The following is a 71,729-nucleotide window of genomic DNA, read 5'->3' on the forward strand; positions in this document are numbered from 1 at the left end:
TGATCCTTGGATTTTTCTTCACCTCTCTCACTATTCTCCTGGCCAGCACAGGTGTCACTTTTGGCTTCCGACCACATCTTCTGAGATTTTCCACAGTGCGGAACTTCTTGTATTTTTTAATAATACTTTGCACTGTAGCCACTGGAACTTGAAAACATTTTGATATGGCTTTATAGCCCTTTCCTGACTTGTGAGCGGCCACAATGCACAGCCGCAGGTCCTTAGTGAGCTCCTTTGTCTTAGCCATGACTGTCCACAAACCAACTGCAGAGAGCTGCTGTTTTTCTCCTGTTGAGTTGATTAAAACAGCTGTTCCCAATGAATCAGGGTAATTAGGATGCTTTAAAACAGCTTGGACTATTTGGAATGGTATAGAACTTTGGATTTTCCCATATACTGTGACAGTTTTCAAAGGGTATGAATAATTTTGGACATGCCACTTTTTGTTCAAATGTGTATAAAAGCTGAGAAATACTTTTTCCCACAATGATGCCTCTTGTACATCATTGTGTTATCTCCTGGGAGATGCCTGTGTCGTTTCAAGGCAAAAATATAACTTCTGGTTAAATAAAAGTAAATTTAAGTCAAACTTTGCCAGGGGTATGAATACTTTCGGGCATGACTGTATATATATATATATATATATATATATATATATATATACTGCATAAAGACAACCCTGAATCTGTACTGCATAAAAGACAGGAATGAAACAGTCAACCATTCAATTGATATAAAATAAATATAATTAGACACTAATCTAAAATATTAATCATCATATTTATAAGAATGTGGGCCAAACAGGAGTGCAATTACAGTAAATATACTTTGTAGTAATAATTCCTAGCAGGAGGTCATTAACCTCACATGCTGTACTTTATGTTCTCCAGCAGGGTTTCCTGAAATGCCGTGTTAGTGTTATAATAACATAATGTTCACAAGCAGGCCAGAAATGTTAAATCAAAACACAACACGTTCATTAATGGACTGTGCGTAAATGTACACCAGACTAGTCCCAGGAAAAGAAAATGTTCATAGCAGAGGATGGTTTCGATCCATCGACCTCTGGGTTATGGGCCCAGCACGCTTCCGCTGCGCCACTCTGCTGTGCTTGCACCGCGGCCGTATTGTGAATTTCAGTAGTGTAAGATCACTAAATGGACCACAGACTTGATTATTTTTCTATTGCGCTTGATTTTCGTATCCGGCCGTGATGTTTATTGCTAACGTAGTCAGTTTACGTCAACTTATTTTAGACCAGGGTTGTATTTTACTTTTAACGGACTGCATGTCTGCATGTGTTCAGTCTAACGAAACAGGAGCATTAATGATCAGCTGTTTGAACTGCATTCATTTATTAAACGAGGGAAAACATAAGTGTTCCCTTTCGTTTGGAATAAAATCTGAATCCACACCGGTTCTTTCAGCTGGACTCTTTCATGACAGCGCAGGAAAAGATCGACCACGAAGGGACTCGAACCCTCAATCTTCTGATCCGAAGTCAGACGCCTTATCCATTAGGCCACGCGGTCAACATAACAACTGTGGCGATACTTGAGGTATTGAACTACAACTCCTGTCTGTTGCCATACTATTTATTTCCGATTTCCAATAAACTATAGTGTTTACGGTGTTACTAAACAAAAGTCACTTGTCGGAGAAGAAAAGAAGGGGTAATATATTCATTTAATTCAATATTATAAAATTACCTTTTCGCAAGTCCATCTTAACTTTTAAAAGAGTAATCGGACCGACATAAATCTGGACAAAACAGTGTTATTCTACAATATAAGTACATCTCCAGTGTTGTGAACACGATTTATTAATAGTTAGATGCTGAAATATCAAAATGAGCAGTACAGAAGTAAAGGTTATTCAGCTAGCTAGTGCTTATCAGCAAGTCTCTGGAGCAGGGCAATGATGGTGTCTTGTTTGGAGGAGATTAACTCAAGGGCTGTTGCCATTCGTCCCAGTGCTTCAGACATACTGTTCAGTGTCCTTTCCTGGCGTCTCTCCCGTGCATCTTTCTTACGCATGCGCTGATCCTCAAGCCGAGCTCTCTCTTCCTGGCCGGTCAGGAAACCACGGAGCAGAGCTGTGCGCTCCCCGGCTTGGCCCTGCTGCTGCTGGGCCATGCGAGAGGCCACCGAGCTGAGCTGAAGATGTCGTAATCTCCGTTTCAGGGGCTGCCGCACAACCCTGGAGGCAGGCTTGGGGGAAACGGAGGGCATGGGGCTGTCAGAGCTGCGGGCAGGACTTGGGCTTGGATTTAAGCTTGGGTTTAAGCTTGGGTTTGGGTTTGGTTTTGGGTTAGGAGGAATGTTACACAGCAGTGGGGAGGTCACCAGTGTGGGAATCTGAGGTGGCGTGGTGAAGAGGCCATTGGGAAGCAGACATGGGGTGGCCACAGCAGCCACTGGTACACTGTGGGACTGGCGCTCCTCTGACCTCACTGCTGCTTTGGCTGTGGTGGCGAAGCCAACAAGAGTAGCTGAAGCAGGACCTCTCTGGTCTATCTTTGCTTTTCCTAGTACTTTGTCCATCATCTATGAAGTGTAGAGGGAGACAGAAAAAAGGAGAGGATGAAAAAGATGACCTATGACCAAAATTTATAATCAGTCCATCTGCATCAGCTTAACAGTTAGCTTTGCGTAATAAAGGCCTGTAACAGTTAATCAACAACACCAAGAACCGGCTGAAAATCTTCTTATTAATCAACTTCATAACACAGCAACTGGAAACAGCACACACGCAACTTATATTGCTCGTCTCTTAAGGACATCCATTTTGGAAGAAATAGCAGGATTCTCTTGGTGAAAGATCTTGTAATTCGTGACCCCATGTTGCTGAACAGTCATGTAGTGTGCAAACCACAACCACTAGAAGATTTCCGATTACAAGCGAGACGTTGTGTAGTGTGAAGAGTACAAGGATCTGGCGACTCTGAAAGTCGTGTAGTGTGAACCTGGCTACCGAGTGCAAATGCATGTGGCGTTGTAAAATCTTATCAGGATACAATCCAGATTTTAGTCACATGAAGTGACCAGGTGTAAACGGGGTCACTGTGGCCAGAACATCCACTGTTTACTGAAGTGCTGGTAGATATTTGAATCAAATACTGTAAGAGACTATTTAGCGGTTTATAAATTTGCAGTACTTTCAACACTCTGAGATTTCAACAGCTCTATTACAGATTATCTGTATTATTCTGTATGGCTAACAATTTGAAACTTGTTAGACCCGACCCCATATCTGAGCTGAGTCTCTCCATGTCTTCCGACGTATTTGCTTAAATGCACAAAGGTAGAAATTCTAAGCTTTCAATCTCCTTCCAAGCCAGGTCGAATGAAACAATGCATCTGTTTCCCATGCATCTCAACTTCAGTAATATGGGACATTCAGAACAACGACTACTACACAGGATTAAACACAAGACAGGACCACATTACTTACATACTACAGATGGCACACAGAATCCATAGTGATAAACATGGCCAACAATTCTAGTCATCATATGCAACTTATAATTAAGCAACTTTTAATTGAACAGTAGCACAGTAAAGCAGGGCAATGATAACAGAAAGTGCACATTGCTACCTGGTTAAAAATGACATCATTGTTGTCTCATAAAATTCTTGTATCTCCTTTTTGCTGTTTTGCACCTTTTAATATCATTTGAAACAGTGACTCAAAATTACATGATGACAGAATTACAGAAATGACTGTCTGCACAGACTTCCATTGAAGATTTGTTTCCCTCCATTTTGGAGATACAAGTTTTTTTTGCATGACAGGGAAAATATGCAAGTTAAAGTGCATGAATGTTCAGACAATATAACAATACATTTATATTATAAGCTTTAGTGCTATTTGAGTCATCAAATAATGCTTAAAAAGGGTTGAAGAAGACATCCTTCAGCTGCCCCCTGGATGGTCTTCCTGAGGAGAGCTGTGTGCAGGTGCTTCTCTGGTCAATGTTCACCACCCTTTGCAACACTTTGTGGTCTTGTGCTGAGGAGCTGCTGTACAAGAATACAGGGGATAGACTTCTCTCAGGCACCTGTAAGCGTTGATGAGCCCTATTTGTGATATCCCCTTCATATCTTCTTCAGCCTCCTGTGGGGACAAAAACTGGACAACTGAGGAGCAGAACAGTTCAGGCCTTTTGCCTTATGCTGATGGAGGAATCAGAATTTAGCATAAGTAACATAAGTGCATGGAGCCGTCCTGTTTGATGTCAACAGTTCAGACAGGTAGTAGCAGTGTGACGGTGTGGTTAATGTCCTCCTGGCTTCTACTGAAGAATGTCGCTGGTGACCACGTTCATCCACATTGAAATGGAGTGTGGATAAAATGAGCTCATCCAACTCAGTGTGAGCAACAAGCCATATCTCAGGGCACATATCATCACCAAATTGTTCCAGAACCATCACAGCAAGTTTGGACTTCAGTGAACTGGACAGTATCCAGATAGCACCCCTGTCAAGAATCTTTGGGATGAGTTGGAAAGGTCTTTGCACAGTAGGCTGTGCAGTCGTCTGCATGAATGCAATCATTTCCACATGACAGAAAATGGGCACAGTGCATCCAAAATCTTCAAATCCCCACATGGTGAATTCAGCTGTCCTGAAGACCAAATTACCTACACAGGTTTACATATTAAAGGAAATGTTTGGTGACAAATCAATTTGACTCAATTTACTACTTACCCCAGATGCTGTTGATTGCAAGAGGCACGTTTGGTATCTGAAGTGTACTTTTTTTATTTAGAACTGGAAATGCCAGGCTAACATTGCTAACAAACACCAGGCTTAGACAGTCACCAATCTCTCTTTCCTATAAATACACTCTTATAAATAGAGGTGTCAAGAAGGGATCTCTGCCTACAGTGCCTAATTCCAGGTGTGGTCTAGAGAGATATAAAGCCCCCCAGCATTGAGCTGTGGAGCAGTGGAACCGTGTTCTTTGGAATGATGGATGGTGCTCCTTCCAATACTTTCAGAATGACTATGCTCAGGATCTTCTATGAGTCTGTGGTGGCAAGTTCTATCCTCTACGCTGTTGCATGCTAGGGCAAAAAGCTGAGGGTGGCTAATGCCAACAGACTCAACAAGCTGATCCGCAAGGCCAGTGATGTTGTGGCTGTGGAGTTGGACTTGCTGATGGCAGTGTCGGAGAGAAGGATGCTGTCTAAGCTGCATGTCATTATGGATAATGGCTCCCACCCTCTCTACAACATGGTGATAAGACACAGGAGCACATTCAGTGCCAGACTCATTCAACCAAAATGCATCACAGAGCGCCACAGGAGGTCATTCCTACCTGTGGCCATTAAACTCTATAACTCCTCCCTCAGTGTGACACTACGGGTTATCTGTACAATACTTAAATTATACTGTTCATATGTGCAATAATAATAGTACTGTAATTCAATTTAACAAGTTCAATAATTTTCCATTTTTATTATTACAGTTTTTACCAATATGCCACTTTACTATATTCATATAATTTAGAATATAATATATATTATGTACATTTTTGAAGTTTTTTTTTATTTTCTCTCTTTGTTCTAAGTGTATTTTATTTTATAGAGTGTTTATTTATAGATTGTCTATGTATAGAGTGTTAATTCTTGCACAAACATTTGCAATTGTAACAACTGCAATTTCCCTTCTGGGATCAATAAAGTATTTCTGATTCTGATGAATTGGATGAGGTGGGCTGGTGATTATCCAACATTCTGACTTCACTAACACTTTTGTTGCTGAATGCAATTAAATTCTCACAGCAATGCTCCATAATGTAGCAGAAAGCCTTCCTTCAGAACTTCAGATAATCTGACATACTTTGTAGCTTTGTTCTATGAAAAATAACAACAACCAGCAACACTTGAAACAACACTTGAAAGCATTCATGATTACAGAGTGTTCTGCACAAATATTGATCTCTGCCGCCAAAAAAGCTAAATGTGTCCATCTGCATGTAGCACAATGAACAGCTAATTCCTTCATACCTCAAAGTACTCCCATGAGGTCTTGGCTCTGCCTCCTCCTAGCCTGCTGCGCTCTTTCACTCTCTTGTACGTGACAATGAGGTTGTTCCACTTTCGCCGGATTTTCTCCACAGGCAACGAGTGGCCAAGGTTCTCTAGCTCGCTCTGGACACTCTGGAAGAGACGGGAACGTTCCCGGGAGCCATACACATCCCAGCAACGGTGCATGGCTTCAATGAGGTGCACAATAGCGCGGTGGGTAAACTCAGACGAGGTGGAGACGGCTTCAGTGTAGCCCCGAGGCCCACCAGCCTTCCTTGCTTCTTCCCTGCCACCAACTGTGATAAACACACATTAGGGAATGCTGTATTAGAGATCATACAGCCAGAGAACAGGGGAGACACTAACATACTCTGCTATGATTGCTTACAAAAGCAATCATTCATGCACTCATTGTATGCAACAGTGAGCTGAGCAACATCAATGGTGTCTGTGGATTTACAATGATTACACTTACCATGGGAGCTCTTGTTGTCTCTAAATACAGGTGACAGAGACACAGCACTGTTTATGCTGATGGGGTCTGTAATGCATTACACAGGCAGTTAAAGGAGAATTTCACCAAAACGTCGTTCAGAGTGATATGCTGCTGTACAATGTGCCCATAATTTTCCTACCTCTCTTTATCCCATATGTATACATGCCCTTAAGACTGCTATGTAAATGACCTATGCTTGCATTGGCTGGTCTACATTTTCCTGAACTACACAGCATTCTGAATTTAAATTCTGTTTATATAAAAGGATCATTTAGCCCAATCAAGTCTGGGAAATTGATCCATAAAAAAACACCTGATTAACCGTCATCCATAATTTTGTGAAAAATGTAAATAAGAGCATCTTTTCACACAGGGGCAGAGTTTGTGATTTTAGGAGCCCAGGCAAATAACAGTAATAGGCCTTGGTTTAGTCTCCCTTATACCTTGTGCTATCAACCTGAACCCATATGCTTTATTACATTTGTGTTACACAGCATCTATTACTGTCTATTTGTCACTACTATCAAGAATGTCAGAGGTGGTGCAATAATAAGAATAGAAGAAATACCATAATAATAATAATAATAATAATAATAGGCGTAAAACTTTTAGACATTTCTATACATTAGTTCATATTGGCAGAAGACACTGTAGTTTATTGCTTAAAGTATGTAAAAATACAGTCAGTCCAGAATAGTTCATTACAGCCATGGCTGGGGGTGGATACATACTGACATCTCTAACAAATAATCATGGATAGGTTAGGTTAGGATAGGTTATCTGACATTAGCACATACAGCACATCTAATCTGAATTTTCATAGGTCCTCCAGCTCATGGAGGGCCCTGGGTGGCTGCCTATTTTTGACTAGGCTAAAACCGCCAGTTTACAGGCCAATTTAAGACAGGCCAGGACGACCCAGCTGGTGCTCAATAGGACAAATTTGTCGCCTGACCCCTGAGACATTGCATTATGTCTGGGTTGCGCTTTTCTGAGATACATGTGGGCAGAGAGGTACGTGCCAGACAAAATAGTCCTTCATCCAAACTTTTTTTTTTTTTGTTTGACCACTATTTCACATGATCAACAATACATATAAAAACTCAGAACACACAGGCGGGCTCCCTGGTGGTCTGCACTGAGCCATTTTACATCATATCACTCTGAAGGACTCTCAAAGAAGTTACTTCTCAAAGAATTCATTATACAGACGTTATTTTACTAACAAATGTCTTGGCAGCAGAGAGCAATTTTTATTATTCTGAATACTTTATAATAAAAACTACTTGCATCTGTTCGATGTTGACCAAAACTGAACAGCAAGTCTGTTTTCATGACTGATGGAGTCATATCAGGAAAGCACGTCCTGAAGTGACACCAGTGACACTCACAGAGTAAAACAGGAGTGGACTCCTTTGCTTGCTCGACCTGATGAGCTGCTGTGAGGACTGAAGACGTGCTTGCAGTCGAGTCGTTTGCAGCTGGAGGGGCATCACAGGACGGCACAGCACCTCCAGACGGCTCGTCTTTCAGCGAGGCGTCCATCATCACACACTGACTCAAACGACGCGATTAAAATAACAGAGCACACAGGAGGCAGTTAGTGCGGGGTGAGAACTGCGCTCGAGCAGGCAGCCTCTCACTCCCCTACACTCTCCTAAAGAGTGACTCGCACACCCCAGCAGTGAGGCCGAGCACTGCGTTACAAAAGAAGACTTGTTAGGAGATTTATGGGATGGTTCTCTGCTCTGTCCAGCGCGGCTTGACAACATTGAGGGCTGTAAAAATCATGGCTGCGCTCCGCTCGCTGTAACTGCGCAACTTTACTGCGCGGATCGACCACCTGATTGGTCGCCGCCTGGTTGCGTCACACGCAGCCCCTGCGCCTCCGCAGACGCAGTGCGCAGACGCAACTGAGCACCCATGAGGGTGAGCGAACATCGGTGGTTGTTCAGAGGCCTGTCGCAAGGTGTTTTCACCAACTTCTTATTACTGTTGATCGCACTCACTTGTATTTTAAGCTGTTTCTCATGTATTAATAGTAAATATGTGTCTAATTTGGATGAGGTTAAAAACTCTCAGAAGTCTTTTAATAAGTCTGTTTACTATTTATTTAGAAAACGTGATGATTTCTGCTATTTTTTGCATAGTTCACAGATTATAGCATTTTAACACTGTAATAAAAACACTGTAATTATTCCTGGGTCTTTTCTATTAGACAGCTAGATCAGATTTAACTTTATCATCATTGCTCAGAACAAGTACAGCAATTTTAGCTTAAAATGACAGCTTCAAAACCACTAGGGAGAATAACATTAGTGTCTCTGGCATTTCCACAATGAGCTCAGCATGCTGCTAGCTACACTATGTAACTGCCGAAGCAGGCAGGACAACGCTCATGAGACCTGCGTAACACTGCATAAACCGAGTCATATTCATGTAAAATCCAGTAATATCAATCTACCATAATAAACGACATGTTTCGTTCACTTTCAATGACGGTTCTGTATCTCTCAGCTTGTTCAGAATTGCATGTGAAAAAGTGTCCTAATGTTAGCTTGTAGCCTTGCACAGATCCCCGTTTGCTCCCCCGACTTTCACTTTGAGTTGGAACTCCCCTACTGTGGACACTGGCACAGGTTTGCGTAGCAACCCTTATTCCCAAGGAGGCGATGTTCTGCTGTTCAATGTCAACAAAACCAAACTGTCCTGTCACCATCGTGTTTTATCGATTAGTCAGCTTTGACTAGGGATTTCACTAGTGGGCTGGGTGTATGCAAATTTTGGGGGTGTAACTACAACGAGTTGTAAAAGTTTTAAAATGTTAGGCAAAGCAGATGTTAATGATTGGCAAAAAGGGGGATTTGCATTTGGACATGCCGAAGGCCACAGTGTAAAGGAAGTAGCTGAATTTGCAGGTAAGGCTTATGGTCATACGTGTCTATGTCTAAGCTTGGAGGTATCCTTTGTATTAGTCTATTCTAACTAGCTGAGGTTTTCTTGAGTAAATAGCAAAGCACTTTGTAAGTCGCTCTGGATAAGAGCGTCTGCTAAATGCCGTAAATGTAATGTAAATGTAAATGTAAATGTAAATGTAAATGTCTACCAGCAGTGGCAAAAATCCCAGTCTACAGGAAATTCTCTTTAGAAATGTGGCCGAAAAAGGAAGCTAACAGACAGGGACAGCAGGCATGTCTTAAGGCTTGTAAATGAAAATTACAAGAATTTCCTGTAGATTTTTTTCCCCTGAAGGAAGTTTCACTCCATGGTAGTCTAAGCTGGTTGACCAGCATCCCAGTGTTCAACAAGACAACATAAATACTGGTTTATGCTTATACTGGTTGATCGGCATATCAAATGCTGATTTTTCATAGTGATCAATATTGCCAATTCTAATCCAATTCTGGTGACCAGCAGACCCCCTTTCAAAACACAATATATGCTTATATTATATAACACTTTATTATCTGCACACCTGCTAATATGCAGTCATGTTATCAGTCAGTCAAGTGACATCATGCGGTGCAATACATAAAATCATTATCTGAAGCAGGTCCGTAGCTTCAGATAATGTTCACATGAATATGACAAATTGAGATTTTAAAGATTTTGACTGTTGGTGCCAGACAGATTGGTTCGAGTATTTCTATAAACTGCAGATCTCCTGGGATTTTCAGCACAACAGTCTCTACAGGTCTCTAGAGGTCAACCGAGAATGGCTAGACTGGTTCGAGCTGACAGAACAACCTTAGATAACCATGTGGTGAGTGGAAGAGCATCTCAGGATGCACATGTCAAACCTTGAGGCTGGTGATAGCAAATGAGGGTCCCGCCCAGTTTTAGAGTTCCTAATAAAGTGGTCGGTAACTGTATGCTGGTATGCTGATCAACCAGCCCAAGACCAGCATAAATCAGCATATGTTATCTTTTCAACACTGGTATGTTGGTCAACCAGCTTAGTCTTTCCATGTTGTTTTTCAGCAGGATTCAAGCTTCATTTAAATGATACTACATGATCATTTAAATGGTGTTATACTTTAGCAATTAAGTAGAAATTAATTACTGGAAAATCAGTAAAATGTGCAGCTTGAGTGCCCAAACCTTTGCACAGGGCTGTATATAGGGTTAGTAGGCGTGGATGAGCAGGGTAACTGCCAAGCTGTGTGACTGGTGTTAGGTTAGATAATCTAATCTAATCTAGTCCAGTCTAATCTAATCTACAGATTCACACTTCAGCACAAAACACAGATTTCTGATGGCTGTAGTTTAATGTCCTATAACTTCCTCTCTCACTCAGTCAGTCTGACAAAGAGGCCAGAAACGAAAGCAGTCACGTCAGAGGAAAACGAAAGTTAAGGCTCGGTTATAGAGGACGATGAACTGCGTGTTCATCATTAATGTTCCGTGTCTGAAGGACGACGGATTCTTCTCTCTCTCTCTCTTTCTCTCTCTCTCTCTGATATTTTAGTTTAGGCTTAACTTTGCTGGGCTGAAAAGCGAGGATCGACAAAGAGTATATTCCTAATAATCGCGCAAAAATGCCATTCTGTTAAAACCATAACCGAGATCAGAGAACTGCTGCTGTTTTCTAGCCTTCGAGATGAAATGCCTCCAGTGTGGGTACGATGTGGACGAGTCGTTCAAATTCTGCCCTGAGTGTGGGCTCAAGCTGACTGCACAGTCTGGTAAGTGATCTGTTAAGTGCATAGAGTGGTTTAGTCATGATAGGGTGTTTCCTCCATAGACTCGGGCATGTTGTCGTTCAGCAGACATTGTGCACGTTCTATCTATCTATCTATCTGTCTATCTGTCTGTCTGTCTGTCTGTCTATCTATCTATCTATCTATCTATCTATCTATCTATCTATCCATCTATCTATCTATCTATCTATCTATCCATCTATCTGTTAATCTGTTTATCTATCTATCTATCTATCTATCTATCTATCTATCTATCTATCTATCTATCCATCTATCTGTTAATCTGTTTATCTATCTATCTATCTATCCATCTATCTGTTAATCTGTTTATCTATCTATCTATCTATCCATCTATCTGTTAATCTGTTTATCTATCTATCTATCTATCTATCTTTCTATCTATCTATCTATCTATCTATCTATCTATCTATCTATCTATCTATCTATCTATCTATCCATCTATCTGTTAATCTGTTTATCTATCTATCTATCTATCTATCTATCTATCTATCTCATATATACAGACAATTGTTCCAGACAATAGCAGATTTCTGGATGTTACTTGTGATTTTGTAATCGTGTCGATGTCAGTAGTGGTGTTTTCTGGTTTGGGTTAATATCACAATCAATGTAAAGTATCCAAGTGATGTAACTCATGGGATTTAGAGACGTTTACAGCTGTCCTATGAGTAATTGTGTAATATATAAATGCATTTTTTTATTTGGTTGATGCTAACATAGTTGGACGCGAATAAACATCATGTTGATGAGGGAATGTTTTCTTAGGAGATGGAAAGTCCCCAAGGAAACCAGGCTTTCAAGAGAAAGAAGGCGAACATCAGTCACAACATCCGCCCACCACTAGAGGCTCGTCTTCAGATCAGTCCACAGAGCTGCCAGAAGACAATGTTAAGAAAAAGGTACAAGACTTTGAATAGTATTTAAGCTCTAAATAGTTCTAAAGACCTGTTTATTAATTTCTTCATTTCTCACTGAACAAACATGATACGCTGTCCACTGTCGAATGTTTGTTTTGTTTTTGGCAAATTTTCATGAATGGATCAGCTATGTTGCCTTGACAGCTGTAAAAAGTGCAAAATACTGAATAAAATGATTATTCAGTGTTATTCAGGGTTGCACATTTGATGGTAAATATCATGTGAGTCTCTTTTACTTTATACTGTATAATGTAAAAACACATCATAGACATGCATGTTATGTCAATATTGGGCTTTCAATAATTTATTTGAATGTATACTTTTCTGGGGAATAATGAGTGTCCTGCATATATCTCTAATGAAATGATGCATGTTTGTCTTTTGGGAGGAGGCTTCTGTGATCTACGCAGGGTCAGAAATATACTTACACCCATTTAGATTATTATTGCAATGGTGTTGAAAGCCCTAAAATGTATTTTATCTTGCCAAGACCAAGGCCACTTAACTTCCTGTTAGTGATCATGATTGGCTACAGCCAATAGCTTCTCTATGCCCACACTAACACCTTAATAGTGTATGGCCTGCCGGCAGGCCAAAATTATTATTACAAACTAGTCTATTCTATTACCAAAGAACAGCCCCACTAGTTTGTACAGAAGTCCCTGTAGTTTCTGAATAATATGCTTAGTGTGTAATAAGCTTTTCTGTGTTAAGGGGTTAAAAGGGTTCTTTTAAAGGCTTATTTCTTTCTTTTCATAATGTATGTTTTACACTAATTCTGCTCCTGAACAAAACAATGAAAGCCTGATACTGCAAATAATACAAGTCAGTGATAATATATGTAATGACCTATGATAATATATGTATGTCCGACCACCAATGCATATATTTGAAGATGTTTTAATACGCTTGAATATGCAACATAAAGTTGTTAAGAATATCTGCCATCTTCTTAGAGTTGGCCAACTGTCTTGGCACTGCTAGAGAGATAGGATCAACTTTTTTGTCATTGCTTGATACAAATTTCTTCCCAATTTTAGATGGCCAATTACCCACCCCCCCTTTGTTAGTACTGTCACTTGTAGTGCTGACACATGCCTCCTCCAACTCATACACATCCAGCCACAGCCTCTTTTCAATATGCTGCTGATGGAACCAGCACACTCTGAGAAAAGCACAGGCTTTAATCAGCTCGGAGGCATCAGCAAGCGCTGAAGTGATGTGGGAAGAGAGAGCAAGCCATCTACCAACCCGGAGAGAGCAAAGACAATTGTGCTCTCTCAAGCTCCAGTTGCTAATGGCAGGCAGCATGCTACACTGTGACTTGAGACCAGATCTGTGTTATAAAAGATGAATGTTCTATATAGTTTTGAAAAAAAAAAGAAGAAACCTGCTACACAAGTGTTTGAATATATGAAGCCATTTAACCAGGCAAAGAACCATTTAAGCATTCAGATGGTTTTATACAGACCTACTATCTTTACTAAAACATTCATGAAGAGTGTAGAGCATTATTATGGCCTACTGTTTAACGAATCTGGATGAGACATTAGATATCCCTGATTTATCCTCCTTTATCTCTATCCTTTCTATAGTTGATCAGCTCATTTTTGAATTGTTGAGTTATGAGCTGTATAAAAGTTGAGTTTGTTGAGTTCCGAACTAATTAAGCCACAATTGTGTCTGTATGATTTAATTATAAATCAAAATGATATCAAAGTTAATTCAATTAAACTGTATAAATGAATGTAGATTATGATTTTGATTTTTTCTGTGTTACTTTTCTCTCCCCAGGTAGTTCCAGACTCAGGTGAACAAAAAAATCTAAAGGAAGGCAATGGTGGGACAACAGACAATAAAAGCTCTGCTGTGGGAGTGGATTTACCACTAGATGGCACCAGTTTGTCTTCTACAGCTGCAAATGAAGAAACTACTCGTGAGCTCCTTCATGCAGCTTCTCAAAGCACACAGTCTTCACGTCCTAAGCATGAGCCTAGTGAAGACACATCTTCATTCCAGTCTCAACAGTCTAGTGTCTCAACAGAGCTACCAGGTAGCCACATCATTCCAGGGAATGAGTCTGAGAATGTGTTAGACAGAGATTTGGAGAATGAGTGCTCTGGCCAGGCATCTGAAAAGACACCAGACGTGAAGTCCTCTTCATCTGAAACAGTCAGCCAGACCCCTGCAGGCTCTGTCAAATGCCCCCCATGTGAAGAACATGTGGAGACCAACATGAATAGTTGCCCTCAAGAACCAGAATCTACACACAGTTGCAACACAGAGTCTGTTACTGCCAATTCAACATCTGCTATACCAAACAATGATTTGCAGTCTACGCAAAGTGCTCTGCCAGTCTCTCCAACTGCCATGCCACCTCCTGGTGCAAATGAGACCTTGGATAAGACTAGTCAGACACAGCCTTCCACATCTGCCACTATGCCTGAACTAGGTAGAAACTCTCAAGAAGTATCTGGCAATAAAGACCGTTCTCGTGAAGACCTTTCAAAAGCAGAGACTAAAAGGCTGAACCAGGAATCTTCAGTCCAACCACATTCTGCCAGTAGTCAGACCACTGAAACCCATACAGAACAAACTAAAACACTGCAGGGTACCACTGGTCAGAGTGAGAAACAAAACAGTTCCAAAAACAAGAAAATGTTTGGACCATTCTCTACTAAGGTAAGGTCACTTCAAATATGAATTATATTTCCCATTCTCTGGTTACTTGATGTGGCCCAGTTGTTTATTATCTAAACTGTTCTCCAACCCTAGGAAGGATCCGTGAATCCCAAAGCAGATCATATTGAGAACAAACAGCAGATCAAACATAACAAGGTGGAAAGCAAAGAAGGAACTGACCAAAAGAACTCTAGAAACACAGAGACCCATAAACAAGCCTCAAGCACAGAGAAGCCTGAGAAAAGTGCCTCTTCAGACCCAAAGGCGAAAAAGGACAGAGAGAACCAGTGTGTTTTTGTTTAATCTCCTGCTAACCTTGGAATAGTTTTTCTTAATCCTTTGCCTCAGGACCCTTTGCCCCTTCCATGAGTTCAACTGCCCACTGCCTGTGGTGAGGAAGGCAGTAGTTGAATCTGTGCAGGGCAGGTGATCCCTGGAAGCAGGATTAAGGAACACTGGTTCAAAACTATTAAAATAGTTTGCTTTGAAATAGTGGATTAATTAATAAAAATCTGTTGTTACATTTCTTTGTTTATTAAATTTTAGGACATCAAACCCTCAACAGGAACCCAAATGCATCACTGTGTTCTTCCATGCCATTTTATCCAAAGACTTTAATTTGGACCCATCAAAAGACTTTGTGACCATAAGATCTGGAAGATTCGGGAACTGGAATAACGATATTGTGACAATGGAAATCACAGGGTGAGACATTTAAAACGGGAGTCTACATATCTATTTTGTAGAGTCTTTTATGTGGGGAAAATCTTGCATTCTTACATTTTGCTGGAAAGTGATTGACAATAATGCACATTTTCAGTGTTATCACATTACTCCAACAATCCACGCTCACTTGACTGTTCATTTGTTTATATTTACTAGCATAAAAAAGCATTAGAAAACTCACAATTTGTCTTTTCATTTGCAGAGAGTTAGAACATCATGGATTCATTGTCCATGGGAAACTCCAGACCACCAAACAATGTCTGGGAAAGCCGATTCCTTATAAATATGTTGTTCATAAGGTAGACAAAAACTTTCGCCATTATGAACATGAACACATCTACAAAGACAATGCAAGAGGCTTTGTTAATCATTGCCTTTTCATTCAAGAGGATCTTTTGACGCAACAAGGTAATGAACAGTTTTTATTTTAAAAGTATTCTTAATCTAATTGAATTTACTGTGGATTTACAAATTATATTTTGAGTGGTCACAATCTGTCACTGAAATTAGCATGAGTGGGATAAACCTAAGTGGATATGTTCACTTAAAAAATTTTTTATGTTCTAATCCAGGGGAATGGCACCAGTATGATGACATCATTTGCGCAAGGCCTTCAGAGGGTTTTAAAGAAACAGTTAAAGGCTGGTTTATGAACACGAAGCCTGATTTAGTGAGAGGAAGAAACATAGCAGGAAACGTGATGCTAGAAACGATCTTTGATATCCTCCGTGAGTGGAGTAAAGTAAATGTGAGAAACTTCTTTGTTCAGCTCAAACAGTTCTTCACAACTTACTCAAATCCCCGTGTACATGAAGGGACAGCGATACAATGGAGCTCATTGCAGTATGGAGAAATTGAGGTAATCTAAACCGTTAAATGTATTCTACATTTACCATAATGTATTCTACATTTAACGGTTTTATGTAGATTTCCTTTTTTTTAGTTGAGTTCCTTATTTTGTTTTGTCTGATAAATGCCACTGGTTGTCTCTATTTTAGGTGAAAGAACTTATCAAAGTTTTCCTACAAGAGAAGATTTCTCAAATAGACAGAAATGTCTTTAAGTTGGATCGACTGAAAGCAGGGATCATTTTCCTGTCGGTTTGGAGGAGTTGTGAATTAAGGATGGATGCAGAGTTCACAAATAAAGTTGGCTGGCTGCTTTGTCTTCCCAATTTGTCAAAGGACGAATTTTGTCTACATTGGACTGAGTTTATACAGCCTTTACAGGAGGAAAGGTATGAATTTGACTTCAGAGTTGATATTTTATATGCTGTTGTATTTACATTAGTTTTGAATACAATATTTATAATGTCTGGAGTTTATGGAATGTCTTTTTATTATTTTACAGTGTTGCACCTGCAGTCAGACATTTTTGCAAGTTAGCAGTTGACAGAAGATTTGTCAACTGGATCCTTATTATTCCCCTGCTACATTTCCTGGAGAATGACAGCAAACCATTTGAGCTTAATAGCATCTCCCTTGAGCAAGAGTTTGATGTTTGGACAGGGCTTAAAGGACTCAAGATGCATGAGGAACATCTTGCAAACTCCCAACACACAAGGTCATTTTGCTTCATATGTCAAAACATAAACCCATCATGGATGTTTTGTCATCATCTTCATTTTTTCAGTTGGTGTAATTGTATTCATATTTCTGAGTAACATTGTTAAAGCTGTTCCCAATTTGATTGTTTCTGTAACTTTCTGTTGCAGGGCACTCATGAAATGCATGGAGGCCCACAAATACTTGCTTGACATAGATCAACTGCTTGCTCGCTCATGGATGTGTGCGTTGGGTTTGAATGATGTAATTGAATATACAGACATGATCCCTGTGGACTTTGTAGATGTCCTCATCATGTTTAATTTCAGACTTGACTTCAGAGTACCACATATGATGCAAGAAGTGAGTAGCTTAGCTCATTTTACAGTACTTTTAAATACATAAAAATGATTATATTTGTGGTATGGAGGGAAAAAAACTGGATTGGAAAGAACACTGAAAGGAGACATGACAAACTTGGGTGAGGGAACCACAGGGCTGATCTACACTGAACGAGGCCTGAACAATATCTGTTATTAACTACATTTCGAGAGCATAGAGGTATTGACAGATCAGGCAAAGATCAGGCCATTATCTATGGATCAGACAAAATTTACACACTAGACTAACAGACTGTACAATAGACTAATATCTTCCTATATTTTCCAGCATTGCATTGCAAGACCTGCAACTCAAACACAAAAAGGCATCAATATGTTTTACACAGCTGCCTCAGTTCTTATGGGACAACTAGAAAAACATTTTCTGTTATAATATATAATGCATATAATATATGCATTTTTTTTTCACAGACATTGAAGGGGGTGTTATCACATCTTCTGTTGAAGATAAAAGACAAGCATGCCAGGTAAATGAAGATGATTCAAAACAGTTACTTGGTTGCCTGCTGCAGACTAAGTAGTCTTGATAAATCCAGTGTTTATCTTTCTATAGGTTGTGGGTTTTATCTGTACAATTACTATGTTATTTGCAATGCCATTGGAGTTTTAGGAAGCTAATTTCTGTGTTTTTAGGTTTACAGATACAGAATATGCTGATCTCTGCCTGAAAAAAGCTATCAGTCTTTTGGCTAAAATCTGCAGAACTTACAGAGAGCCATGTCGCTATGAAATTCCTCTGGAGTGCTTGAAACTTCTCTGTCAAATCACACAGTTAATGGTAGGTAGTGAATGTAGTGAAGTTGTTTAAAAGGTTACGCATAAACTCATTTATTTAAGTAGCAAAGTTATACTTGAAAATTACCCATGTAGCCTAGTCAGAGTCCTAAATTTAAACTTTGAAAAGATATGCTGTGAAAGGGCCTTAAAAAAATGCATAAAAAATCTAATAATAAATGTGAATTAAAGCAGATTTGAAAAAAATGGGTCCACCACAATGTGAAATGCTCTTATGAAATTATAAGAACCATATTTTTTAACTATAATTTTTTTTAGCAACAACAATTTATAATTATTGCTGTTAAAAGTCAAAATCAAAAGTAATTTTAAGGGTGAAATTACTATTCCACATGGGTGATTTGTATTTTGGATAAATTTGCTTTAAATAAATGAAATAATAAAGAATTGGGTTTGTGTTTGAAATGCTGTTGTATTTAGTTTTAAGATCAAGAAGCATTTATTTTGACAAACTTGATTGAATCCATCTTGCGCTCTACACGCTGCAAGATTCCAGTGCCAGAAGAAGCAAAACAGCCCCAGTATCACAGAAAGATCAGGCAGAAAGTTCTTTTCAGTGAAAAGTTCCAGTTTTCTTTCATTGCTTCACAGAACAGAATCTCAAAACGTCTGTGGAGCAATAAGACAAAACTGGATTTTTTTCAGGCCTATGGATCAGTGGTATGTCTGGAGGAGGAAGAATAAAACATATGTTGAAATGAACACATTGCCTACAGTAAATGAAATGAACTAATTATACTTAAAAGAAAATGTTTCATTGTGTATGTGGTCTTTCCAGTTTGGTCCTAAATTCGCCATGACTTTTATATATTAAAGGTTATATTTAATGTAATGTAATGCTCTATATTTAAAAATAGGCACTAATTATGCCCATAACTCTAATCTTTTTGCTTTACAAATTGTTTTTTCAAAGGAATCAACTGAGGCCCAAAGGAACAAGAGCACAGATATGCTATCTGAGATTGAAAGAATTGTAAGAGAATGGCTTCTGCATACCTTCCCCAATCACTTATTGAGCAGCACACACAGCTTCACCAAATTCACAAGTCTTTATGAGCTGGAGGTATATAATAATATAATTTTTTTATTCATTCAACTTTATTCATAGTCTTCAAGTAGTCACAAATACAAAGTGTACAAAAAAGTGTAATGTAATTTGCATCGAAATTAGGTATGGAGCAAGCTGCTAGCACTGCCTTTTGCTAACAAGGAGTTCAGTGCAAAATGGAAAAAAACATTCCTAAGCCAGTTTGAGGGAAAACTGAAACAGGTAATAAATATGAATAGAATATATGAAGAGAATATATCTTGTGTTGTTTACATAAACCTACAACTTTGAATAATTGTGGCCTAGAATGAAGCTCTTGTTCATTTTGTCATTAGGAAAAACCAATACAGCAGATTGAAATTTACTGCAACAGCATACAGAACGTGACTGAAAAATATCCAGCATTATCCTCCTGTCTCGAGAACTGTGCTTTGGCAGCTGTCAACCCTGTCTGTCAGGTATTTCACATTATTGGAGGTTATATAAATTTTATAAAAGCAGTTTTCTGTTACATTCGTTTTTATTGCTTTCAATTTTCTTTCATAAAACAGGGGGACTCTGAGAGTATCTTATTTGAAAAGCTCAAGGAGCTTGACTTGAGCAAATTCAGAACTCTGATATCTACGATCGTGCTCAAAGCGTGGCCAAAAACGGCAGATGGAGAGTATCAAGATGGAGGGGAACTAGTCATGAAACATCTTCTGACATGGAGTAGTGCAAAAAAAATCTTCCAGCTTCAAGGTGAGAATGGATATAATGGTACATAGTGGTACTGGTTCTGTTGGGACTACAATTATACATTTAAGTATTTTACATTTTGTTTTTAATACAGGTCCAAATGGAAAACTGATCGACCAACTTTCGGATAAAGCCAGGGAGCTGCTGGGTGTGGCCAGTTCTGCATTCAGCTTTGTTGCAGAACAGTTCATCCAAGGAAACATTACAATAAAGATTCTGAACCAGATCCTTGAGAGAGAGGACACATTTGCTGAGCTTCTGAAGATTGGTAATCACTAAAAGCTGCCTGAGATTGACTGTGCAAACTTATTTGAATATATATATTATATATATTTGAATAATATATTTGAACCTGGCGACACAATACTTACCATGAGACAGTGGTTACTCTTCAGTAAATTGCTATTTATTGGGATACTGTAACCAAGGCAACATAGCACATTTTTTGTATAAAACTGTGGAAAACTGTCCTAGTATGAACACACACCATCTTATTTTTATCCAGTCAGAACAGTGGGATCTGAAGATAGAGAAAAACACTGCAATCTAGTGGTTGGGGTTAAAATACAACACAAAATGAACCACTGTCTGCCATCAATCTTTATATGTATTCATTATACATATGATTTATATCTACTAATTATAAATCAGTACTGTAAGAGCCAGCACAGGGTTGGAAAACATAATAACCTGATATTTCGATATACCAATGTTTCTCACACCCTAATGTTAAGCTGTAAACGTCATAAATACATCCCTGCAGATGGTTTGTGTGATGATGGTCGTTGCAAAGATCAAAGAGCTGTGAGGACTCTACTTAGAAGAAGGAAGGAGGAAATTGACAAGATCTACCATGAAAAAGAAATGGTGGAATGCCTTCTCCATGTATGCCAAACACTCCAGAAGCACATTAAAGGTATGTTCACTTTGATTATGGGTTACTCATTTCTGTTAAAAGTAACCATTTAGAACAGAAGAGTTTTAACAAATCATCCAAAAATCTGCAGTTGATGTTGCGGACCTTGAGAAGAAACACCAAGTTATTGTGGAGCAGATGCTTCTGGAAGATTTCATGGAGGTTCATCAGCTAGATGAAAGCTCCTCAGAAGTGACAGGAGTGGTCACATATTTCAACCTCTGCGATAACACAAGAAAGATGGCAAGGAATCTACATGCCTTAAAGGACAGCTACATTTTTACTATGTGTTGGAAGAGCCAAACGGAGAAACTCTCACGTGTCGAACAGGAGGAAGATGAAACTGAGCCACAGTTAAGAACAGATGCAGAGTCTTTCTCACTGGAGCTCATTTACACTGAAATATTTGAGCCTTGCTATCATCAATATAAAAGCCTCTACACAAGCTTGGAAAATGGAACGATCACGTTTCAGGTAGTGGACAGTGTCTTTGAAGTCTACAAGGGTAGATATGAGGAATTAAGGAAAGATCTGGAGACCATGTGTAAAATAAATCCCAAGGATAATAAGCGCTGGATTAAGGGACGTATCCGGCAAATTCAGCAGTACCACGACCTGCACTTGGCACTAGAATCAGCGAAAGTGATCAGCGATGTCAAGGAGTATCTGTGCCCTGAGGGAAATTTCAAAACCCTGGACACACTGCTTGAATTTGTGAGTGATCAAACTGAATCTATTGTTTGGCCAAATGTAAAATATGTCTTTAACAAAATGTTGTTAATTCTGAACCTTTCATATTGTCTGAACATTCTATAAGTGTCAACTGCATTTCAGAGCACGGCTGATTTTAAGGAGAAGAGCTTAGATCGTATTGATGAAAACTTGATAAGTGCCAAAGAAGTCCTTGCAGACGTAACAGAGGCTCGCCGACTGTGTCTTAGGGAGCTTAGCCTACGAAGAAACTTTGTTACCTGGGTGAAACAGGCACTGAGAGGTGAGCTTTTGACCTGCTGTTGAACCTGTGAAGTCTAGCTAGTCTAATTTGAGTAGGTCTTCTGATGTTTAATGTGCAATGACCATAAAAATACTTATTGTAGAAATTTAAGCTGTAGTGTCTGGTCTGCTTTCTGTATCTGAGGCTGATATCATTATTACTTTTCACACCTAGAAAAACCTGTCTACTGTAGTTTGCCAATATATATAGCTCCGGAAAACATTAAGAGACCACCCTACATTATAATTTTCTCTGGTTTTACTATTTATAGGCAATGTGTTTAGAGAAATTAACATTTGTGTTGTATTTCATAAACCATGGACAACATTTCCCTTAAATTCCTAATAAAAACATTGCTATTTATAGCATTTATTTGCAGAAATGACAATTGCTCAAAACAAACTGCTCAAATAATGCAAAGAAATTATTAGAATAATTATAATGCAAAGAAGTTATTATTCAAATTTAACCAACACTGTACTAATATTTAAGCATTCAAAAATCACTATGGTAAAATAACCTTGGCTGCCAGCTTTCATGTCAGGCTCTTGACTAGTTTTTCACATTGCTGTTGTGTGACTTTATGCCATTCATACATTGCAAATTCAGGTAACTCTGAATACACATAGTGTACTCATAAACGTATAGATACAAATTTAACAAAAAACATTAAGTAGTCTCTTAATATTTTCCAGAGCTGTGTGTTTGATACAGTTTGACAAGTGAACATGACTGTTTTTTTAACATTGTGTTTTAATAGAGATCAGTCAGCTTAAGGTGTTTGTTGACCTTGCTACGATCTCTGCTGGGGAGAATGCCATGGATGTCGATCGTGTGGCCTGTTTTCATGATGCTGTACTGGGCTACTCCTCCATGCTCTATGGACTAAGCGTTGATTCTGACTTTGATGCATTTAGGAAAGCCCTGCAAAAACTGTGGCAGGCCCTGGAAAATGACAAAGACATCCCAAAAAAACTGGTATGATACAATATACTGCAGAGGTTTTATGTAAAAACCTGAAAATCTTACTAATAGAATTAATACAATACTTTTAATACTTTTCTAAAAAATAACCCCAGGGTTTAAAAAATTCACCCCAAGGGGTCTTTAATGTATAACAAGGTGGTATGATTAAAGACAAAGGTAATGTAGTTTTGAGAGAATGTAAACTTCAATATTAGGCATTTGGCTAAAAGTGGTTGGAAGTGTGTAACCTAACTGCTGAATGTTTGTACCCAATACAAATTGCATAATTTCTGCATTTTTATGTGCTGGATTTCTCTATTTTTATATCAGAGAGATTCTGCCAGACACCTGGATTGGTTAAGAACAGTGAAAGAGAGTCATGGCTCAGTGGAACTCTCATCCCTGTCCCTTGCCACAGCCATAAATGCAAGAGGAGTATACACCATCAGTGCCCCAAATCATAAAAAGGTTTATTTGATAAATAAATATATATTTTAATTATTGTTATTACTTTGAAACTAGGCCCAGGGTGCTTGTTATAGGAGGTAAAGAGTAATAAAAGATATTTCCAAACAGATCTGTATGCAAACAGCCCTCAAACTGGATGTTCCTGAGGAACATGAGGAAGGGCAGGAGATTCGCTGTTATTCTTTGGAAGATGTGAGAGATCTGCAAAACAAACTTATGCTTATGTCTGGGAAGGCTGAGCAAAACAATGAGGTCGAACATTTTACTGAGGTAAAAATATGATGTATCTAAAAATGCTTGTGTGTGTCAATTAGTTTGTATATCACTGCTGCCACACAATACCTTGTATCTCCAAAAAAACAGCATCACAGTAAAGAATTACCACATTTACATTGTATCAAACAGTGAAAACTAAAAAAAATAAAAATACAAAGTTTTTGCATAAGAGCAACAACACTATTGAATTATACTGAAATCATGAAATTTGTTCTTTTGTTTTTTAAGGTCTTCGACCATGTTCAAAGACTAGCAGGGATCTTCCTTGATCTTCTTTCTGCTGGAAACCCTTTGTTCCGGCGGTGGGAAGTAAAAATCACCTGCTCTGATACAATGTTAAAGTCTGATAATCTTATCAGCCCTGCAATCAGTATGGACTTCAATTTAAGCAGCATTCAGGATACCATAACAGTTGAGGGTAATGCAGTGGAACAACTCCCAGAGCTCTGCAAGAACATGGAAAGGTACCTGAGTGACTGGAAGAAGTTCATGGACAAACAGAGATCTGAGAACTATTTCCTCAACTACTACACTGCTGAGCAAATCGTCTATCTTTGTGAACAACTGTCTTCGAAAAACTGTAACAAAGGCTTAGATAATTGTGCATTAATAATGCTCTCCTTCACCAACTCCAAATCTACAACATCTAGTGTGTGGAAAACATGGAACCTAATTCACACAGACCCCGAGAATGTGGGTACTGTGAATTCACCTATGTCTGAGGGCTGTGCCTCAGATGAGGAAGCTGGTTTAAGGATGCTAGATGTAATTTGGGAGAAATACTTCACAGACATGAAAGCTTTTCTCCCTGATTCATTGGATATCCCAAGTTTGGGAAGATTTCTCGATAGACTGGGCAGTTTTGTGAATGAGGATCATGAGGATGAGGACCAAGACGAATTCATGCCGTTAGGCCCCAATGAAAGACCTATTACACGAGAGCTGCCAAAGGGGCTGGTGCAGGGCCAACCCAACCTCATTGTCTGTCCCAATGAAGAAGTCCTAGCCTCCTGCATTAGTATCTACTCTCACAGTGAATATGAGCCACTTCCAACTTATGACGAAGTCCTGTTGTGCAGTGCGGACACTCCCTATGAGCATGTGGAACTTTTTCTCAGACGTTGCCTCTCCAGTGGATATGTGGGAAAGAAAATCTACTCCCTGTTGTATGCAGACCTCTTGAGGTATGAGGTCAGTTATGCTGTGGAGCAGTTGTTTAACAAACTCCACTCTGTGTCCAACAAGGATTATAAACTTGTGATAATCTGCAGTTTAGATCAGGAGCATGCATACATGCCTTCAGCATTTAGCCAGTTCAAACTGCACATGGTTCCACGCGAATCCTTAGAGAGAATTCAAGCTTATCTCTCCAGACACTATACAGTGTCATCAGAACAGGACAGCGCTGCTACTGTATTTAAAGACAAGCAGTCTGTTGGAATTGTGTCATCAAAACGAGCAGGAGTGGGTAAGTAAAGTACAAATAATATTGGAGTTTTTACTATTGTTATTTGTTTATTAAAGTCACCATTCATCTGAAATACACATGCTTATTATTCCAGGTAAATCTCTGTATATTCAGAGGCTTTATGAAAAGCTGGAAGCATCTGAAAGACCTGGGTTCTCATATCTCAGATGCATTCGTTTACTAGAACCCACTGTCAAGGAAAATGTTATCCTACAGTCATTGCTTGACACACCAAACCAGAGCGGACTTGTGATCTTTCATTTTGATGTTACAACATTGGTAAGAATTGCATTATGTAAGACTCACAAAAATGTTTCAATCTATTTAGATATTTTGTTTTATTAACTGATGTGTTATTGTTTTAGGTCCAAAAGGGATTGCATGAATTCTTATTCAAGCTGTTAGTTCTCGGTTATCTAATGGATGCTGAAGGACGCATGTGGAAACGTAGCAGCCAGCACTTGTATGTTATTGAGATGCTTCAGAACTCCTCTGAACTGCCAAGATTGGGTCCAAAATTGGTAATTTCTTTCTCATTGTTTCTTTATAGTTTTAGGAGTTTTAGGTACTTTGTTCTATGTTCAAAAGAGAGATTGAAGGTAATGAGAACCATTTTCATTTGCAGAATTCAAAGGTCCCTTTTACCTTCACTGAGGTCTTTCCCAAAGTGCAGTGCAGGCCTCCAAAAGACGTTTTGGAACTGGAAATAAAAGTAGAAGATGAACCTATGTTTGAGATTGAGGACCCACTTATGGATGATGAGTATTTCAGAAGTGAAGCGTATCAGAGGCCTTATCAGTATTTGAAGCGTTTCCATGAGAACACTGACCTTGACAATTTTACATTCTGTGAAGTTGAAGGTTCCCATAAAGAATGCCTTCAGATGTTGTTTTTCTACTGTGGCATTGTGGATCCATCATGGGCAGAGTTAAGGAATTTTGCGTGGTTCCTTAATCTTCAGTTGCAAGATTGTGAGACGTCCATTTTTTGCAACATGGCCATTGTTGGAGACACTTTGAGAGGATTCAAAAGATTTGTGGTTGACTTCATGGTTTTAATGGCCAGAGACTTTGCCACACCATCTCTGAACATATCAGATCAAAGTCCTGGAAGACAAATGGTGGATCTAATGGGTGCTAATGAAGAAGATTTAGCCCCATTCCGCATTCGAAAGAGTTGGGAATCAGAACCTCATCCATATATATTTTTCAATGAGGATCATGAATCAATGACGTTCATTGGTTTTCACCTTAGACCAAATGCTCAGAAAGGAGTTGATGCAATTGATCCTTCAACAAACAAAGTAATAAGGAATAACATCATGACAAAGCAACTCTATGACGGTCTCCGGATCAACCGAGTCCCTTTCAACATTAATTTTGATGACCTGTCTAGAGGGGAGAAGATTGAGCTTCTGTGCAGTGTGCTTGGCGTTAAGTGGCCATCAGATCCTGATGAAACTTACCAGCTTACTATGGACAACATACTGAAGATGATGGCAATTCACATGAGGTTCAGGTGTGGCATCCCTGTCATTATTATGGGAGAAACTGGCTGTGGAAAAACAAGGCTTATCAAATTTCTTTGTGAGCTGCAAAGAACTGGGACCCCAACAGAGAATATGAAATTGGTAAAAGTCCATGGTGGTACAACCCCAGACAACATCTATACCATTGTACAAGAAGCTGAGTCCATTGCAACCTCGAATAAGGAGAAGCATGATCTGGATTCTGTCATTTTCTTTGATGAGGCAAATACTACTGAGGCAGTCAGTTGTATCAAGGAAGTGCTGTGTGACAACACAGTGCAGGGGCATAAACTTAAACCCAACACTGGACTAAAAATTGTTGCTGCTTGCAATCCATACAGAAAGCACTCGGAGGCAATGATTGAACGACTGGAGGGTGCAGGTTTGGGATACGTTGTGAAAGCTGATCAAACACAGGATAAACTAGGATCCATTCCTCTTCGTCAGCTGGTTTACAGAGTTCATGCATTGCCCCCAAGCATGATTCCGTTGGTGTGGGACTTTGGGCAGCTCAATGACAACACAGAAAAAATGTACATTCAGCAAATTGTTCAGAGTGTAGTGGAGAACTGTTCAGTCCATGAGAAATATATCAAAATGATGACTGATATCCTATCTGAATCTCAAAGCTACATGAGAAGGAAGAAAGATGAATGTAGCTTTGTCAGTTTGAGGGATGTAGAACGCTGCATGCAGGTATTTGTGTGGGTCTACTCCAATCGCAGAATGTTTTTTGAAGAATTAGGTGAGTTCTTGAGAAAGCAGAAGCCGTCAAAGAATGCCGGTGAAGAGATCTTTGCAGATGACAGAGATCCAGTTGAATGGGCTATGTTGATTGCAGTGGCAGTGTGCTACCACTCATGTCTGGAAAAGAAAAAGGAATTTTGGGTCAAACTGTGCAAATTCTTCCCCAAGTACAACCAACATGCAAAGGCGCTTAAAGAAATATCTTTAATGCAAGATCTTCTTCTACATGATGTGCCCCTTGGTGGAACAATCGCCAAGAACAAGGCTTTGAAAGAGAATGTCTTCATGATGATAGTATGCATTGAACTGAGAATCCCTCTGTTTTTAGTTGGGAAGCCTGGCAGCTCGAAGTCACTATCAAAGACTTTAGTGGCGGATGCAATGCAGGGCCAGGCTGCCCACTCCGACTTGTACAGGAGGTTAAAACAGATTCACTTAACCTCCTACCAGTGCAGTCCTCACTCAACTGCAGAAGGGATCATTAACACCTTTAAACAATGTGCCCGCTTTCAAGAGGGCAAAAATCTAAAAGAGTACGTCTCTGTTGTTGTGCTGGATGAGATAGGGCTGGCAGAGGACTCTCCTAAAATGCCCTTGAAAACCCTCCATCCGTTGTTGGAAGAAGGTTGCATTGAAGATGACCCACTCCCCCACAAGAAGGTTGGATTCATTGGCATCTCCAACTGGGCGTTGGACCCTGCCAAAATGAACAGGGGAATCTTTGTTGCCAGAGGGGATCCAGATCAAAATGAACTAATTCAGACAGCTGCAGGAATTTGTTCTCTGGAACCGATGGTCTTGGAAAACATCAGATACCTTTTCCGTCCTTTGGCAGTTGCTTACTTGCAAATTAGCAAAGAGCAAACTAAAGGTTTCTTTGGCCTACGTGATTACTACAGCTTGATCAAGATGATATATGCCGTTTCCAAATCATCTAATCCTTCTTCAGAGCAAATTGTTGAAGCAGTGTTGAGAAATTTCAGTGGCTTGGATAGTGTGAACACTCTGAAAATCTTCTGCAAAAAACTGAACATCCGAACTGACTTGTGTAGCATCAGTACTATCAATCTTGTGGGTCAAAACATTAATAGCATAGTTCAGGATGAGGACTGTCGCTACCTACTTATCCTAACCAAGAACTTTGCAGGCCTTCAGATCCTTCAGCAGAATTTCTTCTCAAAAAACAACCTCCCAGAGATCATCTTTGGCTCAAGTTTCCCCAAAGATCAGGAGTACACACAGGTGTGCAAGAACATCAACCGTGTGAAAATCTGCATGGAAACTGGCCAGACTGTCGTGCTTTTAAACCTTCAGAATCTCTACGAAAGCCTCTATGATGCACTGAATCAGTATTATGTCTTTCTTGGGGGTCAAAAATATGTGGATCTTGGTCTTGGTACACACCGTGTGAAGTGCAGAGTCCACAGAAACTTCCGCCTCATTGTCATTGAGGAAAAAGAAGTGGTGTACAAACACTTCCCCATTCCACTTATAAACAGACTAGAGAAACACTACCTTGACATCAACAGTGTCCTGAACAGCAGTGAGAGGGAAATTGTGAACCTTCTGCAGGAGTGGGTCCAACATTTTGTGTCCTGCAGTTCACACAAATACTTGCCAGCAGATGTTTTCATTGGCTACCATTCAGATACATGTTCCTCAGTTGTACTTCAAGTGATGGATAAACTGAAAAATGAGATTGACGACTCCAAGGACATCCTCGACAGAGTGCTGGAGGAAGCCAAGCTTGCCTTACTGAACTGTGCCACTCCAGATTCAGTGGTGCGGTTGGAGTATTCAGATTTGTCAGATGTAGAGACACAGAAACTGGCAAATAGATACTTCAGGATTCAGAAGCACCACTCTCTGGCTGAATTCATTGCCTCTCACGTCCAACAAGGGCACTGGAACCATTGTATCTTCACAGAGGTAGTTCTCCCAAGTTTTCCCAAGATTTGTTTATTAAAATATATAAATTCATTAAGATTAAAAGCACTGGCATTAAATGTGTTTGTTTTCTGTAAAGGTTACGACATTCTCAAGACTGTTGACTGCTGCTGATGTTAAGCAACTTCAGAGCTTCACAGGGATTCACAACATTGATGTTCTCTCGCTGCGACAGTTTGAAACAGAACTGTCGTTCCTCAAAAAAATTAGGTGAGTAAGAATGTGTTCCAGAGATGTTCATCTGCCACGTTAACCACAGTGGCATGATCAGTAGGATTTTTGTTGATATTTGTACTTTGACTTTAGGCAGTTCCTCAGCACACCATCTGCAGACAAGATTCTTCTTGTTCAAATGGATTTTGGAGAAGATTCAGTGAGTGCAAATATCCTTGCATCAGCCAGGTATGTTATATTGATGTTTTGAAAGAAATCACAACGGCTTGCAAATTAGGGTTGAAACTTTGAGAAGGAAAGCTTTGCAGGCCTTCAGATCCTTCAGCAGAAATTCTTCTCAAGGGACATCCTTCTAGAGATCATCTTTGGCTCAAATTTCCCCAAAAATCAAGAGCACAGGTGTGCAAGAACATCAACCGTGTGAAATTCTGTATGGAAATTGAACAGACTGCTGTGCTTTTAAACCTTCAAAATCACCATGAAAGTCTCTATGAGGCATAATCAACTTAGTCGACTAAAATCTTGCGCTAACAAGGAAGGATTTGTGACGCATGTGAAATGCAGATTAATTTCCACTTCAGCCATAACCGTGTGGAAAACAGTTATTCTGCCTTTTAATTCTTACTTTTTACAGTAATAATTTCATTAATCTGGATGCAAACATGCAGTAAAACATACAGACTGAGCAGCTATCGGTCTGTCACATGAACATAGCATATGGACAAAGCTGTTACAGAGCCATAAGCAATACGGCCACACATCTGCAGGGACCTCACTGTCTTATATGGAGTGTAACATTCTGTTTACAGCGTCTGTTTACAACATTGGTCAACATTGGTCCCCCCCCCCTTTTTTTTTTTTGCTGATTAAGACAATCCTTGCATCCTTGGTTTTAGATTTTAAAAATATGTTGTAGTTTATTTATCTATAAAGTTCCCTAAAACAGGAAAATTCTGAAGAAGGTATTCATCTTTATTGTTCTCATTGTTATTTAGCAAATGCAAAAAACAATCTCATGCTGAATTTGAAAGCTGATAGCTACATTCATAATCTGCTACTACTACTACTACTACTACTACTACTAGTAGTACTCATTTTAAAAAAGTTGTTTGTTACAGCCATATTGCAGATAAATAGAATGTTTTATTAATCTAAGTAAATGTTAATAGAAAATATAAACATTTCATAAAATAGCTTGGCTTCTCCACAGGTACTCCTCCATGAATGAAATCACTCGGTCAAAACATGTGGGTGACTGTAGAGTGTACGTGTACTTCATCACTAAACTACCACGTCTGGAAGGTGGGACCTCCTACACTGGATTTCAAGGAGGTTGGTGCGACTTCCAGTTTCCATTCTTTTGCTGAAAAGAAATATAGGGGTTGATACAAGTGCTGTTTTCTATACAAAACACATTACTCGAATACTAAATTCTTATGTTCATTGGTGTTCATAGGACACTGGATGTCAGTTCACATTGATGACCTCAGAAGTTCTCAGGACATTGTATCTGATGTCCAGAGCTTGAGAAACATGTCAATTTGTGATCTTTTTGAGGAATGTACAAAGCAGACTGAAGGTACTACCTTTATAAGCACTAAGATTCTAATCATGAATTGCCTAGAAACTCTGCTTTTAACCATTTTATTGTTTATCTTTATCTAAAAGTGGAGGCCCAGGACAGTGAACCTAGGCAGTCTGAGTCAGAAGAGTTTGTAAGTATAGTTTAAGTTGTACTCAACAGTATTTACTGATCGTAAGCCTAAATCTATGCTGAACCAGTGCTGACATGTGTTTCAGGCACTAGAAAGGGAGTTTGACACAACAGCACTGTTGCGTAGTTGTGTTCAGAGTGCTGTAAGCATGCTAAGGGATCTTAAAGATGCTGGCAGCCTTAGTACCAGAAGAGTGGACCGACTTCTTACACTACTTGACGACAGTGACGAACTGAAAGGTCAGTCTGTGTACTGATCAAGTGTGTTTGTAATAGGTTTGTGATTTGTGATTCATTTTGACAAGGATTGTTTAGAACGTTTTACTTTAGTTAAGAATGTTTTCTTGTTTCATAGCTACATTCATGGAGGCCTTGAAAAAGCGCCTTCATCTCCTGTTAAGGGCACGTGAAGACAGTACAGAAATGCCCAAAAACTGGGTTCCCAGAGAAGCATCTAACGTTGAAGCCCTGCAAGAGGGAGGAACCTTCAAGTATGTATTCAGTATAATAATCATAACATTTATTACAGATACATTTTTTATGTCTGAACCTTTCCACTTTCTTCTTATGTCTTTACTTTGTACTTGTCCATTATTGTTTCATTTTTACTGATTTGACTATTTTGCAACCATTATTAAAGGTCTATATAATTTGTCAATAGGCATACCCTGTGGCGTAGAGTACAGACAGTGATCACTCCCCTCCTGGCCCACTTGATTTCTGTCATCGACCGTAACTGCAATCTGGACCTTCTGGTTGATAGCAACTGTGAAGATGAAGTCAAGAATTTGTGGCTTCTCATTTTTGGAAACAAATCAGTGTTGGAAATACCATACGATCAGATGGGCCAAAAGTAAGTAACAATGTCGAATGTCTGCTACTTGTTAACTTTTAATGAATGAAAACTGCTTCTTAAACGTCCAGTGCCATGACTTGTGTATAAAGTTCACTGTTTGTATGTAGCTCAGAGACTCAGACCATATTGATCCAAAGCCACATCTCCATTGGAAGAACTATGTCCTGCACCATGCCCTTCAGCTGGAGGATCAAAGACCTGTTAGATGACCTATGGATGTACACTTTACAGAAAGAGGGTGATTGTTTTTTTATACACTGTAAAAAATTAGTAGTTCCTTGAAGAACTTCTAAGTTACTCCAAAACTCAAAGTCCCAGTCTTATAATAGACACTTTTTTCCCCAGGTCAAACCAGTAAGCAGTTTGAAGAGGTATTCAAGAGAACTGCCATAGGGGAATATTTTATGAGTGTGGACAAGAAAATGCAAAATGAATTCTTCCAAAGATATCTTCAAGATTTCATTGCTTTGACAATGAAAATTTCAACCACTGGTGAACAGCAAGTATGAACATTCAGTGTTTTGGCCTATTTATTGTATTGTTTATTTTTTTATTGTTTTATTTATTTTATATTATTCTATCAAGTTGTTGTTTGTAATACGTCTTCCATGCCTGTTCCTATGTCTGATGTGTCTCTTGTAGTTGCTGTGTGCTGCCCTGCTGAGTTGTGTGAATGAGTTGTGTAGACGGAGATGTAGATCGGTGGAGAGTGAGCTCTCCTTGCCATTAGTTCACACTGCTTACCACGAGTTCCAGAAACGTCTGCAGAACCTGTCCAGGATGATGTCCATTCTGCCTGATGTGGTTCTTTTCATGCAGGGAAATCGATGTGTGATGGATACACATGAGATGGTATTTTTCAAAAAACAAATTCTCATCTGTTAGTCTTGCTTACAGCACTTTTATTTCTCACTGAACTCTGTTACAAACAGTAATATGCTAGGAAGTCTTAACAGCCACACAGGTCTTTGTGTTTTGCAAAGGACCTGTGATATTTAGTCAAATACACACGATTTACAACAATACAAAAAACATTTTTGGGATTAAATAGATTAAATTAAATATTAATTATTGGTGAGGAATTCCAGTCCTGTCTTTTTACATTTAACATTTTTTTTGTTGTCTCTTAATTTCTAAAGACTTTGGATGTGTATTGTGCTCTTGCCTGTGTGGAGCACCTAGAGCCACAAGACCTAAACGTGGACTTCCAGCGGCAGCTCTGGCTAAAGCAAGTGAAAAGACTACAGGTCCCTATTGAACTGGTCTGCTCAGAGAACAGCCTTAAACAGTATGGAGATAGAAGTCGAGAGATGGTGAAGAGCATCCAGTGAGTTTCAGGACAACCTCTACAGTTCCTAAATAGTAGTCATTGCATAGCATATGTTTGTCTATTTTCTTTGCTTTAGTCTCATAATGTCTTTTTTCTCATTATTTCAAACTCTGTCACATTTCAGATAGGGTCTTAAGAATCACTATGCGTAAGTGATTTCATTTATTCATCACATTTTGCTTCTCATGTGTATCCTAGTAACGGCTGGAGACGTATCTTCACCTTCTCTCTGTTTGTGGAGCACATACAGTTGGGCATTGAGGCTCAAGATGAGAGGCTAAAACCACTGGTCATGGAGCACTCCCGAAACTTATGGAGGGTAAGAAAGTATACTGCTTTTATTCTTAAGACTACCCTGGTCAAGTTTACCATTGCAGTTTCTGCGATTAGGAGAAGGAAAGCTGACTCCAAACCTAAAGTATTCCACCCTTCTTTTTTATCTCAGGGTGTGGTCCTTACTAGCAAAGTAATATTAACTAGCACATACACACACACACACACACACACACACACACACATATATATATTTGTGACGTGCGCCTTTTTTTTACATTTTTGCCTTTGCCATAGGTACTTGAGAAAAACTCAGACATGAAACTGGAGAAGACGTTTGTGGCTGTTATTGAAATTCTGAAGTCCTGCAAGCAGCGAGCAAGTGAACTCATTTTCAAGTAAGATTTTTATTGACATCCACTACTGTGCTTAACCATTGGTGTTCGAGGTGTTCTTTTTATGAAATCTTGCACACTTTCAGTGAACATACATCAGGCTTGTTTAGAAAAAAATTAAGCTGAATTTTAACAACACCAGATATGCAAAATATTCCTTAAAGTATTTTAGGCATCTGCGTAAAGGTACAGTGGCTGCTGATTGCGGAGACAAGGTTTGAGGAGTAAAAGTATTTATGAGCCTTTGACGTATACATCTCCTAATTTTTTCTAATGATGGTTATAAATACACGTATCAAGGTCTGAGACTAAACCTGAGTTCTAAACCTGAGAGCTTAAATCTCATAAATCTCTTGGTATATCCAAACCTTTGCATGGTGCTCCTTTCCTTTTTTAAACTGTATAACTGTATAACTGCCTTAAAATGCATCTTTAACTTTATACGTTTTGGAGCTCTGATCTTCTTCTATTCACTACACTATTCATAGTAGCAGACCTTTTGACCAGCAAACATACCAGCGTACATACCACTGTACGACTCTGTCCTTGTCTTTGCATTTGGAAAGGAGAGTAATGTTGTAAATGATTAAATGCTAATGTTAAACTATTGTTTCTTTAGGTTTGGCCTCCAGTCTTGTTCTATATGCCGGGTAGAGCCTCAAGACCCTGTGGAATTACCATGCAACCATGTCTTCTGCCAGTCTTGCATCAGAAGATGGCTGATCCCAGGCCAGATGTACTGTGCTTTGTGTACCCAACCAGTGCCAGATGACTTTGAGCTAAACGTCTCAGTGGATGTCCGGTAAGCCATGTCTGTTTCTACAGATTGAATTATGAAACTGCAAATTGCACTGTGTGCTAAATGAAATCTAGTTTAATTTGAATTTGGGTTAATATAATCATGTTTTGAAATTGTGTTGTATTGATTATGCCTCCTTGTGTCCTTCTGTGATGATTCTACAGGGCTGGCCTTCAGTTGAATTCCCAGTTCAGACAACGGTGCAATGCCTTTTTTATAGAAGTAGTGTCTACAGTGTGTTTCAAGGACAATTGCCCACCATCCAGAGGTGTCATTCTGCACCTGTTGTCTTTCCTAATGGTTGAGGCAAAGCCAGCATCTCTTGCTAAAGGTAAAATGTATTTTACCTGTTACACACAGATATATGTTTTCATGAACTGTTGTTTACTAAGGTGTTTTTCTCCTTGTATTCTCTACCAGCACAAAGCCATATACAGACTAAAGCCCTGTCACCCTTCGATGAGTGTGTGGACAAAAATCCGGTTGTGCGATCTGTGGTGCTTAAACTCCTACTCAAATACAGGTCTGTACAGTATGACAAAACCCTACATAGTTGTAGTGGTTGATTAATTATTTGTTCTCTGTGGGCAGAGGAGGTGTGCGGATGCAAACCTTTGCTTGTTAAATTACTAATCAATGAAGTATTTCTTTTAATTTATTAAATGATTTGTATGTAATTAAACAAAATCCATAGAACTCATCTGGCACTGCGGTGAGCTCTGGTAAGCTTACTAACCCATGTCTTTTGCATTTACCAGTAACCTTTGTATAGAAGCCTAGAATCTGTAAGAAACATTGGGCCTTATGAGCCTAGACTGACATAGTCAAAGTCTGTGTCAGCTAAAGGCACCATGATTAGTCAGCTAGTTCATTTAGAGAAAACAGTTCTAGCTTGTATGAGACTCAAGACTTTTCAATTTTTCTGTTCTTTATTGTTAAAGATCTGCTTTCCTAAGTTTGGAATCAGTGTAGAAAAAGAATAGTTTCCAGTAATATAGCACCAAACTTGTGCGACTTGTGGATGGAGCTGTGGGTATTTCAAAAAGGGCTAGGAAAGCTGTATAGCATCAAGAATCAAGAGATCTAATAAAATTAATATTCAGAATATTTAAAAATGAAAGGCAAGGTAAATAACTTGGCTAAACACACTGTAAACACATTATTTTTCATTGATTTTATTTCCAGCTTTGATGAAGTGAAGGAGTACCTTGAACAGCACTTGCAGAATATACTACAGAGCAAAATCCTGGATGGCACTGACAAAACCGAACTGTATACTTTATACATCAACTGTTTTGAGGTGAGAACAAGGATCAATCAGAAAGTGGATTTAGCCCCATCTATAGAATAGATCTATATATTTTTTAAATATAATATTAAACTTATGTAAAGTGTTCAGCAAAGTTTAAATAGCAGTCACAAACCAGAAATATAATAAAACTCTCCTCAAAAATCACCAAAAAAAATCGCTCATCATGCCTCTCCGAGAGCGGTTTGGGCATGGTCTTAATTTTCTTCTGAACGTCATTGTGTCCATGACCAACTAAAAAACGTATTAAAAACATTTTATGCCTTAAAGAATGTCAGGCATTTCTCCACTTCACCCAGGGATAGCACACATCTGGAATGCTGACATAATTGGATGAATGAACCACAGATATACTAAACAGGCAGATAGCTGTATAGCTAGCTAGCATACTAAGATGCTTACTAAGTAAGTTTTAGCTCACCAGGTTGCTTGGCCTAGCCAAGTTTGCCTTGTGATTAATCGGGTTATGCTGACATGGGCTTTTTAGGGCTGCCCATTCCACATAGAGGAGAGTGCTGGTGAAATACAGCAGATATTTATTAGACTTTGGGAAGATATTCATAAGTCATAAGAAGCAGATTAACTTAGTTGGAAAGGCAGCTCAGATGTTGGTTCCCATGGGCTTTAATTGAATACTTCTTAATAAATTAATTTCATTCATTTATTTTTTGCAGGATGCTATGTTTGAGAAAACAGAGTTGGGCTCGGAAGCAGAACAGAAGCAACGTCTTCAGGAAAGTAGAGACTTCCTGCATTTCTTTCTGCATACAGGCCGGGTGGCTACAGAGGAGGTCTCCATAGAGGCTCTGCAGCAGATCGCAAGGCTGCGGGGGTGCTTGGACATCAGTGCCCAACTCCTTGCCTCAGTAACAGCCAGTGGTTAGTTCATTACATAGACCTTCCCTTTCATAGATGTCATGTCCTGATACACTCCATAAGGAACTTGTTCAGTGTAGAAGATGTTGAATATAAACCATTATGCTTTCAGCTCCAACTTGCTCGAATTGTGTTGCTATGTCTTTATTAGGAGGCTTGGAGAAACATCAGGATGAGTTCCTGGGCACAGTGATGGAGCTCTGTGAGGAAAGCAGGAATGACTGGTACAGAGTGTACCTGATCAGGAAGATCTGCAGTTTGCAGGGAGTGGAGGTTGTTCAGAACATGCAGAAAGATGTTCAATTCCAGTGGCTTTTCCCACAGGAGATCTTAGAACAGGTAGAAGAATGCAGACATTCCAGAAAACATCATAGACAGTTCATTATGTTTGTTTTTACAGTGCTATTTAAATGTAATTTTGCAGTTGCATTTTTGCTGGTCTGTTCATTGCCTTTATGTAGCGAAATACAAGAAGTCTTATCGGGTTCCAGGAGCTTATAATTAATGTTTAATTAACTTTCTGTTAAGTCTCACAATCTAAGGTCTGGGGTTTACCTGAAAGTAAACTGGAAGAACATGGCATGGATTTATATTTATCTATTTATCAATGAAATAGATGCTGAAATTGGACAGTGTTGTTGATTTACCCAAATGTCACTATGGCTGCATTAAGGACACACCACAGGTTGGCGCTGCAACAAGCAAATTTGTCTAATTCGTCTAAAAACTAAACACAGTTTTTGATTCATAGCCTAAATTGTACCTAGAGATTAACACTAAAAAGTGTTACACTTAATCAACACTGGCATCTTTTCCCCTAAATTCAAAAAATGCATACCAAATGCACCCATACCACGAGTGACGAGTTAGCAGCCATCCATCCCTGGAGCATAGGAATCTCCTGATTCTCATGGGATATTTTGCACACTGCACATCTTCAGGGGTCATAGTATGTAGGTCAGATCCCTCTTGGGATGTGCAGAGATAGGACTGAGAGGTAGGCCTGGAGGAGATGGGGTGAAGATGTGGTAAAAAGATTTTTTACCACAGGAAGACAGAGATAGACGTTGATAAGACATTAGATTGGAGGAATGGTCACCCTTCCAAAGTGGGGGGGGGTTATTTTTCATTTATTAACACTCATTTGTGAATCTGCATGTTTCCACTGGAATGACTGTGCTTGTTTCATTGAGTTTTAAGTAACAAATAATTTATATCATACTGAATACTTTGTTGTCAGATATGCTGAACACCTTCTGTGTTTCAGGAAGAGACTGGGGGCCAGATGGACCAATACCTGGTGTATAGCAAAGAATATAAGACTGTACGAGAGGCAGTTGCAAAGGCTGCAATGGAGGGCACAGTGCAGGGCATAGATGAAGCCCTTAAGGTGCGTATATTTTTGTTCAACTTTTGGTTTTAAAATGAGTTAAAGTTTGTTCCGCTCATCCATCTTTATGCATTTTAAACCACGTTCAATTGTATTATTTATGTTTTTAATACATTTCAGTTCATTTAAATTTGTTTCAGTGGTAATGATTTTAATATTGTATTCTATCATTTCTTTCTAGAAATGTACGTGTGCTCCCAGAAGAAAAGCCTTCTATGTTCTTCTTGCCCTTTTCAGAGAAGTTACCTTTCTCTTTCGGGCAACCAATCCAGTCCTCCATCCCAAACCAGAGGCAGGTGTCTTTCTAAATGCTATTGTCTCAGCTTGTCAAAATGACCATTATAATTGGGTAGGAGTTTGTCATCAGCCATCAACATTAACACCACAGACAGGTGCAGTATAAAACACTGATTATCTTCATCCACAGTGGCATCTGTCAAGGCGTGGATATATTAGGCATCAAGTGAACAGTTAGTTAGCTGATGTGTGAAAAGCAGGGAAGTGTGAAGATCTGAGCCACTTTGACAAGCACCAAACTGTGACAGTCAGAACAGATCTCCAAAACACCAGACAGGTCTTCTTTTTTGGTGGTGGGTTCTTTTTTGGTATGCAGTGTGCAGTACCTAACAAAAGTGCTCCAAGCTAGGACAGCCAGTGAACCTGGGCAACAGAATAATGAGCGCTCAATTCTTATTGATGCTCATAGAGGCCCCATCTCACAACGTGCAACTCTTGTGGAGTCCATTCCTCGAATGGTCAGATCTGTTGTGGTGGCACAAGGGGGACCTACTCAATATTAGGCAGGTGGTAGTAATGTTATGGCTGATCAGTGTATGCATTTAAGCAGCTTTAGTATATAAGCTGCTCCTTTGTCTTTTTGTTTTAATGAGCTTCAAATGAAAATAAATAATCAAATCATGACATATTTTGTAATTACCAGCAATTATAGTCAGCATTAAGGGACATGAATGCAACTTTAAATGTTATAGATGAGACATAGAGACTGTATTTTCTTTTTATGGTTTCTAGCAACGGCAAGCTCTTGAGGACTTCATCCATGGCTCGCAGTTCTTGCTCACCAGGGAGATGATGATGTTTGCTGAAGCTCTGGTGAACAACAGACTGGGGGGACTGAGTGTACATGGGCGTCGCACTAACACAGAGCACACCCTAATAGAGTTGGCTGTCCATCTGAAGGCTGTGCTGCTGTGTGGTTCTGAGCAGGTGCTGGCTCCCCTGGTGCAGATTGGACTGTCACCTGTAACCATGCAGGTACATCTTATTCCTATCCCCTGATATTTCCATATTATGTTACAATAATTTACATTTATATGTTGCTTTTTTATCATATCACACAGGCAGCATTTATACCCACCATGCCCGAAGACATGCTGGCGGCAGCACAAAAGGCTCTTGCTTACACGTGGTACAGTAAGTAAAACGACAGACTGCACTCTTCATGTGTCTAATCGGTCATGTGCCTATTTTCTAATGAGGATTTATTGATGCATTTCCATAAAGCACTATTGCAAAGTTATAGTTGAGTGTTTTTGAACTTTTGTATTTATTATTTTTTATGTTCTTCTAGCCTGTCCCAATGGCCACCATTGCGTTGTTGACAGGGTAAGCATCAGCTGTAATTACTTACTTGTTTTTTTTTAAGATATGTAATCACATTTAAATAGTTTCAACTAAAGCACATTGATTTTGTTTTAATATGTATGCTTACATATTATAAATATTATAAGTATTAATATAAATACACTGTGTTTTATCTGAGCATGCATTTAGTATTTGAAAATACACAAACCAAATTAAAATAACTAACCCAAGTAACTCAACTTACTTCAGTCAAAAGTTCTCCTTACTCACCTTTCTTAATTCAACATCTCAGTCTAGTCATCCTAGTACTGGTACATACTTATATTGTTTGAGTTTAATAAAAAAATTAGTAGATGAACTGCAGCTGAAATTGCAGGTTATAACTCCCCTTTCACACAATGCCCCCTGACTGGGATTTGAGCTTATGATCTTCTCACACTTGATAAGCAGGCAGTTAGACTCTTAATTATTGAGGGCTGTGGGGTTATAGGAATTTGGACCTTTTCAAATCCTGTTTCTTGACAATTAAGCAGTTAGACTGTTGTGCCACTCTAGAGCTGTGAAATTACACTAAGTAAAAACACAGTTCTGAGTAAACTGATCTTTTTTTCTTTCTTGCATGCAGAATTGTACATAGCTCCACATAGCTTTAGAGTGGCACAACTGTCTAACTGTCTAATTGACAAGAAGCAGGATTAAGCTCGTAGGAGTCTGAGAATAAAAAGGCCTCACCCCCTGTGTGATAGGTGGAGTCCTAACTTGCAGATGGGAATACACAGTTAACTAAATGAAGGACAGGGAGACTGACAAAAAAATCTTTTTGAGGCTCAACTCAATATGTATTTTTTATACTATACTAAGATGCAGAAGAAAAAAATAGTTACGAGAACTTTTGAGTTGATTTTGAGTGTGTAATTAGTTACATTATCATATGACGTTTTCATATGAAGCTTTTTTTTAACACAAATGAGAACCAGTATCACTTGAAATGAATATATTTTGTGTGCCAGCATGGCTTTAAAATGCAATATGACAGCACAAGATAAAATAAGAGATTAATGACTGTTGTTTCCTGCAGTGCGGCAGGCCCATGCAGCAAGGGAGATGTCTAGAGTGTGGAGCTGTGGTGGGAGGACAAAATCATGTGGCTGTGCAAGGTTTCAGTAAAGTGTGGAACCAGTAAGTCAGACACTAAATGGAGATGCACTTTTATGATGCAAAATGTGAAATCTGAGGGGAAATAGAGAATTTATTTATTTTACATTTAAAGGAAGCACAAGGTCAAACAGGCCTGCTTGTGTACAATAATAAACAAGTAAACAAGTAAAAAAACACAAATATGACTTTTTTTTCCAGGGGGGATCGTACCCAGACAGGCCATATTCTAGGAGACCCCCAGAGAAGAGATAACCCAGATGTCCTGGACACCAAAAGCTTGTCTTTGACTCCTTTTACATTGATCAGGATGATGACCCATCTAACCATGCTGCTTGGGGCTTCAGAAGAGGCTCAGGTAAGTTTTGTGATGATTAAGGCCATTCCCATATAGCAGTGATTCTTAACATTTTAATTCAGAACTGTCACAAGTCTCAGGACTTTTTGTTTGTTATAGTCACAGTATATAGCACAGATCATCCGGCCTCCAGTGCAGGACGCCTGTGAGTTTTTGATACAGCATCTTGTGAAGGATTTGAGGCAGCTGTGCAGGGCTGTAGGAAAAGGGGTGGACGACACAGTCACTACAGTTCATTTGATGCTTAGCTGGGTCCTGGAGCCTCCTCAGACTGTTCAGTGTAAGTCCTAAAATACATTTCCTATTACATATTTCGAGTGACCGGACAGTTTACAAAGCATTTCACTTGTAGGAGTATTGTGTATGATTATATATGTGACAAATAAACTTTGATTTGATTTAGATTTAGATTAGATTTTTTCAAGGGACACTGACTAAAATGAAAGCTATAACCTTCCCTGTGTCAACTGTAACCATGCCTGTAACCATGCCTGTAACCATGTCTATTCACTTCTATTAGCCACTCCACTAGACTCCAGTAGAGAGATTTTTCAGTTTAAAGACCAGAAAATCCCCTTCTGATGATCTAACTTAAAAGTGAAATTCCCCAAAACATTAGTAAATGAGCTGCAGCCAAAATTGTTTGTCCTGTCCTGTAAGATGTTTATCACAACGGGGAGGCCTTCCTTTTTTCAGGCTCCTGACCTTGTAGGTCGATATACAGTTGTTTCACTCATCTACATATTAGCTCTAGAGTGGGGCAACTGTCTAACTGCCTGCTCAGAAATTCCCCACTGTGGGACTAATAAAGGATTATCTTATCTTATCTCAGCAAGTCATATGTTCAAATCCCAGCAAGGGCTCTGCGCTCCATTGTAAAAATCCTCCCAGTATGAAGACGCCTTATGATGAGGGAAGTTCTAACCTGCAGATGGGAATAAACAGTAAACAAATCAAAGTGGAGGGACTAAACAGACTGAACAGGTTACTAAATATTTAAGCAACTTCAGCTGCAGCATATTTATTAATGTTTTTGAATCAGCCCAACGTAGTATGTAGCGTTGACCAAACTGACATGCAGAACTAAAAATGTAGGTTAGGGAAACCTAAGTTGACTAAACTAAGTTGAATAAAATTTATCACTCTAGGGCCTGCTGGCTATGATAACAACCTTTCAACTAAGGAGGCCAGGAATGCCTGGGAGATCGCCCTGGCTCATAATGTCATCACTCCCAAACTAAAGGTAGGAGAGTACTGCTTTGTACATAGCACTAGGGCTGTGCTGGCCCCTTTAACCCTATGAATTCTAGCTCTTTTTTCCATTATTAAACATAAGACTCTAACATTCAGGAAGTATTATTCATTATTTGGTAAGTTCAGTGATACTACTACACTATATGGACAAAAATATTGGGACACCTACACATTACACCTACATTGGCATTAATATGGATTTGGTCCAGCTTTGCAGCTCTAACAGCAGGTCAGGTACTCTGCAGTTGGCGCCTTTTTTATGCACTATACGTCTCAGCACTCGGTGACCCCACTCTGTAACTTCATGTGGAGTTGCTGTGGTTTTTAATCGCTTTCATCGTAATACCACTTACAGCTGATAGGGGAATATTTAGGAGGGAGGAAATTGCACAAACTGATGGCGTCCATTACAATACCATGCTAGAATTCAGTGAGCTTTTTAGGACCCCCCATTCTTTAACTAAAGTTTATAAAAGCAGACTGCTTGACTAGGTGCTTGATTTTATACAATTTTGTCCATATAGTGTATGCAAAAATATAAGAAAATAAAATGTCATCACAGATCTTTGATTTGATTGATTTTATGTTTGATTAACAGAAACTGGAGCATAAACTGAAAAAGGTGACTGCCTGCATGAGGGGCGATTCTCGCGTGTCCTCTAACCCCATCCTGAAAGTGATGTACGGTGACCCGCGCATATTCCTGACCTCACTGCCCCAACAGTCCATGCTTCACAGCTCTGCTGTGTGGAGCTGCAGGGAGAAAGGCTCCTTGCTTAGCCTCACGCACATCGTTGAACAGAATGATGGAAAAGACAATTTGCCTCTACTCTGGAGATTCTTACAGAAGGTTATTTCCCTTTTTGATTTCAGTAGATGAATTAGGACCACATGAGTAAACAACGTTTAGACTGTGCATTCAGTCTGACAGTGAGTGTTTGTCTTCTCTGTCTGTTTCACTTTGAAGGAGGCAGAGTTCAGAATAATCAGGTTCCTTCCAGACATACTGGCCCTGCAGAGAAAGCTGGTTAAGACATTTCAGAATCTACCTGACCTGTGCAGTGGCACAATCAGAGAATTCATTGACAAACAATCATCAGGTAACTAGTGATTTATACAAATGCTATTAATTCAATTAATAAAGTATTGGGACACCTGTTTTATTCTGAGTATTAAAACAGGTTTATTCTGCTTTTGTTGGAGTAACTGTCTCTACTGTCCAGGGAAGGCTTTCTAGTAGCTTGTAGAAAATTGCTGTGCGCATTTAACTGCATTCAGTGTCAAGAGTGTTTGTAGGTCCAAATTATTCCCATTATTGTTCCACTGCTCCACAGCTCAAGGCTGAGGGGCTCTGTATCCCTCTAGCCTATATATGGCATATGGCATTGTGCCAATAGGTTTATGTTAATCTGCACCAGAAAGCCCTAGTCTATTGGCAATGCTTTTCAACAGAGACTGGGGGCTTTTCAGTCAGACACTGATATATTTATTTTAATATTTTGTTTATATCACATCGACAGTGGGGAAAAAGGTGATGCTTAAAGGTTAATTTTGGGCTGAATATTTGTAAAAACAGTTCAAATCCACAGATGACATCGATATGAGAATATAGGAAGATGATATAATAATAATAATAATAATAATGATTTAATTAAAACTGCTCAACTACATTTAAATAAATCAGGGTTACATTTCACCCCATATTAGCGTGTGCCCTTCACTTTCCCCTATACCGTTAAGACAATGCTGCTCTGAAAATTTAGGGAGAGTTTATATAGATTTTACTTTGTCTAATGCATCCCATCGACATATTGTATCTAGATATTAAACATGGACACACCAGAGTAAGGAAAACACCAAAATGTGCAGAGCAGGGCTATTCCAGGAACAGAACTGAGGACCACTGATTGAGCCTAATGCTGAAATGTTCATTCAAATTTAGCTGATGTTTGATTGGAGTGCATATAATATGTGATGATATGTAACTTTCACAGGATCACTAAGGAGCTGGTATGAGAAGCGCATTAACCTTTTCCTGAGTTCATGGAACCAGCTAAGAGCCTCCTTGGCCACTTGTGAGTATCACAAAAGACAACTGTAGGTCCTCTCAGTTACCTTAGCCTCATGTTGCACAAAAGTCTCGAATTCTACCCTAATCTCCATATCTTGCTTAGTGACATCACATATAATAAGGTTTTCTAAAAACGTACAACAGCACAATGTCGTCTTTACCTATTTTTACAATAATTAAGTGGACATCTTTATATACAGTACCAGTCAAAAGGCTAGTTGAATGTGTGCTGATCACAAGGAAAACATTTGATCCAAATGCTAGGGTGACCATATTTTTGTTGGGACACATGGTATCCACTGTAGTTAGGGTGTTTTTGCTGTGTGTGGGGGAAGGGGGCTTTTAGCCCTGATATTTTGTCTTGCTAAGTGAGAAAATGTTAAATTAATGTATTAATGTACATGAACAAATTGTAGCTGCATGGTTTGAGAGGTATTTCCACCCTTACACATACACATTGCCACAGTCCTACTGCTCGAAACCCCCCAGCCATGACATCCTAACTACAGTGTCCTCTTTTTTGAAAACTCAAACAAATGTCTTTAAGCACACCAGCACATATTCATAGCATGATCAGCACATATTCAACCAAACTTTTGACTGGTATATATGCATATTTGCCACATGTGTGTTGTGTGTGGTCGGGCAGATGAGGTGAACGTGCCAGGAGATTACTGCAGCGTGGATCTGGATGAGGGCACTGAGCTGCAAGTGCTGGTTCCGCGGAGGCAGGGCCCAGGACTGTGTGCTACAGCTTTGCTCAGCTACCTGGTCTCTTTGCATAATCTACTGGTCAGCGAAGCTGAAAAACACTCAGGAGAGGACAGCAGGTAGTGGTCTACACACAACCAGAACACGTAGCCTTCTGTCTGCAGAGAATAACACGATTTTAACATGTATTTTAACATTATTTGATTTCATTAATAGCATTTATTTGAACTTTGAAGGTTTATTATTCACTTCTTAATCTGAAGGCATATGTTTAATAACCACTATAAATGATTCAGAAAGTGCAAAGGAACTAATATGTACATTATGTAGATATGAGAGGCCCTTATGATTATTTGAAAAGTGATTATACTACATGTTATAAGAGATATCTGTCCTGAAAAGCTAGAGCAAAAAAAAAAAAAAAAAAAAAATCTGAATGGTGTGCTGATGTTCCACTGATGGTGCTCTCTGTTGTATGGTACGACACAGCTACACAGTGAGCCTGGCTGAAGTGAGTGAGCTGCATGTGATACGGTTTGAGGTGGATCGAGACCTGCTCCCCCTGGTGTTGTCAAATTGCCAGTACAGCATGGAGCGTGGCCGAGAGACGCTGTCCGAGTACGATCTGCCCAAAATCCAGCAGCAGCTTCTTACTCGTTTCATACAAGGCAAACCTCGTATCAGTCTCTTTGTGAGTGAATGTCTACCTTTGTCCATAGCTACCCGTTCTACAGTACTCATGCTTTCTATGGAGTTGCAATGATTCATTTGCACATTGTTAATAAAGGTCTAACACACCTAACGACAAAGTGACAAGCCCATCCTGAAACGTATTTGTGCAGGTGTTGCTGCACAGTAGAAGCGTGCACCAGTTCTGTAGATCTGCTAAATCTTTCTGAAGGCAACTGAATACAAGCAGTTCTCTCTAAAGGTTTTTTTTGGGTATTCTAAGCCTCAACTCAATTCCCTCCATTGTTGTTAATTGCTATTTCTTAATTTCATCACAAATTGAAAATAAAAATGCTATTGGAATATAACAGTATATAATGCTATGTGTACTACATGCTTTTTGGGCATCAATTATGGCTGGGATAAAGTTTTGAAGTGTCAGAGTTTTCTAGCTTTAAAATTGTTGTCCCCTGGTCTGATGGTTAAAGACGTTTAAGAACATGCCTTACTTGTCATTACAGGAAATTCCAACTCTAGTCAACAGACAAGAGAGAAATTATGAAAACATTTTCAAAGATATAACAGAAAAAGTGCCTCAGGTAAGCAAAAGTGGATGCTGTTCTATTTTTTAGCGTCATCCATATTTGTGTCATCCAAATTAAAGCAAATGAAACCCGAGCTTGTGTGTTTCTTAGGTGCCCCTGACCTCTCTGAGCTCCTCTGGGCTGGCGACAGAACTGCAGTCTCTCAGTGACGTCTGTGAGGCGCTGGAGGCCGTTGAGGTCACGCTAGGTTTCCTGGCCATGACCGGAGAGGATGAACAAATGACAGTGGAGGAGTATCTGGAGACAAGACTGCAAATGGGCAGCCACACTGCTCCTCATATCCTGAAGGTCAGTCTGCGGCAGGAGTTGGTATAGTTATTCTTTAAGATCATCCATTGGCTATTAAAATAAAGATATATATTACTCTCATTCAGCTTCATTAACATCTGCATTTTGTCATCTGGCCACAAGGTGGTGTTAAATCATTTCCTTCGCCAGCTTCTGCTGACGGTGGAACATACTCTTCTGTGGTGGAAAAGCAAACCATTTCTTATGCAATTAATATTACAGTTGCATTTTTGCATTCCTTTCAAATTCCATCACAAATTCTAACATTTATCTTTGCACAGACACACAGGTAATGGCTGTGTGTATCCGTTTGGTGTAGATGGGGTCTTATTAACTTAATCAGAGCGAAAAAACATTAGTGTATTGTGTCTCAGAAAAGTGGGTGCTCTTATGTGCATTAATTCTTAAAGCATATTAAAGTATAGGGGCCTGAGTTAGGGTGCAAGTGGAGCATGTGCACCCCTACTTTTATTAGAGCAGAGGCAGTTACTTCCAGTGTGTAGTTCTATTTACTATTGCTCTATATGATATATTTTCTATATAAGTTTAATAACCACAGTCTGTCAAGACAACGCAAAGGAGCAGATTCATTTACACTGTAAAAAATACACTTAAAAGGCCAACTTAAAATAATAATGTAACACATTACAGGACTTATTATCACATTTTTAACTTAACTCAAAAGTTTAATCACACTTTTTTTATTCTGAGAAGACTTAAATACGTTTTTGACTGTGTTCACCTACCACATGGTGGACACCATGGAGGGCTGTGGTGTTGATGGGATTTGAATTTACAAGCAGACTGTGTCACTCTATGTAAATTTACTCAGAACAATGCTCCTCAAGTATATCCCATCAAGGGCTCAGTTCTCCATTGTCAATAGCCTACCAGTCTGGGGACATCATGCAATAAGGGAACGTGTAATGTGCATGCAGAAGTAATAGTCAAATAATTATGGTGCATATGATCCAGCTGTATGTTTTGCTTTAACCCACTAAAAATAGCTTAGTTGATGGAAAAAATAGTTGATGGAAATATCCTTCCATAGATTTGATTTAAAATTTAGATTTTTGGTTCATAGCAAACCAAACTTTTAGTTCTCCTGCTCAGGACTGTAGACAACACAGTGATAAAAATCGACCAATCCTTGTCTGGTCTGTATGAACTAGATCATGAACTGAATCATTTAACTGAACAGCATTAACTATCGTAAAATACACCTTATAGACAAAAGTATTGGGACACCTGCTCATTCATTGTTTCTTCTGAAATCAGGAATTGATCCTGCTTTTGTTGGAGTAACTGTCTCTACTGTCTAGAGAAGGCTTTCTAGTTGATTTTGGGGCATTGCTGTAAGGATTAGATTACATTCAGTGAGGACAGGATGTTGGTTGATCACCACATCACCTCACCCCGAACTCATCCCAGAAGCATTGGATGGAGCATCATCATTCCAGAGAACATGGTTCCACTGCTCCACAGCTCAATGCTGAGGGGCGTTATACACACCTGGCATTAGGCCTGGTGCCAATAGGTTTACCTGCTCCAGAGCGTCCTATTTTATTGGCAGTACTTCTCCTAAGGGACTAGACTGTGTAAGCTGTATGTGTGCGTTTGCACATCGTTGTAGATGCAACTTACACTAGCTGAATGCATTCATTGGAAGGGGTGTCCACAAACTAATAAGTAATTAATAATAATAATTAATTATTATTATTAATTAATACTAATTAATAATAACTAGTAATATTGTCATTATTCCTGTGTATTTTCTAAGATCTATTCTGTTTTTATTGTGCTATGATTTCATCCTTCTTGGTGTGTGTGTGTGTGTGTGTGTGTGTGTAGACTCTGGGCAGATGCTGTTTAAAGCACTGTGTGGCTCTGTGGCAACTGCTTACCTCCCTCAAGTCTGAACATATGCTTCGCCTTAAGAGGGTAAAGAAGGACTCCCCCATAACACAATGACAGAACTTCTCGCAACACCAGCTGGTTCACATATCAGATATTCATCACACTGGCATATTTGACACATTGTTTATATCCACTCTCTATCGATAGACTTAAAATAAATAAATAAATAAACAAAATTCCCTGTTCATGCATTCTTGTTTACTATGCCCGTTCCTTTTTCTCTTAGGACCCATTTTCAGGTGTCCCGGCAGAGTACCAGCAGGCCCTAGGTCAAGAGGAGAAAACGCTGCTGCTGAGCTTCCTGTCCAAGAGCAGTGTGGACGCCTGGCTGCTTGAAATCCACGAGTTCCTGTTGCTGCACTTGAAGAGCCAGCGAGCTTCGGATACCTTCAGACCTGACTGGAGGTGAGAAAACCTCCATACCTATGGGTATTTCCCATTGCTATTTTAGGTGGTGATGCTTGCAGCGCTGACCTTGTTCCATTTCTGTTTCCTGCTCATCAGCCTTAAAGACACCTTGGCCTCCTACGTGGAACGCAAAAATCTCGATGTTCCTCTAGATGTGGAGGAGATGTTCCCAGGCCAGATCCAGCTGTCCCAGCTGGTGGAAACATGGAAGTTCACTGTGACCCACAAAAGTACGGTGATAAAAGACCAGAGATAAAGACACGATAATGACATTCCATTCAAGCACTGACCTCCAGCTTTATGGGTGATTTCAGTCAGGCAGCCTTTTTCACATTGTGTTTCCTTTTTGAAATGAGACTGGCTTTAGAACAGAAAACTGAACTCAGGGGACAGTTTAGTTTTTTTTTTTTAGAAATGGTATTTTTTTATTGTCTTTTCTGTGTGTTAATTTCTGAAGTGTCAAATTAAAATGTAATCAACTTTTGATTTGATTCTTGTAAATGTCTTGGATTATTATCAGTTTAGTGATTCTGTAGCCATTGAAATATCTCCTCTGGGAAATTTGGAATTGCCTGCAGAGAAACAGCTGTACATCCTTTTTCTATCTGATGATGCAATTATACCACTGGATGGAGCTGTGGGCCTTATTACGTTTACTGAGCACTCTGTTACTGAGGACTCTGTTATCTTCATAAACAGTATTATGTCTACATGCTATGCCTTCATGTGCAATTTACCTGATTATTTTATGTAATTTTACATCCATTCAGATAAATGAATGGAAATATGTTGTTGTTGTTGTTGTTTCTTTAAGGATAACAGTGCAAATAAACAAATATTGACTCAATATCCTCTTCCTCGCTTGCCTTTATAGCAAATCAAGAACTCTCTTGCTGTCCGTTTTCCTCTGGGCACTAAAAAGAGACAATTGCCTGCACATAATACGGTCAGCCACTCTGCCTGTGCGCTGTCTATTGCCCCTCTGTACAAGGTCTATCAATCATGATGAGTCACCACACAGGTCCAAACAAAAGCTTTAGCACAAACGCCCTCTTAGGCTATGCTGAGAAGAGCATTGCCTAGCAGCAATGAATTAGACTCGCACTTGGATGTGTATTTTACCCCCTTTACTGTGTCCAAGGAAACAGTTTATAAAGCCATAGTCGATTCAGAACTAAACTGCTTTGTGTCCAGAAAATCAGACCATAGTTTTTCGACTATCATGAGCCAATGGTAAAATCTAATCAGATTTTGCATCATTTTGGAGACTCTTATTGTTGGAATATGTCAATTCTATCAGTATCACAGCACTTTCAGTGACTGCTCAGTTATGAAGCTTCATTAAAGCTTCTGGTAACACTTGTGACATAAACCTGTGACATAAACCTACATAACCATCTAGCAAGTGCCACATGATTAAAGCTGATTTTCTTATGGTTATGAAAACTGAGGCTTGCTGATATAAGTTGATTAAAAGTCTTGCAGATTTCTCCTCCAGAACATCCAGGGCCACCCAGGTCTCTTGTTATTATAAGACTTCACTGCTGCAGATCTTTCCTGGCTGGTCTTCCTATGCATACCATCAGACCTTCGCAGCTAATCAAGAACATTGTGGCATGACTTGTCTTCAATCTTATGAAGTTTAGCCATGTGATTCCTCTACTGCATGCTCTTCACATGCCTCCTGTAGCTGAACATAGAATTTAAAACCCTAACTCTGGCCTACAAAAACAAAACATCATCAGCCCTGATGTACCCAATTAGTATGTCTTGCTCCTGGGCTCACCCTCCAGTCGGAAAGTGGAACTCAAAACTTCAAGCCATCACTAAAGGACATGCTTTTCACATGAATTTCTGGACAAGCTGTAACAGAAGCAGAAAACTGTAACAGAAACTGTAAAAGAAGCATGTGGACTGAGGCAGTAGAGTAATAGTACAGGATTTTACACAAATATGATTTGGGTTATATACCGTTATGCAGCTCTCACAAGCATTGTCCTGCCCACTTTAGTACTGTGTAATTTAGAGTTACACAGTACATTTTCTGGCATAAAGTTAGCTCAGAATGGCAACAATAGAGATGCTCTTCTGCCTATTACAAGTCAACAGCGCATCAACATGATGACACCATGATGATATTACTTTAAATGTCTTACTATGATTTTAAAATACATAGTGTAGTGTATGTACTGCAGCTCCTGAGTGTATTAAGTGTATCTTTTGTATCATGGCATTCATACTGACTTTTGTATTCAGCAGTATCTAAGCATAGAAGCATCTTTGGAATCTTGCCTATTTAGACTAGCTAGGGTCGCCCTGGATAAGAACGTCTGCGGACTTGCCATAAATGCAAATGTAAGTGTCATGAAAGTGTAATCTTACAAACACTGAAATTTGGTGAAAGTGCTTAATGCCTTGGTTCCAATATTACAAATTGCATTATTCTCTGACAGAGCTCCATCACACTGTCATTATAATTAAATTAATATAAATAATTGCATTCTTAATACAGAATTCACTTGCTTTTAATGCTATTGGCCATCTGTTGAAGCTGCTTCCCAGACAGCAAATCTTCATTAGGTCTAGACCACTGAATGCACTGAAGTACCATCTGCACTACACACATGCGAGCGTAACTCTGACAGCACCTGTGTACTGGATTCACAAGGTGAACCAGGACAAAAGTGCAATTTGAGCTCCATTGCTGGAGCAGACACCCGAGCATGAGGCTTCTTTAGCACATCTGGAATACTAAAAGGCAGGGGAGCCATCAGAGGGGGACTTGATCCTTTCAATCATGCAAAATTATCACATCCTGCCATGTGATTAGGGTGCTTGATTGCCGTGTTTCCTCTTCATTCTGCCACCTGCATGCATGATTGTGTGTGTGTGTCTTCTCTCGTCCTATATATATCTGTCATGACTGAGATGAAGAGTCTGATTCTCCTTTTATGGTCTGAATAAGGTGTTACCATAACCGTGGCTAACCATAATTTGTCTTTCATTATGCTTAGCTGAAAATGAAAGCCTCATTATGACAGCTGCTCTCAAAAAGGCCAAAAAAGAACATATAATGGAGTCCGGTTGTGGCTCTATGAAAAGACTTATTACTAACGCTCTTACACACAAAAATAAGTTTTAGCAAGAGGAGCAGGAGTGCACATGGCCTTGATTCCTTCCTTAGCAACAGAGCTCTGAAAATGATGTTAATTAACATCAACATCTTGTCATTTCTGGTAATTAAAGACTGACATCCTGAAAATAAACACACAATTACAAATGAATTGGAAATATTTTATATATACTTTATATTTGGTGCCTTTAGGTGTGTGTGTGTGTGTGTGTGTGTGTGTGTGTGTGTGCTTTCTGTGAGTAATTGCACGTGTTTTGTGTATGCTTCCATGTTGTACATGCTTGATGCTTCACACTGTAAAGTATTGGAAATAGTAAAGTAACTGACCATTTAACTGATGTAACTGATGAGTGTTTTTGAGTTAACTCAACTTAGTTTAGCCCAAAGTTCGCCTAACTCACATATAGTCAGCTCTGCATCTCACACTGGTCAACAATACATATTAGACTGAGCCTCACAAAGAGTAGTAAATGAGCTGCAACTGAAACTGATTAAATATTCTACAAGATTTTCAGTCTGTGTTCCCTTTAAATCCTCAAATTTTGTACTATTGACTGGACTGCACTTTTAACCATGAAGGGTTGTGGTAAATTTAGTTTTTTAGGTAGTGTAATTTCACAGCTCTGGAGTGGCACAACAGTCTAACTGCCTAATCATTAAGTGTGAGATGATCAGAAATTTAAATCCAGTGGATCAGAGCAGTGATGCCAAACCTGCAGAAAGATTGAAATTATTGAATATTATTGAACTGAAATAGAAAATATTGAATCCTTTTCAGCTTCAGTTTTTGAGGCTTGTCTCAGTGTATACTATTGACCTGAAGTAAAAAATGTAGTTAGAGATTGACTAAACTAACTCTATAATTAGTTATTTTATCATTTTAAGTAGGCCTGACTTTACAGGGCACTTAGTTTGATACTGTAATTCTCGGTCTGTGCAACACGCTTGTGACAAATTGCCAGGAAATACTAACTTGGAAGAACACGCTTGTTTTGATGTACCTATTGCGAGCACTATAAAAAGCATGCATCTATATTTATAACCTTTTCGTAAATGGTATAGAATCCGCTGCAAACCGTGACGACCTTTGGTTGATGGATGGTGGCTATTATTCAGCCTAGCACTCTGCCGTGGCTTGAAGGTGGTGCTTAAAAAAAAGCTTAGTAAGGATGAGGAATGGCTCTGTCTAAGTATGGGATGGAGGCAAGTGCATGGTCCATGAAGACCTTTCCACATCCATAATCAGGGCTCCTTCTGTAGTCACGCAGAGTGACCTGATAAAGGGAGAAACAGCAAGACCCTGCTGAAAACACGTTGCTACACCAACCAGGCCTCGTGACCCGTGCCAGTGTCTGTGGAAAGGTAACTCAAACTCACTCAAGTGAGATGGCTAAAGTGGGGGAAGCGAGTGGGTAGCCATGCTAGGCTATATCCCTAGCCTATAAGTTTATGCCATCTCTTCTATACACAGTTGCTCCCTGAAAAAAAACTGGACTATCTCAGGCTACAGCATTTGTGTAGCATCAGAAGGGGCACTCAAAAGAGGCGACTGCTAGATGAGGGCTAGGCTAAAAGCTACTTCAGATGAACGGCTTCAATTACTCCAGCTAACTAACCACACACGAAGAGAAGACACAGAGAAGAAAAGCAAAACTCTGGAATAATTACAAAGTAAATGTACAATGTTCTTGTTGCAGTGCTAAAAACAAAGCTATACTCCTGCGAGCCACAAGTCCACCATAAAAGGAAAACCCCCTGATCATGGAGGGCTGTGATGTTGATGGGATTCAAAAGTAGGATAACCTGTCATATCTTGACAAGCAGGTAGTTAGACAGTTGTGCCACTCTAGAGACTTAATAACTGAGTTTTAATAGTCATGTAAAAATAGGACTATTGTTACAATTGTCCTCCATTGTATGGGAACCCACTTAGAGGCTTTAATAAATACTTCCCTTAACCTCCACATTTTCAGCTGCCTCACTGTGCTCACAACTGTCAGTATATTTTCACTGTAGACGTATACAGAATCTCAACTTAGTTAAGTCACGTTACTCAAGTTCTTCACATTAGTTCACCTCAGGCTTTAAGTGTAATTACTTTTTATGTCCTTTTACTTAACCATTAATTACTACTTTATGTGTCCCTCCAAGTAATGATCGTCACGCCGAATTACATTACAAACTCATAATTAAGGCATGGATTACTAAAAAAGCTGTCACTTCACATCAAGGTTCTTAAGACAGTAAGTAGTAATGGGCTTAAGGGCTCGAGTCTTAAGGGCTCGAGTGGTACCGTGGACTAAGGTGCTGCCACTATGATCTGACTAGCGCTGATTCAAATGCTTGCCATCAGCAGCCGGAGTCTGAGACAGCACAATGAGCCTTCCTCTTTCTGAGGTGGGTTGATGACACTTCCTCCCTACATCACTCCTAGTGTGATTTTGGTGAGCACGGGAGTCTGTTAGCTGTTGTATCGGAGCCGGCGACCCAGCGATGCTGCATCAATGGCAGTTCGAAAAGAGGTGGTTTCTGACTACACGTGTCAGAGGAGGCATGGGCTAGTCTTCACCCTTCCAGTGTTGGAGGGTTGCAAGGGATAGGGGGGAGTTTGCTTGAATAAGGATGGAATAATTGTCCTTCCAAACTGGCTATAAAATACTGTAAAATTGGAAAACACTTTCATTGGAGGGACCCCTAAAGCAGACATTCTATTAAAGAATAATTTGTTGTGAAAATGTTAAGTGGTCTGCAAAGCCTACCAACAAGGCTTTACTGAAGGCTTCACATTTGGGGGAAATGTAATAATTCAGTAAATTAATTAAAGATAACAGGACTTACACATAAACACATACATAATAGTTAGTACCTTCTTTATATGAGTAAGTTACAAACCTAGCAATTTATTTGCAGTGTAATATATAGCAGTTAATACACAGTTAGTAAGTAAATAATAATAAGTTGCAGTCGTTTACTGGAATTTTTTGACAGTGTGGGCCACCACTTTCATGAGGAACAAAAGTTGTTAAGGAGAACTCAGAGCATGCCTGAGACCCTAGAACAAGGCTGTGGATCGCAGGGTCATGGATATGAATACATTATTGCCTTTATTGAGGTTTTCGGGCATGTCAAGATAAAAAGGTAGAGATTATTTAAAATGCAGGTTTCTGCTCTTCCAACAATTCAGCAGTACTTAAAGCACCTTATATTTGTCATACTTTTACTAACTTTCTGACCTTTCAGAAGCTCATATCCAATGTTCCCACTACCTTGTCCAATCCACACACACACACACATTGTGAAGCATCAGTTATACATGTGCTAAAGATGCACTTAGAACAGGGTCACCACATGGAGTGTTCCTAGGCCTTCAAATTAGTGCTGTCTTAAGGCGTGACTGATTGATTAATTTAGTCATTACAGGTAGCCTGCAGTGTCTTGTAGGAAAGTTCTGCCTGGTTTGTATACTTCACGGAAGTAGGGTTTCATGTGTTTTCAGTTTCTGAGCATTGATTTCAGTCCCCAGTGTTTACACGTACTGTAATTAAAAGCAATAACGCTTGTTGAATTTTACTGAACTGTAATTAACGTCTCTGTTTTAGGGGCCACTGCAATAATCAAGCAAAGCGTTGGTGGACCTGCCAGATTCACCTAATATATCAAATGGGAGCAGAAGTATAAAACACTATTATACACTCTTAACAATGAAGGTGCCAAAACATTGTTTTAGAGCAGTGGCCCTGAAGAACCACTTTTGTTTCCCTAAGGAATGTTCAGTTTTCTATTTAATAGATGGTTGTTTCTGATGTTTTTAAAGCAAACAATGATTTTTTATTTTCTTTTACTAAAGTTAAACCTGTGGAATCCTGAGAATCTTGATCTTCTTAAATTCTTAAATCTCAATTAAATCTTCTTAAATCTCAATCTTCTTAAAGGCACTTATAAGACCCACGTATTTATTTTTAAATATTCAGAACAATCTCAGCTCTCACTATTGTGAGACCCCATGTGACGTTTGGGGGTTCTTCTATTTTAAACTATGGAGAAACCTTCAAGGAACCTTTGACTTCTAAAAACCTTCTTGAAGGCTCCTCAAAGCACCATAAAAGTTCATTCACAGTTTTTTTGAGAATTAAATTTTTTAACAGTGTAGAGAACTGTGTGTCAGATTTTAGGAATTCTTCTTATTTCTTGTGGAACCATGCCTTTACGCATGTGGACGAATTGTCTTGGTGCTTGAAATGGGTTTACCAAAGTTTCAGCTTCACAAAAGTAGTGAAATGTATAAACACAATATTGTCTAAGAGGCGAGAGACAGAAGACGAGATCGTTGGTCAGTTTCACGCAAACCCATAAACGAATGTGCAAACACACCAGTTACAGATAAGAGGCAGATGACGAATAAAATAATCCACCTGTTAGACAGGCCAAAAGGCAGAGAAGAGTATCTTGACCCGTCTTCACAGCCTCGTAACTCCGGGTGTGAGTCACGTACGATCTGACAATGCAGTCGAAATGGTGGACTCTACAGATTCAGAAAATGTATGAACAATGTTTCTGTGCTGTATTTTCACAACTATATGAATAGAAGCAGAAAATATGACACCCTGGTGCATTCATAGACTCCAGAGGGTTTAAAGAACACAATGCCTGTTGACTTTATTATCCAATATGTCCATTTGTTAGATTTTACTACCCCAAAAGAGGATTTTGGGTTGTATAAGTAGATAAAGCAGCATTAAAAGGAAACCACACCAGAGGTGAGGCGCAACAAGTGAGTTATTGTACTACGCGACAAAAGATGAAAAGAAAACACAACTACAACATGGAAATGAAATAACAAGGAAAAGGTGTATGCTAAATTTTCTGACTATGGCAAAAGACTGGGATGTAGGTACAGCCACAAGGCTGGAACCTCACGTAATCTCTCACTATTATTATTATTATTATTATTATTACTACTACTACCTGCTAATATAACAGCATGCCCCACCCAAGGCGAACCTATCCCTCGTACCATCAGGGGTGAACTCTAAAACCAACTGTGTTAACACATCACAGCACTTGTTGCAACCTTTACATTACACTGTACCACATTGCTAGTAATTTTTCATACAACCATGGTCAGTAACCCCTTAAAAAGTCTATGGCCCGCACCTATTCCCAGAGAATAGCCCCACCAAATTTTTAAAGACGTACACCATAGCGTGTAATGGAGTGTTAAGGGGTTACACTCCTTTTTCTCTCTTTCTTCACAGGTTCTACAAGTTATGGGCGGGCTCTCCCTAATGAGGTTAGAATGGCACCAGCTCTCACTGGCATTCTCCTAGCCCCCTCTCCCCCTCACAGGATGGATCTCAGGTAAGTGGTTCAGTGTTCATTAAGTAAATCTATTAATAGTCCTAAAAGTAATGTCTCTGGAGGTGGCTGAGATTGGGGAGACTAGCGAACCAGTCACATCATTTTTGTTGTTTTTAACATAATTGGAAACCCAATTAGGATGGGTTTACATGACAGTGAGGATAAGCTGCAGATGCAGCAGATAGAGATCAGGCTGAAAAATGTCCTTTAAACCCTTAACACAGAACACACTTCCGGGTCATCAGCGGGTTATAGGCGTTGTCTGGAGTTAAACGGCGATTTAGTGGATGGTTCTATGGCATTGTTCTGGAGAACCCTTTGAAACCTTCATGTGCATAGTCTGTTTATCTGACTCTTTACTGACTCTATCCCCAGTTCATTCTGACTCCTTGTCCCTTTTTGTGTTTTCACTCTAACAGCTCTGCTCATCTGGCAGAACCAGGTGGTGGCACCACCTCAGGTGTCTGCCTCTACCATGCCCTGTTGTTTATTTTTCATCTCTTGGTGTCTGTTGAGATTTTCTTTGGATCTTCGACAATTATCGGGTGATATTTGCAGTTCAGTTTGTTGCCGTGATTCTTTGCTGTAAACGAGCAAAGATGAGTCACTGGGGTATATTTCACTGAGGCCTTTTATTATTTCTTCTTTAAGAGCATGGTTTAGCTTTTGTGGATGCATTAGTTTATGCCCAAGATGAAATATGAATTGGATTGAAAATACAGGGACAAACTGAATGGAAACAGGATAAAATAGTCAATTACAGACAATTACAAAGATTCAGCACCCCTTAGTTACTGTTGTTATGGCCATCATCTTATGTTCATCTCAGACTACCTGGTAGAATCTGCACAAAGGAAACTTCATTGTAATTACAGAGAAGAGTATCCTTGAAACATTGAATTATGCAAAAATAGACTGGCCTTTAAAGATGTTTACTGGAGGGTTTTTTTTTATAACTGATGGAATATAGACCACTTCAAATGAAACAAATGGATTATCTAAACCACGTTTACATGAATGAAACTGTTTAGCAACTGGATGGTAAAGTGGTAGGTTTTTGTATTGAATAATGAGGAGGTTTAAGATAAGAATTCTGCCCCTTCAGATTAGCTAATGACTGTAAAGCTTATTTTTACACAATGTCTTATGAGTGCATTAAAATGTACTGTTAGACTGGATGTTTCGGTCATAAATGTGAGAATTATACACAGTTATGTTCCAACTTCTTGTTTATTTTTTCTTATTACGATTTAAATTTGCAATCCGACCCAAACGGCTTTGCACTATTTAAAGTAAAACAGAAAATTCAAATTAAAAGCTTGCAAACCTGACTGTATAATACTCACCTGTATAATACCTGAAATGTGAATAAGACATTTCATTAAAAAGCTATATTTAACTGTGAACAGCTGACTTAATCAGTTATCATTGTTCTGTAAGCTGATTTAGTATTGTTAGACATCCTATACAAATGTGTTAGTGAATACAGAAACCCAAATGAAGTCTGGCTTACCTTAGAGCCAGCATAAGCCAGCCTGTTAACAGTTTCAACATTAAGCTGTTAGTGTGGTCTTTTTTTTTTTACATAGATTTTTTTCTTACACCTTTTTCACATATCTTAGTCTGATAATCATGCTATTTTCACTGCAGGTTTGTTTTCCTTCTCTAAATAGAGGAAGTAATGCTTAGAGAATATTGTGATTTGAGCTATTGGTTTACAGGGTGGTTAAAAGTCAAATGAAACTGATTAAAATCACATTAACAACATGTGTAAATAAAACAATTTAAAGGCTGCACTAAACAGTTTAATGTATTGCATATACATATGTATTTATCAGGGGAAAATGAAGAAGGTATTTGGGTAGCTGCTTTGAGGAGAATAACAAAAAATTCCTGTAGTAAAATCGAGGTGCTTTGTCTGTGAGACCCCACCCATAGGATTCCCATTCCTTTTTTTTATATTTCTATCCATACGGACACGAAAACATTTACATGAGCATGCTAGCCCTGTGTGGGGTGATGGTACCTCATAAAGAGAGACATGAAAACCAAGAAGAAGGAAGAAAACACAAAAGCTTCATCCTAAATTACACACTATTTCCTAAGTAGTGTACGACGCAAGTCACAAAATGACAGATTCTAAATTAAAATAGAGCATTTATATATATAGTACATTTCCTCACTGTAGGACTAATAAAGGATTATCTTATCTCATTTGTAATAGAACAGTATTGACATTTATTCATATGTTGAAATCTGAGATCTAGTGCTATCTGCATGTAGACGCTGTAGTTTTAAGACTAGTTCATTAAATAGTGAGTATTTGAGATTATGACAAAATGCATATGCATGCGTTATGTTGTTTGTGTTTTTTTTTTTTTAAAAAGCTCAACTTTGAAGAGCGTTTTCAAAAACGTCTGCTTTCAGTAATAAAACATGGTGGTTTTTCATGTAGATGTTTCTAAACGTTTTTAAAAATATCTATACACGTGTGGACCTATGCTATAGGTCAAAGCATAGGTAAAAAAAATAAATACCCCTCACTTTCGTATTGCTTCAAATATAGAATGCAGTTCTTTTTATAAAAACTGTGGGTGTTGTTTTTTTTACGGTATATGCAGCTGATCTGTGTCTAAAAATAATACTTATAATGATAATACATATCTCTGGCTCTGTTATGTGGATCAAAGAGCACTTTTGTCATGCTGCCCAGCTGTGGAGTTGCTGCTCTCGTACTGAACAAATGCCTCTGTAGTTCAGTTCTGATTGAAGTGGTAATGAGACTGGCACCAATGATAATCAGGTTATTAGGCTCTGTGGTCTGTTCATGTTTCCATTCCCACAAATGCACACTGCCCTAGACTCCGATCACCCAACCTCTGTCAAAATTGAAGAGACAGTGAAATAGATGTGAATCCCTTTTCATTTCTCCTTGTTTGTCAGTCTCCCGCTCTCGCTCTCTTTCTGTCTCTCTTTCTCTGGTCTCTCAGTCCAATGTGTGCTGAACGACAGCAGTGAAGGACACCCACATGTGCCGTGGCAGATCCAGTGAGATCCAGGCCAATTAGCAGCTGACAGCATCCATGGCAGAGGCGCTGAGACTGGGACAGTGTAGTAACCCCCCAGTGCGTTACCCGAGAGAATTCAAGATCTCAAAGATTTCAGCAGAGCCTAGCATGTTTGTTTTCTGGTGTTTACGGGATAAAAACAGCATGAGTTTGTGGGAAAACCAGAGAAGTAACCAGGACCAGCAAATTGGATCAGATAAAGTGCTTTTTATAATAAAACTTTTTGACTCACGATTAGTCAAAAATAACACAATCTGATAATGCTAGCTGCTACTTGTGTCAACAGACAAAACTAAACAGACCAGTTGAGAAGCTCTAAAATGAATTAAGATAATTGTTTTCCCTCACTTTTCTTATCTGTTACCTTTTCAGAGAAAATATCTTTCTTGAGACAGCAGCAATATGTATGACCCAATGTCTGGACATGGTAGGAAAACAAACCTGTGTGTGACTGTCTGTTAAGCTTTGGCCCCAAATTCATAGAGCTTCTCAGAGCAGTAGTGCTAATCTAGGATCAGTTCCTGTAAGGTCGGTAAGGTCATTGTAAGTAAGACAGGATTTTGATTCTACTGTAGATCTAAGGATCCCAATCCCAAAGTCTGACAGGATTCTGCCTCTCCCGCACTCTAAAAGAACGTATCTGTAACTATAAGCTTGGCAGACACGTTGTTCCGTGGTGGGCGGCTGCCTAGCTGGCACGGGCGACACCAGACGGGGTGACAGGTGGAGCCGGACGCCCATCGAGGTCTGTGGGCGAGGCACTGAGGCCTGTTCCAATGAGCCTGGCCCACCAGTGGCACCGTTGAGTCACAGGAGAGGAGGAGAAATCAGGACGAGAAAAGACATATGGCATCTGTTCGCTGTTGAACATTTCTGTCCCACAAAGACATCTAATCTCCATTTCATTTCTTCATTTACATTTTAGGCTCTGAAAATAAAGATGAACCCAATTATGCCACAAACAAGTGTTGGTCTGGGATCTTTTCCAGAACATCTTTACTCGCTTTCACTCCGAAAAGTGTTCACTGACTCTGTGAATACAGACACAGACTACTTACATCTAAAATGACCTTTCCAAGGTTGGTTCCCTAAACGATAGCTTTGTGGTCTGTCAGTTAAAAGAACTATAATAAGGAGGTTAAAGGGTATTTGTCCAAGAACTGCATGCTCAAGCCAAGAACCATCAAGGAACACTTGTTTTTAAGAGTCTAGCAGGCAAAGCCTCAGAAACTACAATAAATCTTATGATCAATGTTAACGTCAAGGTCTCCCCCAACACAGGTCTCTCCCTTCCTTTCTCTCTCCCTCTGGTCCTCTCCCGCTTTCTGTCTCTGGATCCCAGCATATCCATTACAAGTGTCCTCTCCTTCTTATCAGATTACCGCCTTCTCCCTCCTCTGCCTCCCACGCCTTGGACTGCAGTTTCACGTCAGGAAAGAAGAGTGCGCAAGCAGCAGCTTGGATATAAATACGTTTCTCCTAGTGTGTACAAACAGGAGTTGTGGTACTATAGAAGACACCTATGCTCTGCACTCACATGCACAGGTTTTTTTTAGCCCATAAACGGCCCACCATACATAAGGTATATAGGAACACCATATTGTTCTTATGGTAAGTTTAAAATAGAGCTGACAATTGTATATTAGATTAATCTTAATGTATAAGGCTTTTTTAACACATTTATACATTTAGACATAAGAATTTTATAACCTGAACCCACACCTTAACTATAATCTATAAACTTAACCCTAATCCTAAACTAACCATAAACCCAAAACTTAACTCTAAATTTAAACCCCAACCCTAACCTTAACTTAATCCTAATCATACACCTTTACTTAAACCTAAATTTCTAAAACCAAACCTAACCCCTAAGCCCGAACACAAAACCTAAACTTAACCATTTCCTAAAGTAAACCCTAACCATAACCCTGACTTAAAGAAACCAAACAGTTACCATAATCTTGATTCTTCCAGTACATGACAGGCTGGGTTTTGTGTATTTGGCAAACCAGTGTCACCATTGGACGAGAGCTCCTTGTGAATAATAAAATATGTATGGGAACTACTTGTGAATCGTGCAAATGTTACGAGTTTGTTACGAGTCTTATGTGTGTCAATTTTAGCGGCTAAGAAAGCAGTAATTAATATTATTTAGCCAGCTAAAGAAGGCCCCAGGTTGGTGGGTCCAGGTGATCAGGTATATAAAAAAAGACTTGGATAACTTAAGAAATGAAGTTTCTGCTCTCATTAAACCACTAACATGGGCATAAGGTGCAGTTTCTTAATTATCACTGAAACTTTAAATGGAACTGGTTTCCATGGTTGCATGGTTAGGTAAGCTTGTTAGCTCCCAAAAACAGAGGAGATGAGTAAGAGTAATTGCCGTAGTAATGCAGGTGACGTTGTTACATGTATACTGTATCTGAAGCGTCAGATGACACAGGCTGTCCACTGTTCTAATATTTTTGAATAGATGAATAATACATTTCTAAAAATAAATGGAGAAAAGTCAGAAGTTCTTCACTTGCCCTGAGGAATAAAGTACAGAAAAGTGCCTTAAAAGACCAGGCCTGAAGATATAAATTTAGGTGTTTCTGACAGCTCTGGAATATAGCTCCAGTTAGATATTTTGTCACCTTTCACAATGTGATGATTCATACTTTCATACTGTCTTCTGCCTGAGCCAGACTTGTGCAATGGCCATTTTACTTTTTTTAATTAAAGACTGTTGATAGATTATAGCACTGGACAGCTCATGGGGTACCAGCTCATACAATGGAGAAACAGTTTTCCTTTTCCTGCAAATGCAAATGCAAAGAAGTCTTCATACATTATATATTGCATAGTATGTATGTATGTATCTATGTATGTACATATTTAACACATATATCTTATACAATATGTAAACCAATCAGCCATAACATTAGTAACACCAACAGGTGAAATGAAAAACACTGATTATCTTCATGTACAGTGGCAACTGTCAAGAGGTGTGATATATATGTTAGACAGCACGCGAACAGTCAGGTCTTGAAGGTGATGTGTTAAAAGCAGGGGAAATGGGCAAGCATAAGCTAATTGTGATAGCAAGACAGCCATTAGGCAGGTTTTGAGGGGTGCTCCCAGTATGCAGTGGTCAGTACCTGCAAAAAGTGGTCCAACTGGTGAATTGGTGACAAAGTGATGGGCACCTAAGGCTCATTGGTGCGATCCATGGAGGCCCCACCTCACAACTTACAGGACTACTTAAAATAGTCCATACTTCAAATAGTCAGATCTGTTGTGATGGCACAAGAGGAACTTGCTCTATATTAGACAAGTGTTGTTAATGTGATGGCTAATCAGTGTATGCATTTATCTCACTGTAGTTTTATGCAAATTATTATGCACTCCTATGACAAAAGATCTGAAATATTTTGCCTGTCCAGATCTGCTAGGAACCTTCTGCTGAAGGAACCACCCACCCATCTGAAACCTAAGAGATAAACCAAATGCTCAGCTATATCTTAATATACACCTCAAGGAGGAATTAGATCTTATAAGAGAAAGTCCAAGGCTGTTATCTTGGCAAACAAAAGTACTGAATTCAGAGGTTTCTATGACTGACACTTATGAGATAATTACCTTAAAGGTGGTTTTCCTCTAAACAATGATGGATTAATTCCCATATTGATTACTTCTGAAGTACTGGAGTAAGCAGCAGCAGATTCATCATTGCTTATATAAGCTGGATAATGTCTGGATAGAAGCCAAGGAATTCAAGAAGGAAGTCAACTCGTGTTTCAGTCACTACAGCAAAACCACTTAAAGAATGTTGACAAGAAAATGGGTCTACCAGAGGATGTAGTCATTGCATCTGAAGAGGGACTGCTACACCAATCAACAAGCTACAGTCATGATGAAAAATGGACAAACATGAGCAAAGACATTAGACAAAACTGCATGATATCCTTATACTTGGTAGAGCTGAATGCTGAACATAATAACAAATAATAAAAGACTGGAGGAAGATGATCTAGGATTCAACACTGGAAGAAGAAACATCAGTAATCATTGATTACCTTTAATAACCTTTGATTACACAACCCTCAAAAATGAAAATAGGAAGACTGTGGGGACTGAGTTAATGATTTTGGAGGCCTTGGCAAATTACAGGAATTGGTTCCCCGAGTTGCTCTCTTGTAAGCTTTTACACAGTGTTGGATCATCTGACTGAGAGCCATACTGGTTCAAGACAGGGACATCATATGGGGGATGGAGTTAGAATGATTGTAATGGCCTGTACCTGACAGGGGCTTTATGTTTAAGTGGTCATTTTCATCAAAAACATGACACTATTATTAGGAGAATCACAAGTGGTGCCATCATCATCATCATCATCATCATCATCATCATCATCATCAACATCATCATTATTTGTGTTGTAAGATCAGAGCTATCTATGCTAACTATATAATAACAGCTTCAAAATCATGCTGGTGCTCCACTGACAGTTAGACAGGGAGAATGGCGTCTCTGTCATTGCCTCTCTGGCCTGGAATGCTTCTACTGCACCATGAAACTTTGGTGGAGTTGCATGAGGCCACCTCAGAAGAACTGCGTAATGATGATGAACCTGCTTGGATCAACTATTAACAACAAATAGTAACAGAATCCAGCAGATATGTGACCCAATATATGAAGGAGCTTGTTAGATACACAGATGTTAGGACCTGTGGAACTGGACAGCTTGGATTTTTCTCTGTTGTTCTTTCTGGATGTGAAAGCTGAACAATAAAAAAACAGACAATATCATTGACTTTGAGCTTGCTGTTGGCAAAGTACCTTGGACAACAAAGAAAACAAACAAATGGATCTCTGGCCAAACCAAGCTTCACCTCCCACTCGAAGACCAGCTAATATTATTTTGGACAAATTTGTAGAAGAAACAATTAACCGGAACATAAAAATGATTGAAAAATGTAAGGAAAAAGAGAAGGATGGCTAGTAACAAGATGGATGGGTAGGTTTTAAAAAAATATGAATGAGCTATTACAAGGATAAAGAGCCAAATTAAAGTGAACAATGAGTCAGATTCATAAAACTGTGATAGATTCATATTTACTGTGATGTTAAGAGCAAAGACCACCTAAGTAGCATGTTTGCTGGACTTTACCTTTTATATTTCCCCATTTGCATTGTCAAGAGTGTCTTCATCTATAGTATAGATCTCAGATTAATGTCTTGCATCTGCCAAGGGTTGGGAAATATTAGATAGTAAGTGAACAGTCAGTTCTTGAAGGAAATGTGTTAAAAGCAGGACAAGCATAAGACAAGTGTTGCTCAGATTATGATGGCTAGATGACAGTCTCAGAACATCTTCGAAACATCAGGCAGGTCAGGTGTGTCTTGATTTTTTTCTGGTATATTGTGGTCTGTATCTGCCAAAAGTGATCCAAGAAAGAACAAGCGGTGAACCAGTGACCGGGTCATTGGCATCTTAAGGCTCTTTGATGTGATCCATGGAGATTTCACCTCACAGCTTCTGTTGAGGAGGCACAAGAGGGAAATATTTAATATAAGGTACTAATGTTATGGCTGATTGTGGAACAGAAATACCACTAAGATGTGGTCCTTTCTCCACAACTGTCTGATCATGTTTTTTCTTGAATTTTTCTTTTTCTTATTGAGTGGAGCCTTTTTTTAATTACTGTAATTTTACGGCATGTGTTTTTTTTTCAAAAATCTGACAAATTCAAAATGCAATTCTGTTCAAACAGAAATGCATTGAAATCCACAATCTTTTTGAAGATGAAGTGTTTGCTTTTAGTCTTACCCAAAGGCAAAGCCAGACAAACCAGGAGCGGGAACTACAGCAAAATTGAGTATTATCACAGTGGTGTGTGAGTAATATGTTCCATTAACAAAATAAGCCAGGGCAGAGACTGAGAAAAAGAGAGAGAGAGATGCCCAGAGAGAGACCGAGAGCGATGCTGTGGGAGTGTAGGTGGTGGGCACCGTGGATATCAGCATCACTGCTCAATATTCTTATATTTAGCCCCCTCTTTGCCATTGTGATGTCATAGTTGCAAAGCAGCCAATCGGGCGACTGAGGTCTCTCTGCTCGTTTTGGCTCCACCCTCATCCTGGCTCCTTATACTCCACTCGTCTCAACTAGAAAACATGCAATGTGCTGCCTCTAGCAGAGCAGACACACACATACACACACCCCATCACCACAAACACACAGCCAGTGAAGAGAGGGAGCGTGTGAGTAAGTCTTCCTCGTGACGCTTTACATCCTCTCAGTCTCTCTCTCTCTCTCTCTCTCTCTCTCTCTCTCTCTCTCTCTGTCTCTCCCTTTACATCTACTATGTTCTTTTTCTTTCTCTCTTCCCCCCTTTCTATCTTCTCCACCGTTTTATCTCTGACATGGGTTTCTTCTCCCTTCCAGGCAAATGCACGCTCCCGACAAAGACGATTTAATAAAGCAAGACCACCAGCAGAGGACTCTTCACTCCAAACTGCCTCAGCAGCAGCTGTGGCAGTCTGAAGACCAAAACCTACGTCACTGTAGCACTCTCCACTGGCGTGCAGCTCTAACATGGGCTGCTCGTCCGGCCGGCTGCCTTGCCAGCCTCCAACCTCTGCACAGCTGCCCACTCTGGACCCTGACTGCAGCCTGGCCCAGGACGGGACACCATCTACACCTAAAAGCCCAGAGAATCTGTCCACGCTGGAGCGTCTGGCCCAGGCAACTGGGGGTACGGAGAAGTCATGGTATCGCTGCGTATTTCCCTTTGGTGTCATCTCTCTGGTGATCGGCATGGCAGGAACGGGCGTCACCTTTACCTTTAACACCCTGCTGCAGACCAAGGTGGTGTCCCTGGCGCTCTTGGCTGTGGGATTGATCATGCTACTGGTGGCAGCTGCCTGTTGGAGGGTCCACAGGGCCAAGAGGAGGAAGAAGAAGGAAGGGGGCTTCTTCATCTCAGAGCAGGGCACACTATGACATGCTTTCATGTACCTCTTGGTGTTTTGGGGCAGAGTTAACAGGTTTTTTTTCCTTTAATTGTCATGTGCATGCACTGGCTGGATGTGACTTGATGGAACAAGAACTTGGCCTTTGAAAGGTAAGTTTTTTTTTGCCATGCAGCTTTAAGCACCACTTGACTGTTGGCAATACTGGTGGCCTTCCAGGTCCTGGAGATCTTTTGTTCCACTGTTATGTACGAGCAAAAACAGTGACTCACAACAGCTGGAGAAGACTTTTCTAAAACACCCCAATACCCCACCACGTGCTGCAAGGATGCAGTTAGCTCTGTGTGTCAGTCCTCATTGTCGAACCTCATTATGAGAAACAGCACAGTCTCCAAGGTCCCTGACAATGCTGCAAGTCAATTTCGCACCACCGTGAGCACAGTTCCCCAAAGGAACAACAGGATCAAAGATGCGTGGAAGAGACTGCACTTCCCCTGAGGGAGAGAATGAAATCTCCAAACTGTTTCAGATGCTTCCTGGTGGTCAGTTTCTCCAGAAATAGTAACACACCCGAAGTGAAGCGCCTCTGTGATTAACAGCAGGTCAGCGGAAGACGTCTTGGGGAGAGATTGAGGTCAGTAGGTCCAGCACCCAGAAAGAAATAACTGCTTCTCCATGTGGTTTATTTCTATAATTAGGTGGGTTAGCTTGGTGTAGCATGTGAGAAGACTTGAACGTCACCTGAGAAGATGTTCCCAGAAGCAGACAACATGCTGGTCTGGTCCTCAATACTGTCAATCTCTAATGTGCTCTGCATGACTTTGGAGTTGAGCATTTTGTAACTCTCAAGAATGGTGCGAGTACGTACGTGTTGTTATAGATGAGATATCTTTAGCAGAGATATATTTTTGCTGGTGTTGTAAAAAAGATAAACATGTGCTTGCATGTTTGTTTCCATACAGTGTTTGTGAAAGCACTCAGGTACGGTGCAAGTTTCTTATTTAGCACAGAGGTTGCCCATCCCAGTCCTGGGGACCTCGCACTGTTCACATTTTGTTGTGTTAGAGAAGCAAAAAACACAAAAATGTGCAGAACATAGGGTCACCATGCAGGTTTAGGAGTGGGAACCCTTGTTTTAGGAGATCTTTCTCCATTGCTGAACTTAAGAGAAGATTAGCATTGAGCACATTGGCCTGGTGAAGTTTGGAGAACACAAGACCAACTGTCAATGCTCTGCTGAAACTCAATACTCTCTTATTAGCCGCTTTGCACTTAGTCATTCTGTTGACCCACTGAACACTGAATCATTTCACCCTCTGTGAACATAGAATGTATTGATGGATTTGATAGGTTTAAAGTAGTGCCCCTGTGTTGAATGGTGATTTACAGTAATCAGAACTGTAGGACAGTGAACAAGATCTGGATGTCACATCTCTGGTTCCTTTGGCTCTGGTATTGTACTTTAGCTTAAATAGTTTCATCCCTGTGAAAAGGAATGACAGACTGTTTTTGTATTTTGCATCTCTTCTTTCAGTGCCTGTCTTTTTACATCAGATATTTTCTTACTAGCTATCACTGGGGTCTTTCCAGTGTCGTTGTGCCACTAAAAAAACAACAATCACTATTGTTTTATGCCAGCCCATTGATCTTGTTTCCAAGAACAGCTGTAGCACCAGAAATCACGAGAGCAATGACGGGGATACCTGAGCTCCACTGAAGACATTTGTGCTCGACGTAGGAGAACGATGGGAAAGACCACACAGGAACACACACATACACACATACATACATACGTGCATGCTTGGAACATGTGCCCTCTACTGTCTGGCAGGGTTACCTTTTGTTCCCTGCGGCTAACGGAAGATACCGAGAATAAGAGAGGGAGAGAGAGATAAGGAGAGGCAGGGAGGTAGGTAAGGCGGGAGAAGGAGAGTGAGTAAGCAAGAGAGAGTGGCAGAATGAAGGAGGGGGTGGGGGCTTTCATGAGAGTTCATTGATAAAAAAAAAGCATCCGGAAATAGCCCTACATGCTCGGAATATAAATAAGCAGAGAGCCCAGCGTGAGTCCTGCATTATGTGATGTTCCACCTCACATGCACTTACACATGCTTTATAATGTGCTGTAAACATGACTCATAAAATGTACACCTAGCATCTCTGAAGGGGCTAGAATATGCACTTAGTGCTGTTCCTTTCAAAAAGGTTCTTTGGAGCGATGCCACAGAAGAGCCACTTTTGGTTTCACAATGAGCCGTGTAATGGACGGGCCTTTAAAAAAGGAGGTTAATGCACCGAAAGAGGCTCGACTACGGCAGTGCTCGCAAGAACCCGTTTTGGTAATGATGTAATAAACTGTGCTATTTATGTGCAGCTCAAATCTAAGGAAATCTAAAGGCGAGCCCACGTCCAAAGGAAATTGACCCACGGTACATTTCATCTCACCATACCTGTGAAGATATATGTAAAAAGTAAAAAAGACAGATTCTGATGGAAGTTGCCACAGACAAATGGTATATGTAGCTTTTCTTTACCAGGACTGTACCATAGAGGATTCCTGGTGCCAGACGGTTTGTATGTAACACGGTATGTACATATGTATGTTTTCTTTTTTTAAGATGATGTATGTTAATAGCTACGTTTATACATTTTGGACAATTCAGAAAGAGTGTGAAATACAGTGACGCAATGTGAAACCAAGCTGTGTCCCTGTCCTTATTAAAAATACCAGTGGCTTTCAGACACCTTTGGCGCTTTATTGATTAATTAATGGATGTTTCTTGGTGCCCTCGTTGTGGGCCGACATTAATGTGCATCCTCTAGTGGAAAAGAGCTCTCTGCCTTTTTTACTTTCCCATTAATATTCACATGGGCGTCACGACACACAAGCCCACTCCCTCTCCCCCTGTAGAGAACCACAAAGACTGTTTTCAGTGCTGCCTCTATCCCTTTGGAAGATGCTAAAAATAACTCTGTATGAGAGAGAGCGGGTAAGCGACTGCATGGCTGTAATCCATATCTGTCTCCAAATGTAACACTTAGGACAGCCTATCATACCCTACCTCATCTGGAGAAGGATTAGAGTGCGACAGTGTCAGGGAAATAGAGCTGACACCAGGGCAAAAACATGCAGCTGCTAATGTGCCTCACATCCATGTGCATACCCTTCCAAATATCTGCAGAATGGGATTCCTCTCAGCTGCGTTTCTCCTAATTAGTGTGTTGATTAGCATGACGGGCAGCCAGCTCTGAATGTATCATGCTTTCTTCTCGACTACTTGGCGACCGCTATGATCGGTCACTTAAAGTAGCATTAGTCAAATTTCTCTCCTCTTTCTTACTCAAGAATCTGTCAAATATGTAGAACATAATAAAATATTCATTATAAATATCCATCTGAAAAACCTGGACCAGCTCCCTCCATTTTCTACAAGAAACGTGATAAAACAGGAGTTATCACTGAAAGGGATTTTTACAAAACAGAGAGAAGTAATACATGAGAAGGAGTTGGAAGTTGGAAGAATTAGAAGGTATGTAAATGCTGTAAATCTGCATAATGCACCGAACTGTTTGAGTGACAGACATTATTTACATAATGAATAGAGAGGATAAATCTTCATTATTTAAAGGAAATCTTTATTTAT

General features: G+C 39.6%; 3 protein-coding genes and 1 non-coding gene across 6 annotated transcripts; 2 read left to right on the plus strand and 2 right to left on the minus strand.

The window, feature by feature from the left end:
- Window positions 1-1,459: 1,459 nt before the first annotated feature.
- Window positions 1,460-1,532, minus strand: trnar-ucg (transfer RNA arginine (anticodon UCG)). The gene has a single exon. It is a non-coding gene; the product is annotated as a tRNA-Arg (tRNA).
- Window positions 1,533-1,714: 182 nt separating this feature from the next.
- On the minus strand, window positions 1,715-8,338 carry LOC140543902 (uncharacterized). Its single transcript, XM_072667209.1, has 4 exons — window positions 7,922-8,338; window positions 6,510-6,575; window positions 6,014-6,330; window positions 1,715-2,546 (listed from the first exon to the last, which is right to left on the minus strand). The coding sequence occupies exons 1-4, from the start codon at window positions 8,076-8,078 to the stop codon at window positions 1,884-1,886; spliced, it is 1,203 nt and encodes a 400-aa protein (XP_072523310.1). The 5' UTR covers window positions 8,079-8,338; the 3' UTR covers window positions 1,715-1,883.
- A 2,562-nt stretch (window positions 8,339-10,900) lies between these two features.
- Window positions 10,901-50,413, plus strand: LOC140543700 (E3 ubiquitin-protein ligase rnf213-alpha-like). 2 transcript variants are annotated; one of them, XM_072666872.1, is made up of 66 exons: window positions 10,901-11,215; window positions 12,017-12,150; window positions 13,963-14,850; window positions 14,944-15,137; window positions 15,397-15,555; window positions 15,779-15,984; window positions 16,149-16,435; window positions 16,575-16,813; window positions 16,927-17,139; window positions 17,291-17,483; window positions 17,933-17,988; window positions 18,155-18,299; window positions 19,230-19,379; window positions 19,488-19,586; window positions 19,700-19,822; window positions 19,916-20,105; window positions 20,197-20,370; window positions 20,866-21,018; window positions 21,110-21,732; window positions 21,853-22,012; window positions 22,773-22,990; window positions 23,309-23,446; window positions 23,555-23,716; window positions 23,951-25,190; window positions 25,285-25,469; window positions 25,556-25,711; window positions 25,816-29,394; window positions 29,492-29,622; window positions 29,719-29,814; window positions 30,797-30,918; window positions 31,043-31,165; window positions 31,255-31,301; window positions 31,387-31,540; window positions 31,656-31,791; window positions 31,962-32,153; window positions 32,264-32,394; window positions 32,502-32,659; window positions 32,799-33,008; window positions 33,296-33,483; window positions 33,685-33,805; window positions 34,057-34,157; window positions 34,774-34,956; window positions 35,118-35,284; window positions 35,374-35,476; window positions 36,139-36,253; window positions 36,937-37,141; window positions 37,290-37,477; window positions 38,406-38,528; window positions 38,710-38,820; window positions 39,558-39,800; window positions 39,887-39,959; window positions 40,117-40,151; window positions 41,209-41,309; window positions 41,487-41,643; window positions 41,743-41,923; window positions 42,792-42,886; window positions 43,496-43,747; window positions 43,865-43,997; window positions 44,892-44,972; window positions 45,618-45,798; window positions 46,169-46,370; window positions 46,870-46,947; window positions 47,044-47,241; window positions 49,093-49,182; window positions 49,385-49,563; window positions 49,663-50,413. In XM_072666872.1, exons 1-66 carry the CDS (start codon window positions 11,131-11,133, stop codon window positions 49,820-49,822), a joined length of 15,693 nt encoding a protein of 5,230 aa, XP_072522973.1. In that variant the 5' UTR covers window positions 10,901-11,130; the 3' UTR covers window positions 49,823-50,413. The 2 variants fall into 2 exon arrangements, with proteins under 2 accessions (XP_072522973.1, XP_072522974.1); XM_072666873.1 differs by having other exon boundaries at window positions 25,864-29,394.
- Window positions 50,414-67,281: 16,868 nt separating this feature from the next.
- LOC140543920 (transmembrane protein 100-like) lies at window positions 67,282-70,825 on the plus strand. Of its 2 annotated transcripts, none has more exons than XM_072667241.1 (2): window positions 67,282-67,381; window positions 67,562-70,825. In XM_072667241.1, exon 2 carries the CDS (start codon window positions 67,712-67,714, stop codon window positions 68,117-68,119), a length of 408 nt encoding a protein of 135 aa, XP_072523342.1. In that variant the 5' UTR covers window positions 67,282-67,381; window positions 67,562-67,711; the 3' UTR covers window positions 68,120-70,825. The 2 variants fall into 2 exon arrangements, with proteins under 2 accessions (XP_072523342.1, XP_072523343.1); XM_072667242.1 differs by having other exon boundaries at window positions 67,282-67,377.
- The last annotated feature ends 904 nt before the right edge of the window (window positions 70,826-71,729 follow it).

Source organism: Salminus brasiliensis, chromosome 22 (assembly GCF_030463535.1).
Source record: "Salminus brasiliensis chromosome 22, fSalBra1.hap2, whole genome shotgun sequence".
NCBI lineage: Eukaryota > Metazoa > Chordata > Actinopteri > Characiformes > Bryconidae > Salminus > Salminus brasiliensis.

Bases quoted from the DNA above. Each gene is read 5' to 3' on its own strand.
- LOC140543902 (XM_072667209.1), bottom strand. From the start codon at position 8,078: ATGATGGACGCCTCGCTGAAAGACGAGCCGTCTGGAGGTGCTGTGCCG. The intron at 6,331-6,509 runs GTAAGTGTAATC...TGTTTATCACAG, and splicing joins AGACAACAAGAGCTCCCATG to TTGGTGGCAGGGAAGAAGCA. The intron at 2,547-6,013 runs GTATGAAGGAAT...TACACTTCATAG, and splicing joins CCTCATGGGAGTACTTTGAG to ATGATGGACAAAGTACTAGG.
- LOC140543700 (XM_072666872.1), top strand. From the start codon at position 11,131: ATGAAATGCCTCCAGTGTGGGTACGATGTGGACGAGTCGTTCAAATTC. The intron at 19,823-19,915 runs GTATTTCACATT...TTCATAAAACAG, and splicing joins CTGTCAACCCTGTCTGTCAG to GGGGACTCTGAGAGTATCTT. The intron at 35,285-35,373 runs GTAAAATGTATT...ATTCTCTACCAG, and splicing joins GCCAGCATCTCTTGCTAAAG to CACAAAGCCATATACAGACT.
- LOC140543920 (XM_072667241.1), top strand. From the start codon at position 67,712: ATGGGCTGCTCGTCCGGCCGGCTGCCTTGCCAGCCTCCAACCTCTGCA.